This window comes from Primulina tabacum, chromosome 17 (genome assembly GCF_025594145.1).
Source record: "Primulina tabacum isolate GXHZ01 chromosome 17, ASM2559414v2, whole genome shotgun sequence".
Lineage (NCBI taxonomy): Eukaryota > Viridiplantae > Streptophyta > Magnoliopsida > Lamiales > Gesneriaceae > Primulina > Primulina tabacum.
The window spans coordinates 20,861,613-20,933,701 of NC_134566.1; the positions used below are offsets into that span (position 1 = coordinate 20,861,613).

Below are 72,089 nucleotides of genomic sequence, written 5' to 3' on the forward strand. Positions count from 1 at the left end.
TCAAACCTCTGCATCTCAATCTGAAGAGGTTTCTGCATCGTCCAATGAGCCATCACTGCGACTTTCCTGCTCAAAGCATCCGCAACTACATTAGCTTTACCCGGGTGGTAGCTAATGTCACAATCGTAGTCTTTCACAAGCTCCAACCAACGCCTCTGACGCATGTTCAGCTCCTTCTGCGTAAAGAAATACTTGAGGCTCTTATGGTCGGTAAAGATCTGACACTTCACTCCATACAGATAGTGCCTCCAAATCTTCAAAGCAAAAACTACGGCCGCTAACTCCAGATCATGGGTAGGGTAATTCTTCTCATGGATTTTCAGCTGTCGAGAAGCATACACTATCACTCTCCCATGCTGCATCAAAACTGCACCTAAACCAAGCTTTGAAGCATCAGTATACAGAACAAACTCACCGGATCCTGACGGCACGGCCAAAACTGGTGCTGAGATAAGAGCTTGCTTCAAAGTATCGAAGCTCTTCTGACACTCCTCGCTCCACACAAACTTCACATTTTTCTTGGTCAGTGCTGTGAGTGGAACGGCAATGGAGGAGAATCCCTGAATGAACTTCCTGTAATATCCTGCCAGCCCAAGAAAACTGCGGATCTCGGATGCATTCTGAGGCACAACACAATATCTGACTGCTGCAACTTTTGCTGGGTCTACCTCAATACCACTGCTGGAGACAATATGGCCCAAGAACGCCACCTTCTCTAACCAGAATTCGCATTTACTGAACTTTGCGAATAATTTGTGCTTCTGCAATGTCTGCAACACTGTGGTCAGATGCCTGCTGTGCTCCTCCCGACTCTTGGAGTAGACGAGAATGTCATCTATGAACACTATCACAAACTGATCGAGGTACGGCTGAAATACGCGATTCATGAGATCCATGAAGATCGCTGGCGCATTCGTCACTAGGAACTCGTAGTGACCATAACGAGTCCTGAAAGCTGTCTTCGAAACATCAGTATCTCTCACCCTCAACTGGTGATAACCGGAACGCAGATCTATCTTGGAGAAAATCGAAGCTCCCTGCAACTGGTCAAACAGATCCTCAATCCTCGGAAGTGGGTATTTATTCTTCACTGTAACCCTGTTCAACTCCCGGTAGTCAATGCAAAGCCTCATCGTGCCATCCTTCTTTTTCACAAATAAGACTGGCGCGCCCCATGGAGAAAAGCTCGGGCGAATGAACTCCTTGTCGAGAAGTTCCTGAATCTGCTTCTTAAGCTCTGCCATCTCTGTCGGTGCTAATCGGTACAGCGCTTTGGATATCGGAGCCGTACCTGGCACAAGCTCAATGGAAAACTCCACCTCTCTCTCGGGTGGCATACCAGAGACATCTTCGGGAAAAACGTCTAAGAAATCTCTGACAATCGGAACATCTGAGGCTGACTGGTTGGGTTCCTCGGGGACAGATAAAAAGGTCGCTAGAAATGCCCGACACCCTCTATGCATGAGTTTCCTAGCCTGAACATACGGAATAATGCGCGGTAAAGGAAAGTATCTGTCCGGCTCAAATAAGAACTGCTCCATTCCAGGCGGTCGGACAAGAACGGATCTCCGCTGGAAGTCTATCAACACTCTGTTCCTCAATAGCCAGTCCATCCCTAGGATGATGTCAAATTCCGGCATCGGTAGCACAATCAGATCCGCATAAACAAGATTACTGTGCAGCTCAAGGTCTATATCTCGGATAACATTGGTGGCTGCCATCTCCTCGCCTGACGGCAACACTACTGAAAAGGCTGTATCTAGCCCAATGGTCTGGATCTTGAGAAAGTTTGCAAAGACCTCCGAAATAAACGAGTGAGTGGCCCCTGAATCTATCAAGGCCTTGGTAGCGGAACCAGATATAAAAATTCTCCCTGAAAGAGCGGAGATCTAAGTTGAATCCAGTAGTTACAAGAACTAAACTTATAGACATGCAAAGGTCAAGGTTCTTCTAGCTTAATTTCCCCCAAAATAAATCTGAGTAGAGCATGAAATCCTATAACAGTTCTAAGTTCAAATCTAAATCCCGATTCCCAAAACACAGAAATTCAAATAATAACTTAAAGTTTAAAGGTACCTGTCAACAACATAGTCTCCGGGTTGGTTTCCGCGGCATGGAGAGCAAAAACTCTGCCTTGGGTAGGCAGATTCCTCTGAGGACATTGCAGCAGCATGTGGTCTGGACTGCCACACTTAAAACACTTTCCTGAGCCAGCCATACATGCTCCAGGATGGCGACGTGAGCACCTGGGACAGACTGGGTGCTCCTGAGTCCTCGGGGCTGGGCGTCCCCACTGCTGCTGCTGCTGGCCTCGGTTCCTGGGCGGTCCATGAAAAGGCCTCCTATTCTGCTGCTGATGCTGATGAGGAGGAGGGCGGTGCGGTGCCTGGACTGGGCGCTTGCCCTGGCGATCCCTCTCGATATCCCGCAGATCCTGCTCTGCGGCTAAGGCCTTGGAGACGGCAATCTCATAAGTAGCAGGGTCAGATACCCTAACATCCCGGCGCAAGATTGGCTGTAAACCCACCAGGAAGTGCATCAGCTTGGCTCTGGCATCATTCGCGATCAGGGGCACAAAGTGACAGCCCCTCTCGAACTTACGGATGAACTCCGTAACCGTCATATCCCCCTGCCTCAGACTCATGAACTCGGTGGTCAGCCTGGTGCGAACCTCCTCAGCAAAATACTTGGAGTAGAAAACTTCCGTAAAGCTGGTCCATGAAAGTGTAGCCAAAGTCAAGGCTACCGAAGCTCCTTCCCACCATAAGCGGGCGTCTCCAGTGAACAGGTAGGTGGCACATCGGACTCGGTCTGCGTCTCCCAGCTCCATAAACTCGAAGATAACCTCGAGGGATTTGATCAATCCCTCGGCAACCATGGGGTCAGATGTCCCAGAGAATTCCTTCGGGCGCATCTTCATGAATCGCTCATAAACAGCCTCGGGCCCTGTCGGCCTGGCTGCGGCTGCGGCTGCGGCTACGGCTGCGGCATTGTCCCCCGCAAACTGTGCGAAGAACTGTGCAATCCCAGCTAACATCTGGGCACTCATGTCCGGTGGGGGCGGTGGAGGAGGTGGTAGGTCTCCCTCCGGTCTACGCTCCTCCCTGTCCTCTCGGCGAGGCTCCTCCTCTCTATTGCGCTCTAGAATACGTCTAGGAGGCATACTGTTCCAACATAACCCATACGTAACTAACATGCATAATTCCATAATTTAATTTAAATGAACACTGAAATACTGAAAATCTGGAAGCATGCTGACAAAATAATTCATGCTTTAACTGAAATTCAGAACAAAATGCTGAACTGAAAAACTTACAGACCGAAGACGTGGCTTCGTGAGCTTCTCGCGGTCAGTAGTAGTGAAACCCTATACAGAACCTGGCTCTGATACCAATTGCAAAGGCCCTCGAACTTCTTGGTTGAAAATTTGCGGAAAATTAAAAATTTTCTTTTTAAAAGAACTTAAGTGGCCTCATTCATAAAATCACTGGTGAAACAAGTTCAATATTTCAAAATATTGCAGCGGAAGAAAATAAAGATTGCCAAAAATCACAATTTAAAAAAAATATCCAACGACTGATAAAATGTTTGCGGAATAAAATAACAACTGCTGCTCTGAGGTCCTCGGGTGCCACTACTGCCGACCCAAGCTGGCTCACTGGTCCCCTCCCTCGGGCCTGGCCTCATCAGTACCTACAACAATCAAGTCTAGTGAGCCTAAAGACTCAGCATGCATATATCGCACGTAACGAGTAAAAATCTGAATCAAAATATGCATGAGATAACATATCCTGTCCTGAGGCATGCTGAAAATAATCTGTACTGAGCAATTATAATACGTGCATAACTGAACTGATAATCACAGTAAAAAAAATATTTGCTCCTTGGAGCCTGTACTGAAATAACTGGTAAAATTTTCTGTTGAGATTATGTTTTACGCCTGTGGCCCCTGCACTAAGCTGAACTGATCGGTAACTGGCTACCGGGGAGGCTGAAACTGAACTGAGCTGGCCGGTCACTGGCGACCGGGTGGTACCATACTGAACTGATCGGTCACTGGCGACCGTATAAAATAACACTCCCACATAGTGAATGAACCACAAGCCATATCGCATAAATCTCAAAAATAATCATTTTCTATTTAATGCACGTAAAATAATTAACTGGCATAATGAAAATGTCCCGTAATTTTACCAACTGGATTGGATTGAATCGTCCCCAGGCTCGCTGCAACCTAACTGTGCCATGAAAAATATTCAATAGCTTAAACTTGACCAACTATGCAATTTAGTTCAAAAGATGCGACTATGACACCTAATGACTTCGCATTTAATCATGACTCCGAGTCAACCGTACCGACACCAAACCGACGTATAGTCATGATTAAAATACGCTGAAAAATCATAAAATAATGCTCCTAAAATGATAGTGCCGAAATCTAGGTGGAATGGAGGCCAAAACACGAAACGCTCTTTCGAGAGTCAATTTGGCACATTGCACCGTAAATTCTCGTACGACCTCAAAAATGATCCAAATGACGAACGGTCAAAAACATGACCTTCCTAACTCAATGAGGCACTGTCCAGTCCAAGGCCATGGGCTAAAAGCCAACCGAGGACTCGAACGAGCCACCGAATCAACACAGCAACTTGCTGTAAAATTCCAGCAACTGTACAATCGTGTAACTTGTGTTGTTTTCGAGACTACCGGCCATTGGGGCATGAACCACTGACCAGAGACTCTTAAAACATCCCAAGGAGTGATTTGAACCATGGCTAAGGGCCCTAGGCCAGCCACAACCCGCATCACACCATAACTCAACCGAAACTCCAACCGAGAACCAACGTGCATGCGTGTGTAGTGTTTTGCTTAGATCGAAGTCTTGCGTCGTTCCAGTGGCCATTTGATTGACCATGGCACGATCTAGACATCTAGGGGCATGGTATGAACCGTGGCTAAGGGCCATAGGCCAACCAAGATCCACACTAACCCAACCAACTCGAAATACATGTGCTGAAAAATGGAAGGGGCCGAAGGGTATAGGGGGCTGTTTTGATGTTTTGATTAAAAACCGATGAGCCATGGACCAAGCCACCAAAAGGGCGACTTAGTCACGTCTTAGACATGCTAGGGGAGTGATCCAACCATGGCTAAGAGCCCTTAGGGTAGCCAAGATCAGATCCAACCCCTTGACATAAAAACTGAAATTTCGAACACCAATCTGCGCCTATGGGAAACTTGCTGTCATTTCGGTTTTCCAGCAAGAATGGGGGCTGAATGAATGGGCCAACATGGTCCTAATGCATCCTATTACGTGTCTAGGAGTCGCCTTGGGAGCCTGGGGTCGAACCAAAACCTGAAACCATCAAAACTAAAAGAAAACGTGAAGCTGCCATGAAGGGCCGAAATTTCTGCATGCATTTTCTTTTGAAAAAATCTGATATGTGTTCGGTTTTTGCATGATAAAACATGATCATGTACTGAAAAATAATTTATAATATGACTTGATTGAGGTTTGAAAGAGATCTAGACATGCCTGGTTATCGTTTGAAATGAAAATGAAAAGAAGAGACGAGACGGCGCGGAGGAGACGGAGTTGCTTGCTTTTCTTCCTTCCTAAGCTCTCGATTTTTCTCTCTATTATTTCTAGCTATGCCTCACGTATTTTACACTAAAAAGAGGTCTGATTTTCGGTGGTGATGAAGGGGGAGTGATGGTTATGAAGGTGAGGAGGGGTGCACAATAATAGGATCATATCAAGACTAAGTCTTCTCATTTTGAATTTTGAATTATGGTTTGATATCAAATGAGTTGGTGGATGCTTCTAAGAGGTAGTGGCCGATTTCCTCCCTTGATATCTAGACTAGGATGTGCCCATTAATTAATTAAATTGTGCTCCCAAAAATCCTAGAATTATCCTACTAATTACATGCAAAGAATTGGTCAAAGTTGATGAGTTGGAAATGTGTGGTCTAGGCAAGGGGTGGCCGAAACATGCATGATAAATGGTAGGGGGAAATTGATTATCTAGTAATTTAATAAACCTTAAAAGCCTTACTAATCCTTTAATTAATTTAGTGAGCTAACCCCTTAATTAAGTAACTTAAATGAGCTCATTTCTTAATCACCTCAAATAATTAAATTAAATCCTCAAACCTCCCTTTCTAACTTAAATGAACTTACTTGCTAGCTAAATTAACTTCTGAAAATATTTTCTGGATCTTAAATTCTATCTCAAAACTCCAACTCCAGTCCGGCCTCACTGAAATAACTGAAATGCTAAAAATCAAACTACTGAACTAAAATAATAAATAATTAACTTCAAATAAATGCATTTAAAATAATCATGCAATGAAGTCAATTAAATTTAAAAATCTAGAATTATGCATGGCTTAAACGTAGACTGATTTACGGGTTCTACAATTTATTTGATCAGTTGCAGGGTTCTTCTGTTTATTCCAAGATCGATCTGAGATCTGGATATCATCAGCTGAGAGTCAGAGATTCTGATATATCAAAAACAGCTTTCAAAACCAGGTATGGCCACTATGACTTTACAGTCATGCCGTTTGGTTTAACGAATGCTCCAGCTGTATTTATGGGTTTGATGAACCGTATATTCATGATGATTTTGTGATTATCTTTATTTATGATATTAAGATTTATTCAAAGAATATGATTGATCATTCTGAGCATTTGAGAACTGTATTGAAGATTCTGAGAACTGAGAAATTGTATGCAAAGTTGTCTAAATGTGAATTTTGGCTGAGAAAGTTGTATTTTTGGGACACATTATATCTGGATATGGTATTTTTGTTGATCCTAGCAAAGTTGAGGTTGTGATCAGTTGGCCTAGACCGACATCAGTCCCAGAGATACGCAGTTTTATGGGTTTAGCAGGATACTATCTTCGATTCATTAAAGATTTCTCCAGCATTGCTAAGCCGATTACTCAGTTGACTCAGAACAATGCCCCATTTGTTTGGTCAGAAGCGTGTGAATCCATTTTTTTGGAGTTGAAGAAGAGATTAACCAGTGCTCCTGTGTTGACTATTCCGTCAGGTACTGTTGATTTTGTTGTTTATTGTGATGCTTCTCATAGAGGAATAGGTTTTGTTTTAATGCAGCGAGGACATGTTATTGCTTATGCCTTGAGACAACTGAAACCACATGAGACTTGCTACCCGATTCATGATCTTGAATTGGCTGCAATCGTGTTTGCATTGAAGATCTGGCGACACTACCTATATGGTGAGAAATTTGAAATTTATTCTGATCACAAAATTCTGAAATATCTATTTTCACATTCAGAACTGAATATGAGACAACGTAGATGGCTTGATTTATTGAAAGATTTTGATTGTGAAATCAAATATTATCTGAGAAAATCAAATGCAGCAGCTGATAAACTGAGTCGAAAGTTATGTTATTTATCCTTATCGACGATTGGTGTTTCGTATTTAATTGAAGATTGTTGTCTTTCTGGATTAGTATTTGAGACAGATTGTCAACCTCTGAAACTTTATGCCATTCAAGTTGAACCAGAGTTGATTTTTCGAATCAAAGAAGCACAGAAAGTTTATCAGAATATTCAGAACTCGATTATGATAGTCAGATCAAGGCATCAATCAGAATATCAGGTTCGTGATGATGTATTGTATGTGAATAATCGACTTGTTGTGCCAGATGTTTCAGATTTGAAACAGCAGATTTTGACCAAAGCGCACTGTAGTCGTTTGAGTATTCATCCTGGTGGTAGAAAAATGTATAATGATCTGAAGAAACAGTTTTGGTGGAAACAGATGAAATCAGACATTGCAGAGAGTTTGTATCCAAATGTTTGAATTGCCAACATGTGAAAGCATAAAGGAAGAAACCAGGAGGTCTGTTGCATAGCTTATTTATTCCAGAATGGAAATGGGATCACATTTCCACGGATTTTGTTACAAAGCTACAACGATCCTCCAGAGGTTGTGATGCGATTTGGGTCGCTATTGACAGATTGACCAAATCAGCATGTTTTATTCCTTATAGAATGACGTATAGACATGACAAAATGGCAGAGATTTATGTCAGAGAAGTGGTCAGATTGCATGGTGTGCCTAAGTCTATTGTATCAGATCGTGATCCTCGATTTACTTCGCACTTTTGGCATAGTCTGCAACAAGCTCTAGGTACGAAATTACATTTGAGTACTGCATATCATCCTCAGACCGATGGACAGTCAGAGCGGACTATCCAGACATTGGAGGATATGCTTAGAGCTGTAGTGCTAGACTTTGGCACTAGTTGGCAAGATTCTTTGCCGCTTTGTGAATTCTCGTACAACAACAGCTATCAGACAAGTATAGAGATGGCTCCGTTTGAAGTGTTGTACGGCAAGAAGTGCAGATCCCCTCTCTATTGGGATAAGATATCTGAGGTACCTGAACTTGGGCCTGATATGATTCGAGATATGACTGAGAAAGTGAAACTGATTCAGCAGAGAATGAAGACAACTCAGGATAGACAGGCCAAATATGCGAATATTCGACGTCGACCGTTAGAATTTGAGCAAGGAGATAGAGTATTTTTGAAGATTTCTCCTTTCAGAGGCATTGTTAGATTTGGCAAAAGAGGAAAGTTGTCTCCTCGCTATATTGGGCCGTATGAGATTCTGGAGAAGATAGGTACTCGTGCCTGTCGACTCGCTATTCCTCCTTCTCTATCTAGGATACATGATGTCTTTCATGTGTCTATGCTGAGGAAATATCTTCCTGATGCTTCTCATGTTCTTCAATCAGACGAGGCAGAACTTGATGAAACTCTAAGTTATTTTGAGAAACCGATCTAGATTCTAGATCGTAAAGAAAAGCAGCTCAGAACGAAGACTATTCCGCTTGTGAAAGTGCAGTGGAGTCGTCATGGCATTGAAGAAGCTACCTGGGAAACTGAATCAGATATGATAGAAATTTCCAGAGTTATTTCATTGATGTGAGTTTCTTATTTAGCTTCTGTTATACCTACTTATTTTATATGCTTTGATTACCTGTGATTTCGGGGACGAAATCGTGTCTCAGAGGGGAGAATTGTAATGCCCAAGATTTTATTCTGTTAATCCGAGATTATTAATTAATAAATTGATGTGATTATAGAAGGACCACTCCGGGACCAGATTTGGAAAATCCTGAGTATTGTATGTATGTTGGTCCAGCAGACATCGCGCACATGCGCGGAGATGAGACGCGCATATGCGCGAGAAGCAAGTGCCGAGGTAGAAGACCTCGTGCATATGCGCGAGGCTAAGCGTGCATATGCGCGAGCATGTGAATCACCCGAGTGCCGAGACAGTAGGTCTCGCGCATATGCCTGAGATGAGGTGCGCATATGCGCGAGCAGATGCAGTGTACAAGCGCGGAGACAGTAGGTCTCGCGCATATGCAAGTAAAGTGTACATGTGCCGAGACAGAGAGTCTCGCGCATATGCGCCATTGAGGGACGCGCATATGCGCGAGACGTGCTGAGCATAGATTGAGCCACATGTCTTTGCCATGCATGTTATATGAAGATAACTTCTTGATTCACTCAGATTTCAGAGGAGGAAAGAACCGAGACTCCATTTCAGAATTCTCAAGCTTCTTTACATTTTAGAATTTGATTTGCGCAAGATCCGACCGTCCGATTTTCAATCTGAGTTTAGTACTGTGTTTCTCTCGTCAAAGACTTCGAAAAGACGTAAGTTTTACTACTTTCTTTTATGGTTTGAAAACTTGACGTTGGAGGAATCATGATTTGATCTATATTATGTGTTCCTGAGATTGTAGTAATTGTATAATTGAAACCGGATTGAAGAACGGACAACCTATGTAATTGTTATCATATTCCAGCTATGTTTGATTAAGAATATACAGATTTGGTATAGGAATTGTGCTTGTTGATTGATTATGAGTTGTTGAGATTGGCCGTTTGTTGTTTGTATTGCCGGTATATCGAGATTGCGATGTTATGCCGTCGAAGTTTCACTAGATTGAGTTCTGATCATATCCAGTATTGCCTTGAGTTGTATATGATATTATGCTTCTCAAAATGTCATTCCAGATTTGGTATTGAAGGTTTCGAAGACTGAACAAATCCAGATTGAGGTTTGAATCAACCAAAACTACAAAAAAAAAAAGGTATAAATCAATGTTAAACCGGGAAAATACGACTCGAGTAAGAGATAGCTTGAGTTTTCCAAAACCACATACTTTATTGTAATTGCTTTGATGTTTGCAATTCATGAGATATATACTTAGTCTATTGATTTATAGCAAAGTATGAGTTTGAGTCTTTGGCAGAGGTACCAAGTCACTGGACATTTGGTGTATATCGATGTGCTTAGGAGTAGATCGGCTCCTATTGTAGAGATTCGATATAGAGAGCCAATGTCTGGGAATAAGAACGTACCACCATCTAGCTGGGAAGAGTATTTGGGAGACTTGTTACGTTCTTATTCAACCGGGATCCCTAGATAAGAGTCAAGTCAAGATTATAAGTTAAAGAGTTTGATTTATTGCTTTGTATCGATTTATGCTTTCATAGACTACGATGCATATTGTTTTATAAATGTTATATGATGTTGTATATGTTTATATGAAATGCATGTATACGTTGTTTATACTTGGAATGTATTTCTCACCGGAGTTATCCGGCTATTGTGGTGTTTGTATGTGTGCATGACAACAGGTGGGACAGGATCAGGGTCGAGAAGAGCTTGACGATCGAGATTAGAGTGGAGATCTGGGCTTAGAATTAGATTTGGTTTTCAACACTTGATATGTAGCTGTTGAACCCTAGTTTGTTATGACTAGCTTTTGTACAAGACTTGTACTTTTGATCATGTTGTAGATATTAAACTTGATCTTGTAATTTTGAATGAAATGGGACCTAATTTATTGTAGAATTTGTACACTTGTTATAAAGTGTTCAACAATTTAAAAAAAATTTACGACCCAGTTTATTTAATTAATCCATTTAATACTAATGATAATTAAGAAGAATGAGTTAGCGTCCGGGTCCCCACAAACCAACAAGGGAAAATGCGATCGACCTTCACCAAATCGTGCCTAACTTGTGACTCCAGCCCCTTGACACCATGACTCCCAATGTGTACAGCCCTTAAACCCTAAGCCGTAGCAGCCCCTTACACAAAAATCATGAAAAGCGTGAATTGCATCAAAGAATAGGTATATTTCATGTCAAAACTATACAAAAACGATACCACAATATAAATCAAAATATTTCTCATGCATAAACACACAAACCAGCATATAGTAGCGTGAATGATGAGAAAAAAAAGTTTTAGGGCGTGCTTTTGCGTTTAAACGCTCGAAAACCTTGAGATATGAGCGTAACTTACACCGTAGAGACGGGGATGAAGTTTTTCTTGAAATCTTTGAGAGAAAATCGAAGGATGAGCTAATGAAACTTTCAAAAAGATGCTACTGATGAGGGGAGGGAAGGCCGTGGGATTGAGAGGTAGGTTTAGGGTTGGATAATGGTGTTTAAGTTGTATAATAATGCACTAATGGGCCCTTGATAAAAATTAAAAGGGGTTAAAAAGATTTTAGGCCCATTAAACAATAAAATAATCACATCAAGCCCAATAACACTACCGAAAAATATTTCGTTTAGGTACATTTTTGAAAAAATTGTCAGAACCTCAAAAAGTCTTCTAACTTGCTAAAATTTGCGTACCGGTTAAAAATATGATCCGACGAGTAAAAATATCCAACCAAGGCCGATTTTTGAAAATCACACTTAATTACACCATAAATTAAATAATTAAAAATAATTATTTAATAAAAAAAATTAATTATCATCGATCTTCGTTCCTCATTCGCGCCCGAAATACAACTTAAAGTACCAATGCATGAAACTTTAAATAAATCGTGAACTAAATCACATATCATGCAATAATCATATAATAAAATAATTAAACACATGTTTCAGTAAAACCCTATATTACATGCAGTCAGGTTACGTACCTCGAATTTCCTAGACATTACATTTTCTTATGCTTTTTATTTGAGAAACTGGACTTGCAATTACATGATACACTAATTGGCTTTCTGGATTTTTTATCACTAAAGAGATTGAATCAAACCAAGAATTGATTCAGATAATTTGTAGTTGTAGCTGAAAGATTTGATCATGAAGTAGTTATATATCATATTTTGACACATCATATATGCACTTTAAGTCATACTTATATGAATTAATTGTGAATTAGCAAGAGTGAGTTCAAGGGAAAAAAACACTCTAGAACTTTTCTGATTATCCTTCAAGGCGAAAATACGAAGGATAATGACTTATGGATGATTTAAGTGATCCTTGGACCGTTTGAGTCTTTCGAGCCTACCCAATGCATTATTCATATCCTTAGTATCCACTTTTGAGCCTAATAAATCTAATGGAGTGTGTCAAAGGCATACAATTAGCCCTCATTCATATTCCTTCAAAATCCAACATCAACTGCAAATTTTAGCTCATATACTATTACTCTACCTTAATTTTGAGATAAATAAACACCTTTAGCATTTTCACACTTTCACTACTCCCATGTAATAACAATATATAAGAAGAATTGAAGAAGTTTGAAAAAAATCATGAAGAAAGGAAAGGGGATTGATGAAAGAAACAATGATAAAAGAAAGAGAAGGAATGATGTTGAATGGTATGGTGATTGAAAAAAAAAAGAATGTTTTCGAGGATTGAAAAAAATGAAGAAAAAAAGATGAAGGAAAACGACCAAAAAAAAAAAGAAGAAAAACATGGAAGATGATCAAAGCTGGAGTATTGTGGGGAAAAAGATGTAAGATCGGTTTTGACACCCTTGAAGGTGCTTCAAACACAATATTCTCCATAAGCTGCAATACCTTGTGTTCTAAGAATGAATACACCAATGAATTAAATCGAGTTTGATTTTTAAACCAAGTGAAAGATACTCGAAATAATCCTTTGCTAAGAAGACTAAACAGTTTAAAGCTTTTAGCTTGTGTTTAAGCTGAATAACTGAGGTAATGGGGATCAGTTCTGGCTTGCATCTTGTCACTCTGACAACTGTTCTTGAAGTTTTTCTCTTTTCAGCTTTGCTGAAACGTCCATTATTGTACATTTATCTGTGAGGTAGCTTATATCATGTACCTCGTATATTCGCGATTAGATGTATTCCATTGATAGTTCTGTTGTGATGTGCGAATGGATTAGTTACAACTGATGCTCTGAACTAGTCAGTAGAACTGTTTCTCTGAACTGGTTTGTTGAAATCAGTTCGAACTGATTTCACTGTATCAGTTGCTTTGTTCAGCTGATTTATTCATCAGTTGAGCACTTCATCAGCTGACAAGGCTTCTGAAGGTCTTATGTTGAATTACCTATCAGTTGAACAATCAGTTGAACTGGTTTAGTTTTGGCAATCAGTTGGCACTTTCAGTTGGCGTCTCGACAGCTACAGTTTAGGCTTCAGAAACTGATCAGTTTCTGACCCGATCAGTTCAGCTTTCTGCGCACTAGGTAGATTTGTTAGAAACAAAATAACAAGTTTTGTTAACATAAAATCAAGAGTGCAAACATGAAATGTTCCAACAGACAAATTGAAAGAAGGAAAATAAAGAAGGGGAAAGATAAACAAAAGTAGGAGGAAGATAAAAAAAAAAGGATGAAGGATGACATATAATAATAAGTAAGATGATTAAGGTTCAATGATGATAGTAGAAGAAAGATGAAATAGTTAGATTGAAGATGATGAAATTCAATAAGGGAAGAAAAATAATAGATGAAAGAGTGTGTTGTATGATTAAATTGTTTATTTTATCTCATTTTGAATCACACTACCTTTATTGTAATCGTGAGTCATGACCTAAAACTATAAACTCGAGAAAACCTATTGATCGGTTCATAATCCTCCAACATTTAGTATAGAAGGGTGTGAAAGATGAGTTTATGGAGCGATCCATGTAAAAGAGGGGAAAAAGGCTGAATCTTATAGAGTTTTTAGGGATTTATTTTATCATATTTGTGCTTATCTGATGTTGTTATCTCTTATTTTGTGATTATTTGAATTAATTTTATAATATATGTAGATTTGAACAAAAGAAAAAAACCTAATTTTAGAGATAATTGCAAAATAATAAACAAAAATTTGAGATAAGAACGAATACAATAAAATAAAATCCCTAAAATCTCTATAAGATTCAGGTTTATCAATCTCCCCCCAGTTAGATTTTGTTTATCCTCGAACAAGAATAGAACAAAAATATAATTGAGGAATATTCAATGATTCACCACGAAAATGATACAATCAATACTTTACAACATACCAAATCTAGTCAGATTCAATCAAAGGATCACATTTAGAAAATAATTAAATTAATTTTTCTTGCAACTTCAAAACTCAAGCATTCACTAGTGTAGTATGGACATCAAAACTCATATTCCTCAATATTATTTCAGATCAAGGATCGCTCATATTTTTAATTTTTTCATAAAAATCTCTGTTAGCTCATATTTTATACCCTTCTCTACTAAATGTTAGAGTATTATGACACGATCAATAGGTATTTTCAAGTTATAATGTTAGGTCACGTCTACAATAAAAAAAATAAACAATTTAATCATATAGTGCAATCTCTCATCTCTAATCATCCACCTCTTATTGAAGTTTTATCATTCTCCATCTAATATTTTCATCTTCCTCCTACTTTCATCTTCTAACTTTAATCCTCCAGTTTTTTTCATATGTCATCCTTCATATTTTTGTATCTTCCTCCTACTTCGTTCATCTTCCTTTTTTTCCTTCCTTTAGTTGTCTTCCTTCAGCTTATTAATTTTTCACGCTTCATCTCTTTTTTTTCAACTCATCTAATCTTTCTTATCTTTTTTTCAAACATGAGAGTTATTGAAAATTTTAAAGCACTTAAGAGGTTTAGTTCTCTTAAAATTAAGGTAGAAGAATCGTGTTTGTACTACAATAAGGTAGTTGATGCGAGATTTTGAAAGAACACGAATGAGGAGTAATTGTTTGCTTTGGCACACTCCATTCCATTTTTGTTAGGATCAAAGGAGGACATTAGGGATATGAATGATGCATTGGATATACTTGAAAGGTTCAAATGGTCCAAGGATAACCTAAATCATCCCTAAGTCACTATCCTCTTATTTACTCCTCGAAAGATTATCCAAAAAGTTCTAGATTATTTCATTTTTTTATCCTTTTTTCATAAGCATAACTTTTGTCAATTCACAATTAATTCATATAATTTTGACTTAAAGTGCATAAATAATGTTTCGAAATATGATACAAAACTACTTCATGCCCAAATTCTTCAGTTACAACTACATCTTATATCAATAAATTCTAAGTGTGGTTCAATCTCTTGAGTGATAAAAAGTTCAGTAAGTCAATTAGTGTGTCATGTAATCACAAGTGAAGTTTCTCAAAGAAAAAACTCAAATATTTCATGCTGGAGCCCACACTTTAAAGATCGACAGTGTCCTCAGTATCATGTTATGATAAAACAAAAACAAGAAAATAATAAGTAGCCAAAAAAACACTTCCTTGAATCATTTGTAGATTTGAATAACCATTGAGAATAATGGTGCTAGAAATACTCAAGTGATAATCATTTATCTTGAAAACTCATCGGCATGCAAACCAAGTGATTGCTGAGAATTCAACATCTACAAAATAAAAGAAAACAAAATAAATTATTAAAATGAAAATTACTTAAAGAAAAAAAAGATGGGGAAGAAAACATTGGGTTGCCTCCCAATAGGCACTAGATTTATTTTCTATAGCTTGACTATGGAGAAGCAATCATCAAATAACGATTCCCACCCATAGTAAGTATAATACAATATTACATATGATTCTTAATTATACATGCCCTCAAGCTTGGCATGATATTGATATTGTAAGTTCGTCGCTAAAGCAACACTCGGCATGAACTGATCAATAGGGGAAGAACAATCTAATCCAGGATTAAGCTCGTAGTGGGTGTAATATTCTGGAGTTTGCGTTGATAGAAATAAAGTATATCCTGGTGGAATATATGTTAGGACAATATATGGATTCAAATCATTTTCCCTATCTCCCTCTTCATCCTCCAACTTCAGTGTTGGCCCATCTTCACATGGAGATTTCTAGAAGAATTCTTCTTCCTCTAGCTCAATTACTTGTGAAGATCAGATTCAGGTAAATTTTCTACATGATAATTCAACTTCAAATCAAGCACTAAGATACAAGACTGTACCAAATTTTACTATGTTGACATGCGTTAAAATTCAATTAATTATTAAGTTTTTGACAATCACAGTGAAATATCCAATTTATTTATTAAATGATTCGTCGAGTTAATAAACATAATTAAATCTAACATTCCAATTATTCCTAATTGAATTTAAAAAGATATAAATGTATTAATTCTTTGTAGAATTTCAGTTTTAACCTAAAACTGCACACTGTAATCGAATATTATTCATAGTCAATTTAACCATGTGTTAGATTGAAATTTTTGTTGCTATATTTAACCAATTACTTCTGATTCATGATTCAAACAAACATGCAAATAGGTGATTAGATTATTATCAAAAAATATTAAATAAACATCAATCAATAATTAAAATAAAAAAATATAATATATTGAAAATAAACCAAATATCAAACAAAAATTTTTTTTGCCTTATCTTGATCTTATCTGAAGAAATTTATTCTATAAAAACAAAACAAAGTAAAACACAATGTTTGAAGTCATAAAATTAAAATCTAGGAATTAATAAAAAATCTCAGCGTAGTTGATGTTTTTTTTTTTGAAATTATTTTCTTTCTCTCTCTCAAACCTTAGCTCTCTTCTTCCTCCAAGTCCCAAATGAAAGTTGTTGTCTTCCTTCAAAGTCTTTTTCTGCCTCTGTTGTTGCTCACGTGAAGTTCTGCTCTACGCTTCCATCTTTTATCTCAATTTAATGGGCCTAATCCTCCAAATCCTTGAAGCCCATATATAGTTCCAGTTATTGATAAGATTGCAGAAATATTATTTTTAAAAGGTGCAGATTTCTTCCACAGCAATATTTTCCCAGATTTTCTTTCAAAGCTCCAGACTCCCACGTTAATAAAATATAAGAATATTATATTTTCGATCATATATCCAAAATTAATCATTTTCCAAATTTTCGCAAAATCTAAAAATAATATCAGATAAGTGCATAATAAGGAATGAAAATCTGAGATAAGCACGAATACGATAAAATAAAATCCATAAAATCTCTAAAAAATCAGGGCCTATCTGTAATGAAACAAATCCTTATTTGAATTAAATACTAATTAAGACATGATTAAATAGTTGTTAATTATGCATTTTTAAGGAATTCATTAATTGAGGATCAACAAGTTGGGATCTGCCGAATTTAAAATAGATCATTAAATCTACTTTAGATTAGATTATCTCAAGAAATCCAATTAGATGAATTAGATTATGACACATGAAAGAATAGATTGAGTTCAGATCTTCTGAACTAGTCCGGATGGAGCATATAAACAGAAGTCGATTTCATTTGTTTCCTACATCTCTTTCCTTCAGCTCCTCTCTCTCGAGTTCTATCCATATACCTTAGATTTTCTAATCAGTTTCTCGGACAGTTTAGTGTCTAGATGCTTTGGAACTAGTGTTGACTCGAGAAAGGTTTGGTAAACCGAGACATCATCGGCGAGCTGATGGCAGACGCAAGTATAATCCTAAAGCCTTAAATAATTATTTAAAGATCATTAATAAAAACTTTGAAGCATGTTTAGTAATTCTGGATCTGATATGATAGTGATTTCAATATGTTGGTATTGTATAGGTACAGACGAGTAGACTTTCTCTCATATTGTTTTAGTGAAATAGGTGATGTACTGACTGAGATATCCAAGCGTAGTAGACACACTTATATGCTACATATTTATTTGTTGCATGATGCATGTTTTACTGCTTTGACATATTATGCATGACATTTCATTTTGGGCCTGATATGATATCTTTTGAGTTATATCTCGTTTATTGGGGTCGCTCAGTCCTGTTATGTATTTGGAGGGGATCCGCATACTATGATGACCCCAGACATTGTAGGTCCACATCTTTATGATGAGTGCGAGAGCCAAAACATGCATGTGGCAGATCAGATACTAGACATCCAAGCGCCTCTAGACTGGTATGAGATTCTTGACTTGATCATTGATATATGATCATACATTGCATTTCATATGCATCATATTAGTTTTTATACTCGTACTTTCTCGTATTGAGATAGCATTTCATATGCATAATATCAGTTTTATACTCGTACATTTTCGTATTGAGATATTGTCGCTCGCGTCCTTGTTTTCATCTTAGACACCTCATTTTCTGGGGCATGTATTAGGTTGGACGGCCAGGGCAGTGGCTAGAGCAATTTGGTTATCAATGGTGATATGGTAGAGGTTTTATTTGGTTTCTCATATTCTCATGCATGATTATGATCTCGATTTGGTTGTATTAACGATTAAGACTGAGATTATTGTTCATTTTTCGTTTGGTTTGTAAGAAAATTAAATTATTTGGTTTCCACTCTTTAATTGTTGTTATCAAGTTTAATTGTGCATGCTTATTTGTCTGCATGTTTAGTAGTGGTTCGGGTAAGAATGCTACATTATCAATCCCCCCATAGTTGGGTTATGTTCATCCTCGAAAAAGAATATAACAAAAATATAACCGAAAAATATTCAATGATTCGCCGCAAAAATGACACAATCAACACTTTTCAACCTATTAAATCCTGTCACACTCAATCAACGGATCACACTTTGAATTCACTTCCGTTGCAACTTCAATACTCAAGCATTCACTAGTGTAATATGAAAGTCAAAATTCTTATTCCTCCATGATTTTTAGTTCAAGGCTTGCTCTTTTTTTATCATGAAACGTTGCATAAGCTCATCTTTCATACTGTTTCCCACTAAATGTTGAAGGATAATGACACGATCAGTAGGTCTTTTCAAATTTATAATGTTAAATCATGGCTACAATAAAGGTAGGGAGAACAAAAAATTAGAGAAAATAAATAATTTAATCATATGGCGCAATCCCTCATCTCTAATCATCCACTTCTTAATTAATTTGCATCATCTTCCATCTAATTTTTTCTCTTCATCCTTCTTTCATCATTTAACTTTAATCCTCCTGTTTTTTCATATTTCACATGTCATCTTTTTTTATCTTCATCTCGTTCATCTTCTCCTATCTTTTTTTTTTCTTCCTTCAGCTTATTAATTTTTTCACCCTTCATCTTCTTCTTTTTTCAAATTCCTCCAATCTTTCTCCTCTTTTGTCAAACATGAGATTTATTGAAAATTTTAAAGCAGTAAAGAGGTTTAGTTCTCTCAAAATTAAAGTAGATGAATAAAGTATGTGCTAAAATTGGGTAGTTGATGGAAGATTTTGAAAGAATACTAATGGAGGCTAATTGTGTGCTTTGGCGCACTCCATTCGATCCTATCAGCTATTTATGTAATTATGATCATTTTAGCTCATTCTCCTCCAAGTCACAACAATGAGGCCCAAAATGAAGTTTGATGAATAGAAAGATTAATTATTTCGAGTATTTGTTTTGGGAATATCTTCATTCTTCCATCCTCTTTCAATATTAAGCTTTAATTCCAGCTTTCCTTCTCAAATACTTCTCATTGCAATCCATTTGATTCAAAAATCCTTTTTGCATTGTCTCATTCTCATTCAAATAGATTCAGATAAAACAGTTCCCTAAATCTTCCAAGTCCTATTTCTTGCCTACACTCAAATTCTTCATCTTGTTCCTTGTTCTTCTCTCTCGTCCAGCCACAAGACTCCAAGGAATGATTAAACTCCTTGCCCTCTAAAATTTCTTCATGGAATGTATATAGATAAAAATTTCAACTTGTTTTCATACACTTACCTGTAAGGTGTTTGTGTTTGTCGGAGGTGCATCTAAAGATTTTATTTTCCATATTTTCTTCATGGTTTACTATGAGATTCTTGTTGATTCAATGGCTTAGTGAATTGAGTTTGGTGCAATCTTCTTCAACCATGGTTCAAAAAATTGATGTTGTCATTGGCTATGGCTTAGTTGTTGTTTCTCTTCATTCTTCCTTGTCTTACACTCTACATGTGTCTCTCTATATTTGCACACAAAAAAGAGGCCAAGGATTAATTTTTAGCAAAGATCATTCTTGGAAATGTATTTGTTTCTCTCTGCCCATAGAATATGTCATCTTTTCTTGATATACTCCTCCTGATTTCATGAATTGATGTTGCCCTTATCACTCCTTGTATGGGAATTCTTCACTTGACTCGTGATGACTGCAAGCAGCCAAAAAATCTCGTCTAAAAACATTGGTGTGATCACCATTGTCACCTCATACCTTTTTCCCAAAAGCTTACGACATCATTCTACTTCACCTTATTCACTATACTATTTATGTATAGGTAAATAATTGTAACATTGTACATGTATTTTCTTATTTGAATTTAAGATGTTTGTGAATGTGTCTAAATGAGTTTTTAATGAGTAAATCAATGTTCATCCGAACTTAAATCTTGCAACATCCTAGGTCTCCTTCATCCATTAGGGTTTTTACTAATACCATGTCCACAACCACCGTATACATAAACACCGTGGCACCCTCCCAATGTCAGATAAATCTCATCTTCAATCTCCTTCATATCTTGGACATTATTCTCCATCTCAATGTTGGACCATTAGAGTTGTGCTTGTCCTAGGATATTTTTAACATCTCCGATAAAATAATATTCCTCGAGGTTTTCTAGCTTGTATTTCATCTTTTCTCCTTTCTGTCTAGACACATCTGGACCAAGAATAAATGTAGAGTGTTCTTCATACCTGGTTGTCATGTTTAGTCTCTTGGGGCCTCATGAAACACGTAACTTTTATCTTTTAATATTCGTGAAAGCATGTCTTGATCTGTTAATCCTCCATGTTCAAATTAAACTTCACAATAGGCTCCCTTGATCCAGAATCCATCTTCCGCCCGGCTATGTTGCATATTATTTGAGTACTTGTCTCGTTTTTTTAATTAATTCTTTTCGTTTATTTTTGAAGAGATGACTAACTCTCAAACTCCCAAAGATCAAGAACTGGCCTTTGATCATTGACCGATGATTTCGGTTATGAATAAATCTAGCAATTGGACTATGTCAAGTTATAACAAATGAATGAGGAGTCCAAGTATCGATCTCATAAAAAATAATATTTAATTACTAAATATTTTATCACTTACCTTAAGCTAGACAAAATAAATAAAAAGATGATATATGAATTAATAATCTAAACTATTAAATAAAATAATTGTAATAAAAATGACGGATTTATAAATCTAGGAGGGATTCAACTTCAAATAAAGAACTTGTTGAAACTTTTCAAGTTCCCAATCTTGATTTTGATGATAACAAAGCTTGTTAATTGTGTTACTAATAATCTACCTTAGTGTGCAGTATCTAGGATCACTCACGAGCTGTTTACATTGCAAGCTGAAGACCTAACTGATCGCACAAACTGAATCATTCTAACAGTTATGTCAATTGAGCAATCCAGCTGATTGTCCAGTTGATAGGTGGTTCAGCAGGAGAACCTCAGAAGCTTGGCCAGCCGAAGGAGTGTTCAACTGATGAAGAAACCCAGCTGATCAGTTCAACTGAACAAGAGTGAAATCAGTTCAACAGACGAGTCAACTGATTTCACCAGCTCAGCTGAAGATAGGTTTAGCTGACCAGTTCGAAGCATCAGTCAGAATTTTTCAGTTATGGATGAAGACAAACTCTTTCAGTGGAGTCCAGCTATACGTGAAGGTACAAAGCCATTGTCCAATCCAATGACATTAATGGACGTTGCATCAGAGCATTAAAGACAAAACGTTTCAGAAAGGCAATCGAAAAGTCGAGATACAAAGTCCAAGAAACGAATTCAAGATGCAACGGATACAACAAATGAGTCTCACTATACGTTCAGTTTTTCCGCCTATATAAAGAGAAGATCAATGAAGACTCAACAAGAAGAGTAAGCAAAAAGAAGCTTTTAAGCATATACGAGAGAAAAGAAAGGGCACGCTCATTGCACATCAGCTTTCAGAAGCAATCAGCCCAGAGGGACACTTTAACGTGTTATCTGCTTAGATTAGAAGCTTATTTCCCTCAGTGTGTGAGAACATCCTTGTTCAGTTCTCACACACAAACACTCTCAACCACTCAAATACAGTCTTGCACAAAGACGTTAAACTTGTGTATGTAATCTTTGACACATAGACGTTAAAGAAGTGTTGGCTGGAAGGTGTTGCCTTTAGTCGTAGCTAGGAGTTCAGTTTAGGCAGTAGCGTAAGTCCTAGCTGAGTGGGTTTGTACAAAGAGTTGTATAAATCAAAGTCTTGATCTAGTGGATCCTACCCGAGGCAGTAGAAGGGGTGACGTAGGAGTAGTTGAAGTCTCCGAACATCCATAAACATATATTGTGTATTTAACTGATTAACTATTGTTTTCAAACTGTTTGGATCAGTTAGAGTATCTGTCAGTTCAGTTGTCAACATAACTGAACTGATAAATGTAAAAACTAATCTACCTTTTTTTGTTATTCAGTTTACACAAGTTAAAATGTTTTCTAATATAACAGTTTTCTTCACGAAGGATTACTTCGAGTTTCTTCCGCTTGGTTTTTAACCAAACTCAATTTACTTCATCAGTGTTAATATTCTTAGAACACGAGCTATTTCAGCTCATTGGAGAATATTTTATTTGAAGTATCCGAAAGATGCTCAGCAAACGATCCTTCAGAACTAAGACACATAATGGTACCAAACTCTACAATGTTGACATGCGTTAAAATTAAATTAATTATTTAATTATTGATAATCAAGGTGAAATCCTCAACTTATTTATTAAACGATTTCCCTATTTAATAAGCATATTAAAACAGTCCAATTATTTTTAATTGAAATTAATTAGATCTAAATGCATTAAATTTTTGTAGAATTTCATATTTGACCTAAAATCACACTGAAATCAAATACTATTTCTAGTCAGTTTAACCAATTGTCAATTGAAATATTAATTGCTATATTTAATCAATCATCTTTTGACTCGTGATTAATCAACAAACATGTCAACAGGTGATCGGGTTATTAACAAGAAATATTAAATCAACATCAATAAATAATTAAAACAAGAAACATTATATATTGAAAATAAAATCAAATATCAAACAAAGTATTATTTGAACCTATGTATTGTGGTCTTAGCCTAAAGAAATTTATTCTATAAAACCAACACAAAGAAAAAACACAATTTTTAAAGTCATAAGAATAAATTCTAGGAATGAATGAGAAATCTCAGTTTGGTTGTATGATTTCTCCTTTAAAGTTGTCTTCCTCTCTCTCTCTCAAACCCTAGCAGCTTTCTCCTTCCTCCAAGTTTCAAGAGAAAGTTGTCTACTGTCTTCCTCCAGTTTTTTCTCCTGCCCTCTGCTGTTGTTCTCTACGTAGTCTTCTGCTTCCTCAATTCATGCGTTGTTGTGTTCTCTCTTCTCTCTTGTATTCAGTAGTATTCTGTGCTATCCCCTCCATTATGACCTCCTCTCTCTAACTTATATTTCACGTAAATGGGTCCTTATGTGCAAAGCCCAAAGGAATTTTGACCACTCAAAGTTAGTTTTCTTAACAAGTTGATGATTCTCATGCGATGAGAAGGAAAATAAATATATAAGAGTCATTCATTTTAAATTTCAAAGCTCTTATCTCACAAGGTGGGATTCCACATGGATATGTCCAGATTTTGCGAAAAATACTTTATACTTGCTTTCATTGTGTTGTAATAGGATGATGAATAAATATTTTTTTTCTATTCTTTTATTTCTAAATTTGTAATATTATATTGCCATTGAAATTCTTGTAACATCACCTAATCTTTAAAATTAGGTTTTTTCTTCGTTTGTTCAAAGCTACATATATTATAAAATTAATTCACATAAGCACAAAATAAATGATAGCAATATCCGATAAGCATAAATATGAAAAAATAAAAAATATGAGCAATCCTTGATCTGAAATAATATTGAGGAATATGAGTTTTGATCTCCAAACTACACGAGTGAATGCTTGAGTTTTGAAGTTGCGAGAAAAGTTAATTTTATGATTTTCGAAGTGTGATCCTTTGATTGAGTCTGACTAGATTTTGTATGTTGAAAGTGTTGATTGTGTCATTGTCGTAGTGAATCATTGAATATTCGTCAGTTATATTTTTGTTCTATTCTTGTTCGAGGATGAACAAAATCTAAGTGTGGAGGGATTGATAAACCTGAATCTTATAGAAATTTTATGGATTTTATTTTATTTTATTCGTTCTTATCTCGGATTTTTTATTTCTTATTTTGCACTTATTTGAATTATTTTGATATTATTTGTAGATTTGAACAAAAGTTGGAGAAAAGCTTAATTTTCGATGTAAGGTCCAGGAAATTTAAATTTACGTAACATGAATGTATGCAATCTAGAGTTTTATTTAAATCATGTGGTTATTTATTTTTATGCGTTTAATGCATAATTATTGCATGGTTAGAAGTTATTTCACGATATTTTAAAAAGTTCACACATTAGGATTTTTGGATGAATTATTTCATTGGTCTTGGTGGGTATTTTTACTAGTCGAGTCGTATTTTTAATCAATACGTAAATTTTATTGAATCGGGGACTTTTTTAGGGCTCGAGCGATATTTTCAAAAATTTACTAAAACGAAATATTTTTCGGGAGTGATATTGGGCTTGATGGGTTTGTTTTATTGTTAAATGGGCTCAAAATCATTTTAAAAGTTAATTAAGGGCCCATTATTAAATTATTATATTATTTTAACTAGTGTAATTAACCCTAATCCCAATCCAAAAGCTCTCGGCCGCCACCATTCCTTCAGCAACCTCTCCACGTAAACTTTCAGTAGTAAGGTCGGCTCCTTCAATTTTTTTCTCAAGCAAGTTCCTCCCCTCTTCTCCGGTGCTTCTCCGACGTGTTTTCTTCAAGCTTTTGGTCATAAAATCATCAAGGCACGCTTGTATCATCTTTTCCTCTTCATTCACGTCATATTATTGTTGTTATATATGTAATGCATGAGGTTCTTTTCAGCTAGCATGAGAAGTTGTTTTGATGCAAGTTTTGTCACGACTTTTGCATTCTTGTGCTGTGTACTCACATTTTTCATGTGTTGGTGCAAGGGGCTACCATGGCTAGGTGGTTAGAGGTTAACCACGTCGAGGTTTATGAGGAAAGAATGCAGAGAACACGTCGAGACACGGTTAGGCAATGGGGTCTATCGTTTTAGCTTTTGCATGTGCGTGTTGGTTAGATCTGGAATTTTAGGAGGGCGCTGATGCATGGGGCATGCTAGGGACATGGAACAGGCCTTGGTGCTGGAGCAGCCCGTGTAAGGCTGGTCTCGGGTGGAAGGAAGGTCGAAGGAGCTAGCCGTGAGTTAGGGTCATGCGGTCGGTTTACGGGCTCGCGTCTTGTGGTTCTTGTTTGCTGCGGGCATGAGGTTAAGGGCAGTGGTTGGGTCGGCCCAGGAGGGTCTTTAGGTGAGCTAGAGAGGGTTGGTTCGGGGCTGATTCTCGATGGTTAGGTCTAGAATTGATAAAACGTGAGTATGGTGCGACTAGGGTTATGACTTGAACGTGCAGAAAATTCCAGCAACCTTGGGTCTCGTTTTCGTGGGTCATAGTGGGCTGGAACATGTGATTTTGAGGCTGGTCCAGTAGAGTTAAGTCATGGGTTGAGTTGGAAAAATTTTGGTTAAGTTTCGGGTCGATTCGGGTTAAAACAAGGACCCCGGTCCAAGTTTTAAAACGAATAGTTTAAGTTTTGAAACGGACTCGAGTTTACGTCTAAGAAATACTTTTAAATATGTTTTGAGGTGTTTTAAAGAGTTAGGTAAGCTTCGGGTCGAAATTTAGAGGTCCAGAGGTAAATCGATCATTTTTGGGTTTCCAAGGGCCAAATAGTCATTTTAAGGAAAATTTACGTATATGCATGTTTTTATTAAGTAATGAACACGATGTCACGTTTTGAAGGATGAGATTTTGTTGTGACTAACACGATTATATGAGATATTATCAGCTGAGGCCATGGCTTAATGGACAGGTAATGATGCCGTTGATGTCCTCGCCGTCGGGTACCGCGGTTATATTAGATGGATCCATTGAATATAGCTGATACGATAGAGCTGATACGAAAGTCACAACTAATGAACTGAATTCAATCAAAGAAAAATGTATATGTATATGATGATATGATGAGACATGTTTTAACAAGTTATGATTTTTATGATATTTTTTCGTTTATGCTTTTAAGTGCATGAAATGAATGTTGATTACAGTATTTTTCATTGATGTGTGCTATGTGTATGTATTTGTTATCACGGTACAGGTGTTGAGTCTTTAGACTCACTAGACGTGTGTGATGCAGGTGAGCATTTGGATGAGGATACTGGAGGTGCCGAACTCCGAGTAGGCAGGGCTGGATGTGCCAACACGACCCGAGGACCACATTTTTTCCCACATCAGGATTTTATGAGTTTTGAGTAGACATGATCAGTTTTACACGTTATTATGTTATGATGTGGATTTCCAGTAATTTTACTCGTTTTAATTTCGTTCATGCATGGTTAAGGGTCGAGTTGGAAAATTTTAAACTACAATATTTCATTTGTCGATTGTTTACGATTATTTTTAAATGACATATTTTCAGTAGGGTTGCATGTTTGTAAAATATTTACATGTTTATTTTCGAATAATGAGCTTGTAAAAAAAATAAAAACATTTAACAGCATTTTAAATTAGTAGACGTCACATTCGATATATGGTCGATAATTAAGAAAATAAAATATTCTTATATTTTATTATTGTGGGAGTCTTTGAGTTTTAAAAGAAAATCTGGGCAAATCATGATAGAGGAAGAAGTCAGTAACTTTTAAAACTAATATTTCTACAATTTCATGAACAACTTGAACTTTACATTTGCTTCAAGGATTTGAAGGATGAGGCCCATTAAGTTGAGAAAAAAGACAAAAGAGTATCACAGGACTTCATGTAAACAACAACAGAGGGAAGAAAAAGACCTTGAAGGAAGACAACAACTATCATTCGGGACTTGGAGGAAGAAGGAAGTTAGGATTTGAGATAGAGTTAGGAAGACAACTTGAAAGGAGGAATCACACCAACCACGTCGAGACTTTTATTTCTTCCTAAATTTTATTCTTATAAATTCAAACATTATGTTTTTGCTTTATTTGTATTTTTTGAAATAAATTTCTTTATACTAAGACCACGATAGGGCAAAACAATACTTTTTTTTATATTTTACTATTTAAATATATTATTTTTCTTGATTTAAATTGTTGTTTGTTGTTGATTTAATGTTTTTGATAATAATCTGATCACCTATTTGCATGTTTGTTGTTTAATCGCGAATCAGAATATGATTGGTTAAATAGAGCAATAAAAGCTTCAATCTAACACATCTTTAAATTGATTAAATATTCGATTTCAATGTGCGGTTTTAGGTGAAAACTGAAACTCCACAAAGATTTTATGCATTTAGATATATTTAACTTCAAATAGGAATAACTGGAATGTTAGATTTAATAAGTTTATTAACCCGATGAATCGTTTAATAAATAAATTTGGGATTCCACCGTGATTGTCAATAATTTAATAATTAATTGAATTTTAACATATTTCAACTTAGTAGGGTTTGGTACCGTTGCGTGTCTTAATTCTTGATTTGAAGTTGAATTATTCCTTGATCATTTAATTTTTTTAATATTCAATTGCAGTTATCTTATTTTATTAATTTAGCTTAGATTAATAGTTAAATCCTCCTCATTTTATTTGTTCTTTCTAAGTTAAGTTAAATGATAAAAATTTTAGTTACTAAATATTAATCTATATGATATCGATACTTGGACTCATAATCTATTTACTATATCTAGTTCGCTTGCTAGATTTATCCTCAACCGAAATATTTGATGAGTACCTAAATTGGCTCATAGGCCAAATTGGCTATGAGGGCAATTGTTGTATTCAAATTCAGCAAAAAGCCAACAACAACAAATGTCCATAAGTTGTTAAAGAGCCCAAATTTAGTCAAGACTCGTTGCCAATCATTGCAAAATGAAGGCCACGCATGGAGAAAGTTGACTCACGATCCACAATTGATGATCGTGAAAGATGGCCAGGATCGCTTAGAAGAATGGAACAAAAACAGATGTGATGATCATAAAAAGGCTCTCACAACAATTCATCAACAAACAACATAAAAAATGCTATGTAAATTCGTTAATTCTAGTTCATTTCAGTTTACTCATTTTCAGATTTTATGATTTAGTTTTTCTTACTTCATCATATTCCTTCAGCTTTTATGTTCAATTTCTATTTATAAAAATGTTGATTCGTAAAAACATAATTTGTTTTACTGTTGTTTATGAATATTTCCTTCAATTTCTTTTGTTTTTCTAATTTAGTTTTTGGTTGACGCTTTACTAAGGGAATCAGAACTATAGACTAATTCGAGGCTGATATCGTTCTGTTCAGAAGTCAGATTTCATATTTGAAACGTTTTTGTGTTTGTTACACTCGCAAAATTTTATAATAAACAAAAATAATACATTTATTTTATTATGTAAGAGTGTGTTTAAATTGATGAATTTAAGATTTCAAATTTATTAATTTTAAATTTCTTGTTTTTCTTGAATTTACAAAAAATTTAAGTGAATTTCAAGAGTGTACTTGAATCGATAGATTTAAATTTCGAATTTCAAATTTATTTATTTTTAGAATTTCTTGATTTGTTTTGATATACAAAATTCAAGTGAACTTTAAATTCACTTCATATAGTCATGCATATTTAATAATAATTATAGTGGATTTTAAATAATCTCCCAAATTAAATACATCAATAGGAACGTAATACAATTTTAGGAGCTTACCGTCTGAAAGTAATCACGGAAACCAGATACAAATTACACATTCATATAACTATATTTTTCACAAAATTTACACTGCCAGATAAATTAAATTTGTGCCTCCCTCATACACTAATTTTCTCACAAAATTTGGTTCGAAAACTTATATTCATGTTCGCATTTTGATATGAGAGAAAATAATAATTGAATTGAATTTTGATTCGTGGATTGGCTTCATTACAAAATTGAAATTTATTCTATCCTACAGGGAAAAAATCATAACTCGTTATCATGCATCATTAACCATCGGCTACATAAATCCTACACAAATTGTGTGTATGATCATATAAATTTAGAAGTATAAATATGATGTATATGGTGTTAGATATAGTAGTAATACCGCAGCAGCCCTTACTTGGAATTAATTGAACAGAAACAATTTAAAAGCATTAAATCATAATTTCTTATCAAAATCTTAGAGTCGCCCAGCAATTCTCAATGACAAAAAATCACTGCAGACATACTCACACACCGTGTACAAATTAAACTTCAGGAGGAAAACTCATACGTTTCTACAACTAAATAAATAGCACACAAATCTGTCCCCCCACACAACCCCCCCCCTACAAAAAAAAAAAAACAAAAAAAAATTGTCCTTATGGAGAAAATTTTGACGGAAATAAATGCCAATAAATAAATATATCATTTTTAAGCGACGATGCAAAATAGTCCCAGAAGCAACCCCTTCCTCGTATCCCCCCTTCCGCAGGGAATCCCAGTAAAAATCAGTAATCGGAATATGCTACCGAAGAAACACGGCATTATTCGACCATCGCAATTTCGGCAGTTTCATCCCAAGTATGCCTCCTCTTCTCGCCCACAAAGTTTCACACATTAACTTAAAACAACAGTTGCTCCTCTACGTAGGACACAGATCATGAAACTGGGGGAAAAAGAACAATTCTCGAAAGATGAACACTTTCTGCTTCTCATAAAGAAGAGGCAGCACAAACGAGCCAAAGTTTTCCATTACCTGAATATTATGCATTTTGTTGAACTTGACGGTGTAGTTGCATGAACCAGTCGGCATAACCACTCGCACCTCCAGCCTGGTCCTCTACTAAATTGGAAAGAAGGAAGTAACCTTCTCTTGGCTGCTCATCTTGCCTCACGAGATGACAAAGCTGATAATACGATGGATCACTTTCCCTACAGTTCTGAAATATCTTCGTCAGTTTTCTTGACATTTCATTGTCTCGCCGAGGCAGGCTAATCTGGATCCATAAAATACAGAGACAGATATCAGCAAATTCACAGAGTGAGAACTTGCAGCAGGAAGTAGAAGAAATGTGTAACGATAAATGAAGCAAAAAGCTATCATAGTAAAAAAACTGGCACTGACACCATTCCATTCATGAGTTGTAATAGTTTACTTGACTTGCAAGGGGGAAAATTATTGAAAAGTTGAGCGACAATAATAGCTAATAAATGTGAACTCAATTGCTGCTGGGATCTGATATTAATTCCACCAAGTCTCCGCATAACATTTGGAGCAGAATTAAAACATAGAACCAAATAAACATAAACCAAAATTAGATCAGAAGATCCAGGTGATAGCTTAATATAAATTGACTCAGGAAATAAGATTGAGTGCGCATCATGTGTGTGGGTGTTAAGGAATCAGATGCTAAATGTTTCACATATATGACACATAGCCACGCAGGTCTACAAATCACAAACTACGGGATTAATGTCTGGAAAAATAATTTATGTGCTAAAACTAACTAACCCAACCTTTGAGAAGTCTGCACCAAAATCTTCCCCAAGCAAACCCCTAGCTATGTCAGGTGAAGCTGATATGCCAAACCATATGACCAAACGGAAACCATCATCAAAAATATATACACTTCTGGTATCTAAGCTCTCTGATGTAAGCGGTAGCCTCTTTGATACGTCAAAATCATCAGCCTCGACAGATGACTGGAAATAAAAAAATGACTTCAGAATAGCAAAACATATTACCATCAATCAAATAATTTTATAAAAAATGAAAGTGCCAATAACTTACATTCACAAGACAGTCATCTATACGCAGAAGGGTAGGATAGAGAAGTTTCAGCAATTTTTTAACAGATAAAGCCATCATAGTATAACCAGCTTCACAGCGTTCATCAAGTTGAGCATCAGAATATCCACCACGGAGGGGTGTGGATTTACTTAAAGCTAATCCATACAGGGGTAAAAATTTCAGCGTTTCTGGGTAAATCATCCTTCCAACCAAGCGATGCTGTACAGCATATAGATTTCGATATTCTCTAAAGGCTTTTACAATCTTCACCTGAACAAAGTTCCGAGCATCTTCCAACTTGTTGGACAAAGTTTTTTCAATTGCTGCATATCATATCGAACCTACATTAGTCTGCAACTTGGCTGTGAAATACACCCCCCCCCAACCCCCACTCCCACTCACTTTTGTTTTCTTTTAGCATTTCCCATCAGGAATGGATGCAATGGGCAGGATCGAAGAAGACAAGACGGCCACTTACCCAGCCTGGAAAGCAAAGACACAATCGCCCCCGTGTCAGCCAGGCGATACATTTCTCCTAAGTCTGCAACAACTGGAGCTGCTGCCGTGTGAACCCTGATTCGCCTTTCTCCAGAAGACGATGTATATCTTCAGAACAGTTGAGGATTTTCAATCTTTTAACTCCAAGAAAGCTCCCGATTTAAAAGGATGCAGGAGAAAGAAAACAGGAATATATGATCTGAGGAGTATAAAAGGGGCGAGCCTCAAACATGCATAAACCCTTACAAAGGGGAAACAGTCATACCTGCTCGACATGCAAGATAGACTGAACCTAGATGTCATTTTTCAATTGCATAAAAAAAGGTAAGACCTCGTAGAGTGACAACCATGAAGTCTCTAAAGTTAACAAGAACTCGAGGTTCTAAAATCATAATTTTTTTGGAAGAAACCGTCACGCTAAATTCTTTTCAGGGATAAGGATACAACAAAGCAACTTGGAAGTACACAGTCTGGGTTGTTAGCAGTGTCTCTTCAAGAGATAACTGAGCCGCATAAGCCTTATCACAATCAACAGCAGGAAGTGCTAGCAAGTCGGTGGATCTTAGCATGAAATTCCCATGAAAAGATGTGAAACGAACACCTAAAGAGAGGACATAACCCTTGAATATCAGAACTTAACTAACAAAATAATTTACTACAGAATCTGAAAACATGAAAGTCTAGGCTCAACAACTAGAGGAGCGTGGATTTACCTTTCCCACATCTAATGCGCATGACAGATTCCCATGCAGTCTCTCTAGTAAGATCTCTGGTTAACTCATGTCTCAACTTATCTTTGTGGACGACCGACAGAAAACTTGGATAGTAATACACCTGGCCACCAGTATATTTTGCGAGGGTTCCTACAAGGCATTTAAGATGGCCGTTTAAGTTTATAATAAATTTCCACATAGCAAGTGGGGTTTGAACCTAAAAAATTTGTTATTTCGAATTTCAGATACTCAGAAGCGTTGAATTCAACATAATAGCAGAATTCGCAAGCGATAGCACAATGGTGTTACTTCAACTCCATTCTTTTATTATATTACATCTAATAACTCGAAAGGAAGTATTCTAAGAGTCAGAAATTGTACCGAGACAAGAGTTTTCCTGTGTGATACATCTATGATGTTTCAAAGCACCACTCACGAGAAACAAAAAAATCTTTTTTTCCCACCAGAGTGCAGCTTCATTGAGCTTTTCTAGGTATCAAGACTAGATCTAAGAAAGAAGAATTAAAAGAATTATACAACACTCATTCGCTCTAAACTCAAATTTCTGGTGACATTCAGGTTGCTATTTCATGTGTGCGTGCTAGCAGTTTTCTGCTCTCCTTTTTCTAATCTCTTTGTATGTTAACTCTGTTTCAATTTTCTGGATACTGGTCCCTCATTACATCTTTTCAATATAAAGGCTAGCTACACTATACATATAAGTTATGTACCTAAGGATGCTATGTCTGTATACTTTCCACTGAATGCATATACATTTACTGCAATTTGATACTTGGTAAAATCAGCAGCCATTTGTTTATAAAATGGATCTTCAGGAGTGCGTAGAGTATGCTCCTTATCTGTTCCATATACACGAATGTCATCTCCACGTAGCCTCAGGCGACCAACACCTAGTGATGGCAGGGTATTTTGGAAAATTAACAATTTACCCCCAAGTTGGCTCTGACAGAAGGAAAAACACAAATTAAATACAACCAAATAATGAAGAATGTTCCTAAGGCAAAAAATTACAAGTCAAAGTTGAATTTGGAGCAAATAAAAAGTCACACACACCATGACCATGAAAGCAGCTTTGAGAGCTGGACCAAATGCTGATTCTACATTCATGTTCTCCTGGAACATGGAGGGTAAACTCTCAAGGAATGCTTCCACCACAATTCTAGATTCCGATAAGTTGACCAGAAGATCCTCTGGCAGTGGAATGAATATGTCATCCAAATCTGAGACAACCATCATCTGAGGCTGCACCAAAGATGACTGATACAAAAGAAAGGAAAGTTTCTCGTCATTCCTAAAGCTAGGAGAACTATAAATGCTGCAAACTCTCTCCTAAATGGTATTACTTGCCTTCATATTATAGAAATGAATTGTGCTGTCGTAAGTTAGAAATCCAATCTGTGTTCGAGGAGATCCAGGCAAGTTGTCAAGACAAGACTTAATTGTTTGGGCCATAACCTGCAAGATATCACGCTTTCATTATTGATTTTTCAAATTTAATGAAACAATCTGAAACAAAGATGGAAACTATTAAAAGGACTGGTCATGCTAAATAAATACCATGTTGGCCAAACCCTCACAATCAACTGGTAAGCAGGAAAACTTAACATCACAGACCATCAGAGCAATGACAAAACAAATACAAAATGAAACTATCAAAAAAAATTGTATAAGAACAAAAAGATGAATTTAATAAACTTGTACTGACGATATCAGAGTTTTTTAAGGAATGTGATTCATCCTCGACAAATTTAGCTCAATAAAACTTGTCCACAACCTGTCTATATGAAGGCCATAGAACTTAATCTTCCATGTAAATGCTTAACATCAGCATTTATTATTTTTGACACAAAATGATCAATTCTCACCAGTTGGCCTGTTCATGGTTAACCGCCTAGTTAAAGCCCAAACCTTATTCTTTTTCAGTGTAATCGATTTACCACTGCATTTGCAACTAATTCTTATGATATTTTCCCTCTGACATCCATGATTTTTAATCTAAATCAAAACTTAAATATAACTGTTTGTCGAAGATTAAGACGTGAAATTTAAAAACTCCCATCTACTGTTGGATAAGACTCTACACCTGGAAGTAGAACACCCATATTTAGTGCATTGATGGTATACCCAACTAAAATTTTAAGTGTACATCCCTGGTAATGAATACGAATGGAAACAAAAATTTAACGGTATTTTAGAATATTCTCAGAATCCAGACAATTTTTTAATCCAACACATTATAGGGATTTTAACAGCTAGACCAAAAGTCCACCCAAATTCCATTTTCCACTTCACACTTTTAAAAACAATTACGTTTGTTTGGCATAGAATGTTGTCCACCCAAAAATTTTGATTTCTCATTACATTAAAGCATTAGTTTTGACAAGGAATCTAAAAAGATAACAAAACACAAACAACTTTCTTGGTGTTTGGTTTGCGTTCATAATCACAACAATGTAGAAGACTTATCTCTTTAGCCTAAAAGAAGATGATACTTAACATTCTTTCATCAAGAAAAAAAATTTTGCCTCAGTCATGCCACATCCATTACTCAAATCTTTATGAAAGGTAACAAAAAATGGAAAGAAATAGCATTATATGCTGCCATAAGACTAGAATTCCAATGTAACTTCTTATTTGGGTGGACAAATCAGAATAACAAACCGCAGAATCACAAAGCTATAAAATTATATAATTTTCAATGGAAGTGTTACCTCAAGCATTCCACTTTGAACTGCAGATATTGACACGTCGATAAGAAAAAAATACAGCGGAGGCATCGGAGGGCGAACCATGTATTCAGCTGGGGCAATAAACTCAACACTGCCCTTTGTTAGCTCAGGCCGTTGATCCAGATCAACTCTTCTGCCATTAGCATCCACATGAGCAAAGTAATCACCAGGAACTGAACATGAGGAGTCAAGATAAATCAATTCACACATATTACACAAAACTTTACAAGGATAAGCCACTTTTTGGCGGTAGACATATAGGAAATAGGAAGCAAGAACTGAAACTAGACTAAACTTCAGGGTTTTGCGTAGAACATGCATTAGTTGGCAGTAACTTATGAAGTTTCATAACACCAAAAATGAGCAATTTCATAAGGGCATGTTTAAGGCAATTCTGTTTGCAACTTATAACCATTTAAAGGTTTCCTGAGTCAGTTGGATGACAAACTTCATGCTTCTGGTAGCTGCTTCTCCATGCAAAAATAAACAGACAAAAATTTGCAGACAACTACAAAATGTTCCAGAAAAAAAAAAGATTAAGAGTGAAGGAAACTGAGATGGACAGATTCCAATATACGTCCTCTTAGGGAAAATAATGAGGCTGAAAAAACTGTCAGTACATAGAATATATAGACACAGAGTAAATGAGCAATTTTGTCTCTCTATACTTGTCATAATTTAGTTCTATTTGATACACATAAATTGGCCAAACCATTTAACATGCTCCTTGAACAGAAAACAAAAGCATAAACAAATATGGAAAAATACAAGACTCTCAAGAGCATATATAAGGTATGATCCCAAAGACCCAAAAATAAAGACATATTATAGCTTCTTAATTAGACATATTATAGCTTCTTAATTACCATCATTCAGCAGTGAACATATATTGCACCTCCACTTTCTTCCATGATCTGTGAAAGTAACATATGGATTCACATAAGTGCGGCACCTTCGACAACGAATTATTCCTGTGGTGCCAAAATTGACAATGGGCACTTCATCCTGAATGAAAAATCAAGTAACAATTAGAGTAGAATAGAGATATTTTGTATCTACAAAAAAAAGATGCCAGACATTTTTTGTTGATATATAAATTGGGCTAATAAACATAAAATAAAACATCTCAAACGCAGTTGAACTTGAGACTAACCCCAATAGGAGATTCTGCCAAAGGACAAACAACTGCCCCAAGTCCCAAATGCCACCTCGAAGCCAGGGACTGAGAATTTGGTATGCCACCAGTTGTCAGTCGCAAAACTCTAGGGCCACAGTTCATGGGGTACATCTCAGCTAAAGACTTTGGTTCCACATCACCATCCAATGGCCTTGGTAATGCTTTAACATCAAGTCCAGTGTCCAATGATCCTGGCACAGACCCAAGAGAGAGTGAACTAAAATCTTCAACCAATCCCCTTGAAGCGATAGGCTGTGCCATGCCTTGAAGCTGCACTTGGTCCCTTGAATAGGGGACTGATGACGTTGTAACTGGAGGACCTGGCATATAACCTCTTGGTTGACCAGGAAATGGAGCAGGAGGCAGGGGTGGAGCATAGCCTCCCGGTTGTGATGGAAATGGGGCAGACCGCACCAGAGGAACTTGAGCACTAGAATAAGGTTGTGCACTAGAATAACCTGGAAATGCTGGCTGAAATGTGCCTCTAGCAGTGGCCTGAGATGGCCCCATCGGTGGTGGAAAAGGCTGGACATGTTGCCTGGATGGAGAGAATGGTTGATCTGTAGAGGGAGGGATATTTGTGTGGAATTGTCCAGTTTTTATGTTTTGGGAAGGAGATCGCATTGATATAGAAGGTGGTTGAGGCTGTGGAAAAAAAGAAGCTTGGGATGGACCTGAACCCCCTTGTGGTCTGGTTGGTGGAGGCGCAACTGGAAGACCTGAAACCGAGACTTGTGGGTGTTGCAAATGATCTGTTGAGGCTAATGGCGAGGTTGGAAAACGTTGGAGTCCTGTAGTTGGTGGTCCATATGATGATTGTGTCGATGGAGGTTGTCCAACCAATTCATTAGACCTGACAGATGGAGGAGGTCTAAAGCCAGGGGCTTCACATCCTGCCAAAGGTCCAGCGGATAAAGGAGGAGTTGGAAATTGAGAGGAAGCAGGAGGCATAGGTCTGAAGGCTGATGCTTGAGAACCAATCACAGGACCAGACGATAAAAAAGGTGTTGAACTCTGTGGAGTAGAAAAGGGAATTGTAGCTGGCCTTATTGGGTAATTTTGACGGTTGGAATTTTCGGTCCCCATTGGTTTACTTGATCTCCTACCAAATGTCTTAGCTTCTGTAATTACAGCATGCACAATTTATTATCAAAAAGATATATGGCATAAAAGCCATTTGCTAATGCCAATTATATCCGGGTGAAAATTCTTATATCTGGTGCCCTCAATTCTATCATTGTAACTGTAATAGAGTAGGAGAAAGAGGGACGGATGTTTGGGCCCTTTAGAATCTTAGTTTTCATTTAAAAACATACTATAGAGGGGAAAAAACATCTCCTGGTTTTAGAGTACAAATGAACTGTGCTTACCAATATCTTTACGATCAACATTGGGTAATTGTAAGTCTTCTTAGTTTTTACTATCATGCTATTCACATTTAACTAATCTTGGGCAGTAAATACAATTTTAGCACCACAAACGAGCGCAATTTGGTTGATTTGTCCATTTTGCTTTTCTTTCCTGTGTCCGCAGTATTAAACACAACAGAATTGAACCAAATCAATGCATGCGCAATTACACCAAATTTCTACCCATTTACTACATATTAGGTGGTCATTAATCAAACAAAACCATCAAACAGAAGCTTTCGATTTTTCCCGCCGTGCTAACACTAACTGACAACCAAACACTGTAAAGGACGGAAATCTTATAATCAAACTCAATCTGGCATCACATCGCAGAATATTTCAACTAGAACATCGGAAGCAGTTCATACTGAATCTACACACACCAAATCTCGGAAAGAAGACAAAATACACGAAAAATTCCCAAAATAAAAAACAATGATTCGCCAAATTAAACATGTCGCAATAATTTAATCATAAATCAAAGAATTCAGTTTCAACGTAGAGCCTACATGATCATAGATCTCTCCAGAGAGAGAAAGATCGGGAAGCGCAGGCGATCGAACAGATGAGAGAGAAACAGCCACGATCTCAACGAGTCCTTGCTCTTTTGGACAAGGCCGACCAGCTATTGCAGTTTTGGGCCAAGCCCAACAATCCAAAAAACGAAAATCTGTGTTTGAAACAAAATGAAATGCTGAAGTTTTTTAAGGCGGTAGGTATGTATTTGTGTGAGTTTTTAATAAAGGCAAAAAATTCTGTGAGATGGTCTCACGGGTCGTATTTGTGAGACAGATCTCTTATTTGGGTCATCCACGAAAAAGTATTACATTCTATGCTAAAAATATTATTTTTTATACTAAAAGTGTTATTTTTTATTGTAAATATCGGTAAGATTGACCCGTCTCACAGACAAAGATCCGTGAGACCGTCTCACAAGAGACCTACTCTTTAATAAAATATCAACAATAACCTTTATTCAAGTGTTGAAAAGATAGATTTATCGTGTATTATGATTAAAAAAAAGTGATTTTGGATTAGAAAAAAATGTCGAGGGTAAAAATTTCCAAATAATTTTATTTAATTATCAAAATATCAAAATCACTTCTGAATAATTGAAATCAATATAAAATCTGTTTCGATATTTGAATTAGATTGGAAAAAAGCAGACCCTTTTTAAAAAAAAAATATGTTGAAAACATTCCCTAAGCAATTTATTGTATTTAAATTTTTACTATTTTTTATTAGAAAATAATAACATATTTTTATCCACATACTTAAAAATAATAATAGGAGTTCGTGTAGATTAACATAATCCAATTATCATTATGTAAAAAAAATAGATTTGTCTTTTCAGTGTAGAATTAACTAAACTTAATTTGTTTATGCATTGATTGATTTAATCCGTAAAATTTAAATAAAATTCAATTATAAGAAAAATATTATATTAATATTTCTCCAGGTAATTGCGTTAATAGATTTTAGATTATATTTTCTTTATTTGATTTTGGGAAAAAAATAACTTATAGTTCAAATAACTTCACAACCAGATAAGTTTCAAGGTTTGATGAACTATCACATGCCTATATCGGTCATTCTCATTTGGATATATGATATTTTAAAAACTAATATTAATACTTTCTTTTCGGATTTCAAAAAAAATAAAATAAAAAAAGGTAGGTGATAGTGGATATGTAGTTACTAGGAACAGATATTATGATAGAAAAGCGAAGTAAATGGGATGAACAAAGATTTTGAAAAACTTTAGAAAAATATTGAAAATTTGAGTTCTAATATTTCAAATTTTATATATATATATATATAATTTTGTAAGTTAAATCTTTTATTCATTTATTTTTCTTTTTCGAAAATTTTATTAGTCCGTTACAATTAATTAATATAAGATAAATGAGTGAGATGACTATGTATAGCATCAGTTTTGCAGATTACTTCTCTTCTGATACGGTCTCACGAATATTTATCTGTGAGACGGGTCAACGCTACCGATATTCACAATAAAAATTAATACTCTTAGCATAAAAAGTAATATTTTTCATAGATGACCCAAATAAGAGATCTGTCTCAAAAATACGACCCGTGAGACCGTCTTACATAAGTCTTTGCCCTATTTGGAATACTAAATAGGTAATGTAAATTGTGATTAACCTTTCTTTACAAAGCTATTTAATGACTCTAAATAGCCTTTGTAAAATATATTTCAAATGTAAAGAAAATCTAATTGTTATAATAGAAGATTGAATTGATATTATTGTCGATTGATAAATAAGTGTCACTCCACATAACCTTGTAAAAAAATATTTATTCCAGTTTATAATAGCAAAATTAATTTTATTGTTGTCATGATTTTTTCTTTAAATTCCTTGTTTTTGTGGTTTACTGACATGATTATAACTAACGATAAATTCCAGTGTTCGTTGTTTGCTTTAGAAGTAAGATTTCATGTTTGTCATGATCTCGTGCTTGACACACCCGTGCTTTTATTTTATGCATAAACAATATTATATTATATCCATGGATCATGTGTGTGGTGATGCTAATATGTATTATATTTTGTTAAGTATATTTAATAAACAATTCAACCAAAAAATTATTTATTTTAATAATTAAGTGTATGCACCATAAGTTTAGTTGTGATAATCTCTATATCTTTAATCAAAAGTAAAAAAAAAACATATGAACACAGATTATTGTCTTGAGGTCCAAAATTTTAAGTTATGTAAGGGGTTTGTTTAACATAAAAGTGCAGAAACAGTAAACGGTGTGTATCAGATTATAGAGTTGTGTGTCGATGTTGTCAACATTTGTTCACAACATGCAGCAGAATGTATTATTTATCACACACATAAACTTTAATAAACAAAATAAGATGAATTAAATTATGTCCAATTACAAATACTTATACAATGTCTCAAGGCAAAATTATCACTAGAAAACTTGTAAATCGTCTACAAAAACCAATAATAGTGACAAGCATAAAACAAAATTCTTTTACAACCCAAGGAAATAACTTGCATCTAAAATCAACCAAATAAAGTGATAAATGCAAATATTATGTTGCATAAAACAAAAACCGCTGAAAACTCTTCAAGCAACACTCCACACGAGTGTTGCCCTTTGAGCGTCTTCAACACAGATCCACAACTGAAACGTCTAATACTCATTTTTCTTTAAAATACTAGAAAAATTTTCAAATACTTTTGCACCTTTTTAAAATAAACCAACTAACCTATTATTTGAAAATCCCAACAACGCAATTCAAAACATGAAAACATAAATCGTCAACCAAACTTAAAACTAGTATTTTTATAAAGTATAAACTATAAATCTCTCAAAAATCTCTCAAAAGTATCACAAGTCATAAAATTTTAAAAGTAAACTTAAATCATAAACATAATTGCGGAAAACTAGCGACGGTCATCGGGTTATGTGCACCTTCAGTCCAGCTAGTTCAACCATCAAGTCTTCCATCAAAATCATTCTCACCTGCATCGATCACACCTAGTATAATGGCCCGAAAATTCGTGTTTGAAAATTTGCGGAAAAATTTAAAATTTTCTTTTTAAAGTAATTAAAATGCCTCATTCATAAAATAAACTGATAAATCAAGTTAAATGTTAAAAATAGCAGCGGAAGAAATTATTGTTCGCAAAATAACAAGTTAAAGTAATCCAACAACTGATAAAAATGTTTGAGCATAAAAATGGTGAATGCTGTAAATGAGGTCCTCGGGTTCCACTACTGCCGACCCAAGCTAGCTCACTGGTCCCCGCCCTCGGTCCCGACCTCATCAGTACCTACAACAATCAAGTCTAGTGAGTCTAAAGACTCAGCATGCATATATCGTAAATAACGAGTAAGTAATATAATAAAATTGCATGGGAGTAAAAATATCATGTCATGAGGCATAACGTGAAAATAACTTATCATGAGCAATTATAATACTTGTATAACTGACTGAAAATCATAAGTGAAATGCTTGCTCAATAGAGCCCTGTAATGAAATAGCATGTAATAATTTTCTGTTGAGATTATGTTCTACGCAAGTGGCCCCTGCACTGAACTGAACTGAACTGTAAGGCCCGAGAAATTTATCCTGTTAATCAAAAATGATTTGGCGATAATTATTATAATGTATTCATAATGGAGAGGTGTTTATAGACGGAACGGATCAGACCGGGAGAGCCGAAAGAAGATTTGACATTTTGTGCAAGAAAAGTCCCCGCGCACATGCGCGACATGTATGGGCGCACATGCGCGAGGAAGACAGAACCATGCGCGCACATGCGCGGCTTGAATGCGCGCACATGCGCGGAACGTCCAGAGAGTTCGGCGCACATGCGCGGCTTGAATGCGCGCATATGCGCGGAACGTCCAGAGGGTTCGGCGCACATGCGCGGCGGAAGGCGCGCATATGCGCGAATGGTGAAGGCACGAGACAGTAGGTCTCGCGCATATGCGCGACTTATGTGCGCGCATATGCGCGAGCAGTCCGGTAGTTCGGATAAGGCTTCCGGCGCATATGCGCGACCTTGTGCGCGCATATGCGCGCGACGTGCAGAACATGCAACAAGCCACTTGTCTTTTAGGGGCAACGTGCATATATATATATATATGTATATATGTTACAATTCAGAAGAATTCAGAAAAGGGAATCCGAAGGGAAACGCCGGGAGAATTGATATTTCTTTTGCGACTGTGCAAAATCCGCCCGTCTGAATTGTAATCCGACTTCAGTACTGTGTTCCTATCAACGCAGGCTACAACAGGACGTAAGTTTTGTTACGTTTAGACATGATTTGAAATTATGATATTGTCAGAATTGAATATGAATCAGATATAGTGTTTCTGCTACAGTAGACATTGTATAATTGAAGTCAGATTAAAGAATAGACTGTTTATACAATTGTTATGATTTTCGAAAGATATTGATTGGGATTTGATATCAGAGTTGTGTTGTTACTGATCTTAAGTGTACAGATATTGAGATTATGAATTGTACTGATACTGATTATGAATTCTGATATTATATCTTTGATGTTGAGATTGACGGGGATATCGAGATCGTATTGTTATGCCGTCGAAACATCAGTTAATTTAGAGTGATCAGATTCAGTAATGATTTCGATGATATCGTTGATATGAATTAGATTGTACCTTGTTCAGATATGGATCAGATTATATACTGATTTGAGTATTGATCAGAACAGGTTTTGAATCGAATTATATACTGATATTGTTTTTATGTGATTGTCATTGCCAGACTGGGTATGGACAGATTGGAATACAAGACTTCGTCTTCGTCAGACCGGGAAGACAAAGGTATAATTCATGTTTTGTTTGGGGAAGACACAACTCAAATGAGATTCAATTTGAGTTTCCCAACAAAATCACATACTTGTTCTGTTTGTACTTTATATTGATTTATATATATGTACTGAGATAGGAGTGTCATTGGTAGATACGCCAAGTTTCTAACGTTCGGTGATATCGATGCTTCGGATCAGATTCACTCCGATTGTAGATTTCGATACAGACCAGACCGAAGTTTAGGAATAAGATGTAACGCCACCCCGATTGGGAGAGTAGGTGGGAGACCTGTTACATCTTATTCACACCGGGATCCCTAGACTTAGATACGAGTCGAGTTAAAGAGTAAGAGTCAGATTGTTTTATCTGTATTCACTAATGTGTCATAATTACTGATTATGTGTTATGATTTGTATTAAACTGCATGACATGCATGTATACATGTTTTATACTGGGATTTATTCTCACCGGAGTATCCGGCTGTTGTCTTGTTTTGTATGTGTGCATGACAACAGGTGGGACAGGATCGGGGTCAAGAAGATGATGAGAGAAGATGAGTTAGAGTGGTGATTTCGGACTTATTGTAGACTTGGTTTAACACTTGAAATTTAGTAGTTGAACCTTAGACTAGTTTGAATAAGTGTTGTACATTATTGTAATTTTATACTGAGATGTATATTAGTTAAATTTCATTACGTTCCGCACTTACATTTTTAAAAAAGAAAAATTTTTAGACCCTGTTTATCTTAATTGATAATTAAATCCCAAAGATGATTAAGAAGATGATTGATTAGCGTCCGGGTCCCCACAACAGGTGGTATCAGAGCGATAGATCCTTTAGACTGAGATAGAAGAGAATGAGCGGGGTAGATTGAGTTTTCTTTCCTTGCATGTGATTGCTAGCATGAGATTTATTTTAATGTTGATTTACATTATGTATGCTAGCATGATACTATGATTTACTGCTTTGAAATACATGTTTACCTGATTATTCGATTTGAGTTGGTATTATGTATTATTGAGTATGAATCAGATCTGATTCATGATTAGCAGTAAGATGATCCGAGAAAGAATGGAACAGGTTTGTAGTATTTGGGTTACTAATGGTTTTGGTAATCAGATATACCTCCTAGAAGAATTTCAGAACGGGGCAGTACTTCGGTTGAACAGATAGATATATCAGAGACTCAGATGGAAATACAGTGGAAAGAAATTTCAGTCGTTTCAACCGCCGATTTTGAAGGGTACTGAGATGTCTGAAGAATGTCAGAATTGGTTAGATGACATAGAACTATTGTTTGATTTACTTGATTATTCAGATGAACAGATAATTGAACTGGTATTCCACCAGTTACGAGAGGCTGCCAGAAGTTGGTGGATTACAATCAAACGAATATTAGAACCACGTGGTACTGTGATCGCGTGGGAAGTCTTCAAAGCTGAATTCTATCGAAGATTTTTCTCAGTTTCGTACCGGGAGGATAAAAGAGTAGAGTTTGAAAATTTGAAACAAGGCCAACTGAATATTGAAGAATATGTTGCTAAATTCTCTACTCTACTGCATTTTGTTCCTCAGATAACTGGAAATGATGAAGCTGTAGCTGAGCAGTTCATCAAAGGATTGAATTCAGAGATAGTTGCATTGATAAATATGCAGCGACCTTACCATTTTGCTGATACTTTGAGTAGGGCAAAGAGAGCTGAGGTGAGTCTGATTCGACAACGAGAAAGGTTAGATGTGATTCAACTCCCGACACAGCAACTCCCTCTTAGATTTGATAAAGGCAGTACGAGTGGAAAACAAGATTTGCTGAAAGCTCGAAAGAAACAGTTTAAGAAGTTAGGGAGCGGACTGAGTGGTTCGTCTAGCTCCAGTGGTTCCAGCCCGAGTTATACTGGAGTATATTGCAGAACTTGCGGAGGGAGACATCCCACAGAGCAATGCCAGGGAGTGACTAGTAGTTGCTATATTTGTAGACAGCCGGGACACTTTGCTAGAGTTTGTCCTCAGAGAAGTTCCCGAAGATTTTAAGGAGCAGAAGACCGAGGAACAAACACAGGACACACCTGATGATAGAGTGGCAGGTACTGTTCTTTTATGATTATATTGCATAGGTATTGATATATACTAATGCATTTCCTACGATTATTTTTGACTAAGTTGCATTGAGATATGCTATATCTGTTGAGTCTGATTGTACTGTAATATTGATTCCCTTACTTTTTGGGAAAGAAAGATTGATATCAGAGATTTCTGTGAAATATTGTATACTACAGTAAGATGAGAATGAGGTTGAGTTAGATTATGATGTACTTGTGTTTCTGATTTGACCGCATTATTGTATTAATATGCTGAACAAGTACAGAACTATTGTAGATTCCTTCCAGAAAAATATAAGATTCAGACCAGATAGGGCTGATGAGTAGAAATTCCACGGTAAGGATTCTAAATCTAGAATTCCTTTGATATCTGTATTGTCTATGACTCGATTGATACAGAAAGGAGCAGATGGTATTCTTATGTATTCAGTAGATGTACTGAAATCGAGCCTAGCATTGGCAGATTTGCCAGTGATATACGAATTGGCTGATGTTTGCCAGATAAGATTCCAGATTTGTTGTGTATCAGGAAGATAGATTTCAGAATTGAATTGATACCAGGTACTGTTTGTATTTTAGAATTCAGTACAGAATGATATTGAATGTACAGAATGTCACTGAATGAATTGAAATATCGGTAGAAGAATACTGACCAAGAGTTACATCTGATTTAGTGCTTCTCTTGGAAATATTCAGTTCTGTCTATAGATTGATAAATCCTGTGTTCAGAGGTATTCTAATGATTTATGCTTATTATATCTATGATATGTGGATATATTCGCAGCGTCTGATCGATTGAATCAAACAATTGAAGATTGTATTGGATACTCTGAGAATTGTGATTATTGTATACAGATATTATTCAGATAAGAATCTTGCTTGAAACAGATTGTATTCAGAATAAGCGATATCTGAAGTTAATATATCGATTGATTTTGACACAGTTGATATTGTGATCAGTGACTGAGAACGATACCGATATCAGAAAGATCAGAAATTTCAGAAATGTCAGAAATTTATTTTTGGTCTAAGTTGGCAGATGATCTTATACGATTGTTGTTTTGGATCTGCTTGAGTATTGTTATTGTTCTAAAACAATATTTGAGACAGCTTATATTGTTTGAGGGCATATTATATTTGCATATGGTATATAGCAGTCGATCAGAACGACATGAAGACGTGATTGATTAGTCAGAATTGACGATATTGCCAGAAATTGCCGTTTTATGAGTTTACTGAACTCACTAGATCAGTAAAGATTAGTGATATTGTGAATCTGATTTGATAGTATTGTTATTCTGAGTCAGTGTTTGATACAGATTATTCGAACCGAATCAGAGCTGAATTCGAGAATTTCGGCAGTCAAAGATTTAACCAGAATGTTCAGAACTTAAATTCGATAATCAGAGCAGAACATCGATCAGAGTGACAGATATGTGGTTTTTACTGTATGAGAATGATTATCGTATGATGTCAAATGTGTCAGATTTGCACGACAGAATTTGATATCGATAGTCAGAACCGAATACCAGATAGGTATATTTTTTTTAATTTATATTATTAACTGATTTGTTTGTACCAAATAGTTCGAATATGAAATGACAGATAGTGTCAGAAACACACAATAGTGGATTCACTTTTCATTTTGATTACTGAGAATGTATGATATTCGAACAGATAGTTTTGACATAGACAGATTAAATCAGTTGTGACAGAATTTGTACTGAAATGTTGGCAGAATTTATACTGAAATGTCTGAATCGCCAATAAATGAAGATAGAAAGATAGAAATCAGAAGAGTTATTACAGAATTGGTATATTTCTGACTAGACATGGGGAGTATAATTCGATGAATTTCGTAGTGAGATCACTATAATACTTTCCAGATTATGATATAATATGATTGTGATTGATAGATTGTTCAATCTATATCTATTAGTTTGTACAAGATAACGTACAAACATGACTAGATGACAAAGATCAATGTCAAAGAAATGGTCAGATTGATCATAATGTTGAAGTAGATTATATCAGATTTTGAATTTTGATTGAGTTTGTAATTCTGGCAGAACATACCATGAACTCATTCATATATTATCCACCGACTGACAGATAGCCAGAGTGTACTATCCGGATATTGAGAGATATCCAAAGAGCTGCAGTGCTGGATGCTAGTACCAGTTGAGATGATATATTGTCGCTGTGTGAATTATTGTATGATAATAGTTATCAGATAACCAGATGGATAATGAAATAGTTACAGACGATACATTGTACAGTGAGTACTGCAGATTTCTTTGGTATAAGAATAATATCTCGGAGATACCTGAGATAGGATCTGATACGGTCAGAGATATGACAAAGAAAATGTAACTAATTCAGAAGGGAATGAAGATAGCTCAGACCAGACAGACTTCATATGCCAACGTCGGATGGTGACGATCGGTATTTGGGGCCGAAGATTGAGTAAATCCTTGACTGGGATAAACAGATTTGATAACAGCTGATGATATTGATTTGGTATGAGCTGTTGATTGGTATATATACGGATGTTGTATAGCCGGTATTGTGAGATTGATTCTGTCAGAGTTATTTCGAAAGGTATCATGATATTATGCTCTTGAATTGTTATTCCAATTTAGAATCACAGATCCGTACAAGAAAGATATTTCAGAATGAAGACTATTCTATTATTGAAAATACAGTAAGTTGACAGGGCATCAAAGAGACTATCTGAAAGACAGAATTTGTCATAAGATTGAGATTTCAGAATGGATTCATTGAGATGAGTTTCTGATTAAACTCTATATACATTTCTTCTGATATGTCTGAATTGATTACTTGCGAGTTCGAAGACGAACTCAGATCTAAGAGGGGGAGAAATGTAAGGCCCGAGAAATTTATCCTGTTAATCAAAAATGATTTGGCGATAATTATTATAATGTAGTCATAATGGAGAGGTGTTTATAGACGGAACGGATCAGACCGGGAGAGCCGAAAGAAGATTTGACATTTTGTGCAAGAAAAGTCCCCGCGCACATGCGCGAGGAAGACAGAACCATGCGCGCACATGCGCGGAACGTCCAGAGAGTTCGGCGCACACGCGCGGCTTGAATGCGCGCATATGCGCGGAACGTCCAGAGGGTTCGGCGCACATGAGCGGCGGAAGGCGCGCATATGCGCGAATTGTGAAGGCACGAGACAGTAGGTCTCGCGCATATGCGCGACTTATGTGCGCGCATATGCGCGAGCAGTCCGGTAGTTCGGATAAGGCTTCCGGCGCATATGCGCGACCTTGCGCGCGCATATGCGCGCGACGTGCAGAACATGCAACAAACCACTTGTCTTTTAGGGGCAACGTGCATATATACATATGTATATATGTTACAATTCAGAAGAATTCAGAAAAGGGAATCCGAATGGAAACGCCGGGAGAATTGATATTTCTTTTGCGACTGTGCAAAATCCGCCCATCTGAATTGTAATCCGACTTCAGTACTGTGTTCCTATCAACGCAGGCTACAACTAGACGTAAGTTTTGTTACGTTTAGACATGATTTGAAATTATGATATTGTCAGAATTGAATATGAATCAGATATAGTGTTTCTGCTACAGTAGACATTGTATAATTGAAGTTAGATTAAAGAATAGACTGTTTATACAATTGTTATGATTTTCGAAAGATATTGATTGGGATTTGATATCAGAGTTGTATTGTTACTGATCTTAAGTGTACAGATATTGAGATTATGAATTATACTGATACTGATTATGAATTCTGATATTATATCTTTGATGTTGAGATTGACGAGGATATCGAGATCGTATTGTTATGCCGTCGAAACATCAGTTAATTTAGAGTGATCAGATTCAGTAATGATTTCGATGATATCGTTGATATGAATTAGATTGTACCTTGTTCAGATATGGATCAGATTATATACTGATTTGAGTATTGATCAGAACAGGTTTTGAATCGAATTATATACTGATATTGTATTTATGTGTTTGTCATTGCCAGACTGGGTATGGACAGATTGGAATACAAGACTTCGTCTTCGTCAGACCGGGAAGACAAAGGTATAATTCATGTTTTGTTTGGGGAAGACACAACTCAAATGAGATTCAATTTGAGCTTCCCAACAAAATCACATACTTGTTCTGTTTGTACTTTATATTGATTTATATATATGTACTGAGATAGGAGTGTCATTGGTAGATACCCCAAGTTTCTAAACGTTCGGTGATATCGATGCTTCGGATCAGATTCACTCCGATTGTATATTTCGATACAGACCAGACCGAAGTTTAGGAATAAGATGTAACGCCACCCCGATTGGGATAGTAGGTGGGAGACTTGTTACATCTTATTCACACCGGGATCCCTAGACTTAGATACGAGTCGAGTTAAAGAGTAAGAGTCAGATTGTTTTATCTGTATTCACTAATGTGTCATAATTACTGATTATGTGTTATGATTTGTATTAAACTGCATGACATGCATGTATACATGTTTTATACTGGGATTTATTCTCACCGGAGTATCCGGCTGTTGTCTTGTTTTGTATGTGTGCATGACAACAGGTGGGACAGGATCGGGGTCAAGAAGATGATGAGAGAAGATGAGTTAGAGTGGTGATTCCGGACTTATTGTAGACCTGGTTTAACACTTGAAATTTAGTAGTTGAACCTTAGACTAGTTTGAATAAGTGTTGTACATTATTGTAATTTTATACTGAGATGTATATTAGTTAAATTTCATTACGTTCCGCACTTACATTTTTAAAAAAGAAAAATTTATAGACCCTGTTTATCTTAATTGATAATTAAATCCCAAAGATGATTAAGAAGATGATTAGCGTCCGGGTCCCCACATGAACTGACCGGTAAGTGACCACCGGGTGAAGTAATGATCGTCTGATCAGACTAATGCCACAGTATACTGGGTGTAACTGAACTGAACCGGTAAGTGACCACCGGGTGAAGTAATGATCCCATGATAGTGAAATGGCCACAAGCAATATCGCATAAATCTCAAAAACGAACATTTTATATTTTTATGCACGTAATATAATTAAATGGCATAATTAAATATTCTGTATTATTTTACCACATGGATTGAATCGTTCCCAGGCTCGCTGCGACCTAAATTTAACACAAAAAAAATATGCAAATGATTTTCTTGACCAAACTTTGTAATTGAATCCAAAAACGAGACAATTACGCCCAACGACTTCGTATTTAATCATGACTCCGTGCCAACCCGAACCAACACCGAACCATCATTTAGTCATGATTAAAATACATCTAAAATGATGAAATAATGCTCCAAAAATGATGCAAGTCGAAATTTTGGTGAATGGAGGCCAAAACATGAAACGCTCTTTCGAGAGTCAACTTGGCATATCGCACCGTAAATTCTCGTACGACCTCTAAACTTAACCGAACCATGAACGGTCAAAAACACGACCTTCCCAACTTGATGAGGTACTGTCCAGTCCAAGGCCATAGGCTAAAAGTCAACCAAGAACTCAAACGAGCCTCTGAACCGAAGCAGCAAGTTGCTGTCCAGAAATTCCAGCAACCGCACCTGTACTTACATCGCTTCGTTTGTGAGACTATTGGTCATTGGGGCTTGAACCACCGACCAGAGCCTCTTCCCAACATCCTAAGGTGTGGCTTGAGCCATGGCTAAGGGTCCTAGGTCAACCACAATCCAATCCAACACCCAGGACAATACCAAGCTTCAACTGAGAACTCAAAAATCTGTACGGTGATGTTTCTAAAATTTTGTTTTGTTGCTGTCATGCATAATACCAGTGGCCATATGGTTGACCATGGCTTGATCTAGACATCATGGGGTATGGTGTGAACCAGGGCTAAGGGCCAGAGGCCAACCAAGGTCCACTCCAAACCACCAAAAACCGAGGGACACATGCAGAAATGAAATGGGGATCGAAGGGGCTGTTCTTGTTTTGATTTGAAAACCGATTCCACCCTGGACCAAGCCTCGAAAGGGTGACTTGGTCACGTCTTAGACATGATAGGGGGTGTTCTAACCATGGCTATAGGCCCTTAGGGCAGCCAAGATCAGAAACTCTCCCCTTGACAGCATGGTGACAAAATCGAACCACAAGTGACACTAGGAGGGAGTTGCTGTCATATCCGATTTCCAGTATGCATGGGCTTGAACTATTGGACCAATATGATCCTAAAATGTCCTAGTACATGTCTAGATGCAGCCTTGGGAGCCTGGACACGATCCAACCACCTGAAACCATCAAACAATACCCAAAACCGTGAAGCAATGAAGTGACCGTAAAATTCTGCACATGATTTTCGAAAAATGCTTCTTATGTATTTCGGTTTTTGCTTCAAACAAATCATGAGTATGATGTTTTAAAATATTAATACGGCTTGATTGAAGAGTAAATAAAAACATATACATGCCTTGGTTCGTTTTGAAAGAAAAACGAACGAAACGACGACGCGGCGCGGAGGAGACGGAGTGATCTTCTTGTTCTTGCTTCTACTCAATTTCTCTCTTGTTTTTTCTAAGGCTTTCTCACGATTTTTTTCTCTCAATTCTCTCTGAATTTCGATGGTAAGTAGGGGGAATAATGGTTAGGAGAGTTGGAGGGGAGTTGCAATATAAAAGGGATTCAAATGGCATGACCAAGTCTTGCTCCCTTTTGAATTTGAAATGATTTGATATCAAATATTCTTGGAGGGATAATGGAGGTGTAAAAGACCGATTCTTCATGTCAACCAAGGCTAGGATAATGATGGATTAATAATTAAATGTTGATTAAAAAAAATGAAGGGTTATCATACTAAGAAATAACAAGGAATGAGTCAAAGGTGGTGAATTGTCAAAGAAATGTTATATCAACTAGGGGGTGGCCGAAAATTGAGTAAAATAAAAGGGGAAAATATTGCTTAGTTAGTGTATTTTAAATCTTTAGAGTCTTATCTATCCATTAAATAATTTTGTGAATTAACACATTAATTATGGAATCTAAATGAACTTATTTCCTACTTACCTCAAGTTGCTTAAATAATTCCTTAAACATTCTATTACCTTAAATTAACTTACTAGTTAGCTAAAATAAACTCTGGGAATGTTTTTTTAATATTAAATTTTATCTCAAAACTCCAACTACAGTCCGGTGTGGGGACCCGGACGCTAATTCATGTCTTAATCATTAATAATGTCCAATATAACAATTAAGTAAAGTGGGACTAAAATTTTTTTTAATATAAATGCGGAAACGTAATAATAATCTATCTAATATACATGTCAAAATCAAAGTACAATAATGTACTACATGTCTCTATCTCAACTAGGTTCCACGACTATATATCCCGTGCTGAATCCTATTCTGCTTCTGGGCCCGGATCTCCACGCTAACTAAAATATCTCATCCTCTTCCTGATCCTGATCTTGTCCCACCTGTTGTCATGCACACATACAAACAAGACAATAGCCGGATAAATCCGGTGAGAATTACATTCCCAGTATAAATCATGTATACATGCAATCATATAACAGATATAAAAGCATGAAATAGATATTCATAACATGTATCAAAATTAGAAACATGAATCAATACAAACTCTGAATCACACTCTGTGACTCTTAGACTCTGACTCGACTCATCCTAATCTAGGGATCCCGATCTGAATAAGAACGTAACAATCTCTCAACTACTCCCTCGGTCGTGGTGACGGTACGTTCTTATTACGGACTTTTGTCCTAGCTATACCGAATATCGGAAATAGAAGTCGCTCTTCTTCTAAGTCACATCGATATGACCAAACGTCCGGTGTCTTAGCGGTTCTGTCCAAGACTAGGCACATCAGCCCTGGCATATCTTGCCGAACCTCTGTGACAATGTGCAATGGCCCAGCGACTATTCTATCACTATTAGGCCCCTCTTCACGAGATCAATCGCCTACGACTAGGCGCATAAGCCTATGACTCAATATATAAATCAATAGACCAAAGATAACAATCACATCAATTGCAAATATCAATGCAATAAGATGAAGTATGTGATTTTGGGAAACTCCAGTCAAATCTAACTTGAGTTGTGCAATCCCGCATCAACATCAATTTATACCTTTCGTTTCGTTATGTCGAAGTCTCGAACTCCATGCCTATCAAATCAATCTGTCAATAACAATATCGAATACACTGTATCAATGTATAACTCAATTCAAGACCTGTTCTGATCAATATTCAAATCAAACATAATCTGATCTCTATCAATGATATCATGCTACAATCTCAATCAATACTGAATCTGATCAATATCAATCTACTGATGTTTCGACGGCATAACAATACAATCTCAATAACCCCGTCAATCTCAACATCACAGATTTAATAACACGGATCATAATCAATATCAGTACAACTCATAATCTCAACAATAAATAACAGATCATAATCTCAAATCTGTACAAGCTCGTAATACCGGCAATACAATATCAGTATATACAATTCAGCAACTCATCTGATCCAAATCTGAATAATATCAATATACCCAGCGATACTGTATAAATCAGATATCAATTCCAACACTTCATAATCGATAACAACATAATTCTGATATCACATCGGTCTAATCACAATCAAATTAACTCTGAAAATTCATAACAATTTCATACGGTATCTGTCCTTCGATCCGGTTTTGATTATATGATGTCTAAAATATCAGAAACACCATATATGAATCAAATCTGATTCTTTCAACATCATATTTTCAAATCCTATCAGAACATAAGAAAACTTACGTCCAGTTGAAGCCTGCGTCGATAGGAACTCAGTACTGTACTCGGATTCAAAATCAGACGGGAAGATTTCTCACAAATCGAATTAAACTTTTCGAAGGAATTTAGAACTCCCCTAACCCTCCGTTTCTTTTCCTTGAATTCTGAGGAACAATTCGTGCTTGCTATATATATATATATATACATATATACGTTGCATGTAAGGCAAGTGGAACATTGTGTATAATGCACGTCTCGCGCTCGGGCGGTCATGAATCTCCGCCCGGGCGCTTGTTCGACGCTCGGGCGGTTAAAACTTACCGCTCGGGCGCGGCAATTTCTGTCGAGATACTCAGCCGATCATCTCCTGGCGCTCGGGCGGTAATATTCTACCGCTCGGGTGCCAAACATTCTGTCCAATGAGTTTATTGGCGCTCGGGCGGTTCTTTTCTACCGCTCGGACGCCAGATGTTCGGTCCAACATCTTGGCTTATACTGTGACGATGCCCTGCTTCTTCATTTGAGTTCTTATAAACTCTGTCAATTAATCAACGTCTGATTACAGTAATTAAATCTCGGGCATTACATTTCTCCCCCCCTAGATATGATTTCGTCCCCGAAATCACAGGCAATCAGATCAGATAAAGAAAGAAATGTATAACAAAATCAATCAGAAACTCACATCAGTGAAATACCCTGAACATCGTTACTTCATATCAGACTCAGTCTTCCAGGTAGCCTCTTCGAGGCCCTAATGACTTTATTGTACTTCCAACAGCAGAGTAGTTTTCATTCTGAAGTATCTTTCTTTCACGGATTTCTGATTTCAATGTGGAATAATAATTCAAGAAGTATAACATCATAATACTATTAGAAATAACTCTGATAGAATTAATCTCAAATACTGGTTATATAACATCCGTATATACCAATCAGCAGCTCATAACAAATCAACACTATCATCTGCTACCACGTCTGTCTAATCCCTGTCAATTCAATATTCATTCTTCGGCCTCAATTATTAACGGTTATCGTCTGATGTTGGCATATTCAATTTGTCTATTCAGAGTTGACGTCATTTTTTTCTGAATCAGCTTCACTTCTTTAATTATATTTCTGATCATATCAGGTCCAATCTCTGGTATCTTAGAGATATCACTCTAATAAAGAAAAGAATCTATACTTCTTACTGTACAACGTTTCAAATGGTGCCATCACAATATTCGTTTGATAGCTGTTGTACGAAAATTCACCATATGGCAATGAATCCTGCCAACTAGTGCTAAAATCAAGTACTACAACTCTAAGCATATTCTCCAAAATCTGGATAATCCACTCTGGCTGTCCGTCAGTCGGTGAATAATATGCAGTACTCAGATATAATCTCGTACCCAAATCTTGTTGTACACTTTGCCAAACGTGCAAATTCAACCAAAATCACGATCTGATATAATCAATTCTCGACACTCTGTGTACTTTAATCATTTTTTTCTGACAGAAATCCCAGTCATCTAATTGTGTCTATACCTCTTCATGTATAATCACACGTGCTAATTTGGTCACTCTATCTATAACGACCCAAATCACATCGCTATCTCAGGAGGAACTCAATAGCTTCGTTATAAAATCCCTGGAAATGTGATCTCATTTCCATTCAGGAATGGACAAGCTATATAATAAACCTCCGAATTTCTTTCTTTCTGCCCTTATCTGTTAGCAATTCAGATATTTCGATACAAACTCTGCAATATCTGATTTTATCTGTTTTTCTCAAAAACTGCTTTTTCGGATCATTGTCCATTTTCTGCCATCAGGATGAACGCTGAATCAACTGCTATGTGTTTCAAACAACATCTGTCGTTTCAAATCTGAAATATTCAGCACACAAATGATTATTAACATATAACTCACTGTCACAAACCTGTTATTCTAATCGATATTCTGTTCTGATGTCGATATCGAGTTCTAAACATTCTGATCAACTTTCTGAACTGCTTTAATTCTCAAATTAGCTCTGGTTCGGACTGTTCAATATAAATTCTCCATTGTTTACTATCTGTTTCAAACACGGATTCAAAACAACAGCAATATTCAATCAGATTCAAAACATCACTCATCGATATTGATCTGCTGCATTCGTAAAACCGTAATTTCTGACAATACTATCAGTCTCAGCCAACTGATCACATCTCAACAGTTTCTGTATACCACATTTCAATTCTCAGGATATTCAATACAATTCTCAAATGTTCGATCTGATCAGTCATATGCTTCAAATATCTCAGGATATCATAGATAAAACGAACATAAAATCATCAGAATACTTCTGAACACACAGTTCATCAACCCACAAACATAGCTGAAGCATCCCAAATAGAAATATTCAATCAAATGTAACTCTTGGCTAGAAATCTTTTAACTGGTCTTTCAAGTCTTTCAATTCAATCGGTATCATTCTGTATTGTGTTCTAGAAATAAGAATAGTACCTTGCATTCATTCAATGCTAGAATCTATCTTTCTGCTGGAAGCAACTCGTAAATTTCCGTTCATCAATCATATCTATCTGAATCTTTCAATCTTCTGGAAAAATCAACGGTAGTTTTGTACTTGGTCAACATATCAGTACCGATAATAAAATCGAAATCGGACAACCCAAGTACAATATGATCTATTTCAATCTCATATCGGTCATACTGTAGTATACAAGATCTAACAGATGTCACTGATACAAGACCCCTTCCCAACGGAAAAGAGATCAATACTACAGCATATACTAACTCTATAGACAACGCATACATCAATGTAATTCATTTAAGAATAATCGGATGGAATGCATTAGTATTTATCAATACATATGCAAAATAACCATACAGGAAACAATTACCTGTCACCATCTTCTCAGATGAGCTTTGGGCCTGTTTCTTGGTCAAGGCAACACTCTGGCCTACTGTCTAGGAGGTTGGCTACCTGTCTGGCTTCCTCCTGGCCCTAACTGTGACTAAGGAGTCGTTGGTGGTTGGAAGGAGTGAATAACCGGTGATGGTCTATCAGACGGTGCCACTGATCCAGATGGTTCTGCTCCCTGAGATCTTCGGGAACATCTCATTGGACATACCCTAGCAAAATGTCCTGGCTGACGACAGACGTTGCAACTACCAACTACTCCTCGGCATTGCTCTGTGGAATGTCTTCCTCCACAAGTGCTACAATAAACTCCCGTATAACTCTGGGTAGAACCACTGGAGCTCGACGAACCACTTCCTAACTTCTTAAATTGTTTCTTGTGAGCTTTCAAGAAATCTTTCTTTTCACCCCTGCTACTACCAGTCTCAAGTTCGAGAGGTGGTTGCTGTGGTCTCGATGTTGGAGGCACAAATGAAGCTCCTTTCTGTTTCATCAGACTGGCTTCGGCTCTCTTGGCTCTACTCAGAGCATCAACAAAATTATAGGGTCGGCCTGTGTTTACCAATGTCAATATCTCAGGATTCAATCCTTTAACAAACTGATCAGTCACAACTTCATCATTCTCAGCCACGTTAGGAGAAAAACGTAGCAAGGTAGAAAATTGAGCAACATATTCTTCAATGTTAGCTGACCATGTTTCAAATTTTCAAATTATGCCCTCTTATCTTCTCGGTACCAAATTGGGAAAAACCTTCGACAAAATTCCACTTTAAATAGTTCCCACGTAATCACTGTACCACGCTGTTCTAAAGCTCTTTTGGCTGTAATCCACCAACTCTTTGCGACCTCCTGTAACTGATGCCCAATCAGTTTAACTCTACATTCATCCGAGTACTCAAGTGAATCAAACAATATCTCTATATCATCTATCCAGCTCTCACAATCAACAGTCGTCTCAGTACCCCTCAAAATTGATGGTGTCAATGACTGAAACCTCTTCAACTGTATTTCCATCAGATTTTCTGACACATCCATCTGACTAGTCGAAATACTACCCGGTTCTGGGATTCTTCGAGGAGGAATATCTGATTACCAAAATAATTAGTAACCAAATACAACAAATCTTTTTCAATCCTCCTCTGATCATCTTACTACTGATCAAGAATCGGTTCTGATTCAATTTCAAATAATACATATTCCCAATCAAATCAGATAAACAGGTAAACATGTATTAAAGCAGTAAATCATGCTAGCAATCAAAAGCAAGAAAGAAAACATCAATCTACCCTGCTCACTAGCTTCTATCTCAGTCTAAAGGATCTATAGCTCTGATACCACCTGCTGTGGGGACCCGGACGCTAATTCATGTCTTAATCATTAATAATGTCCAATATAACAATTAAGTAAAGTGGGACTAAAATTTTTTTTAATATAAATGCGGAAACGTAATAATAATCTATCTAATATACATGTCAAAATCAAAGTACAATAATGTACTACATGTCTCTATCTCAACTAGGTTCCACGACTATATATCCCGTGCTGAATCCTATTCTGCTTCTGGGCCCGGATCTCCACGCTAACTAAAATATCTCATCCTCTTCCTGATCCTGATCTTGTCCCACCTGTTGTCATGCACACATACAAACAAGACAATAGCCGGATAAATCCGGTGAGAATTACATTCCCAGTATAAATCATGTATACATGCAATCATATAACAGATATAAAAGCATGAAATAGATATTCATAACATGTATCAAAATTAGAAACATGAATCAATACAAACTCTGAATCACACTCTGTGACTCTTAGACTCTGACTCGACTCATCCTAATCTAGGGATCCCGATCTGAATAAGAACGTAACAATCTCTCAACTACTCCCTCGGTCGTGGTGACGGTACGTTCTTATTACGGACTTTTGTCCTAGCTATACCGAATATCGGAAATAGAAGTCGCTCTTCTTCTAAGTCACATCGATATGACCAAACGTCCGGTGTCTTAGCGGTTCTGTCCAAGACTAGGCACATCAGCCCTGGCATATCTTGCCGAACCTCTGTGACAATGTGCAATGGCCCAGCGACTATTCTATCACTATTAGGCCCCTCTGTCACGAGATCAATCGCCTACGACTAGGCGCATAAGCCTATGACTCAATATATAAATCAATAGACCAAAGATAACAATCACATCAATTGCAAATATCAATGCAATAAGATGAAGTATGTGATTTTGGGAAACTCCAGTCAAATCTAACTTGAGTTGTGCAATCCCGCATCAACATCAATTTATACCTTTCGTTTCGTTATGTCGAAGTCTCGAACTCCATGCCTATCAAATCAATCTGTCAATAACAATATCGAATACACTGTATCAATGTATAACTCAATTCAAGACCTGTTCTGATCAATATTCAAATCAAACATAATCTGATCTCTATCAATGATATCATGCTACAATCTCAATCAATACTGAATCTGATCAATATCAATCTACTGATGTTTCGACGGCATAACAATACAATCTCAATAACCCCGTCAATCTCAACATCACAGATTTAATAACACGGATCATAATCAATATCAGTACAACTCATAATCTCAACAATAAATAACAGATCATAATCTCAAATCTGTACAAGCTCGTAATACCGGCAATACAATATCAGTATATACAATTCAGCAACTCATCTGATCCAAATCTGAATAATATCACTATACCCAGCGATACAGTATAAATCAGATATCAATTCCAACACTTCATAATCGATAACAACATAATTCTGATATCACATCGGTCTAATCACAATCAAATTAACTCTGAAAATTCATAACAATTTCATACGGTATCTGTCCTTCGATCCGGTTTCGATTATACGATGTCTAACATATCAGAAACACCATATATGAATCATATCTGATTCCTTCAACATCATATTTTCAAATCCTATCAGAACATAAGAAAACTTACGTCCAGTTGAAGCCTGCGTCGATAGGAACTCAGTACTGTACTCGAATTCAAAATCAGACGGGCAGATTTCTCACAAATCGAATTAAACTTTTCGAAGGAATTTAGAACTCCCCTAACCCTCCGTTTCTTTTCCTTGAATTCTGAGGAACAATTTGTGCTTGCTATATATACACATATATACGTTGCATGTAAGGCAAGTGGAACATTGTGCATACTGCACGTCTCGCGCTCGGGCGGTCATGAATTTCCGCCCGGGCGCTTGTTCGACGCTCGGGCGGTTAAAACTTACCGCTCGGGCGCAGCAGTTTCTGTCGAGATACTCAGCCGATCATCTCCTGGCGCTCGGGCGGTAATATTCTACCGCTCGGGCGCCAAACATTCTGTCCATTGAGTTTATTGGTGCTCGGGCGGTTCTTTTCTACCGCTCGGGCGCCAGATGTTCGGTCCAACATCTTGGCTTATACTGTGACGATGCCCTGCTTCTTCATTTGAGTTCCTATAACCTCAATTCTTTCAATTAATCAACGTCTGATTACAGTAATTAAATCTCGGGCATTACATCCGGCCTCACTTAATTAACTGAAAAGGCAACAATTAAACTACTGCGTAAAATAATTAAATTTAAAGGAAAGAATTTAAATACTCATGCAATAAAATCATTTTAATTTAAAATATTAGAATTATGCATGGCTTATACGTAGTCTAATTTACGGGTTCTACACCTAGTGATTCTATTGACTCAGCAACTATGATAGCAAGTAATACATATATATTCACAAGCAACAATGAAAGATACTTCTAATAAAATAGCTTTTCATGAACGTGAACTTTAAACATTGTCCTTTCATCATATACTTTTTTTCCTTTTCATCATATACTTTTCTTTTCTTTCATCATATATGTATATGTTTCCCTTTTTATTGAATTCAGATCCTCAATTACGACTTTCGTATTAGCTGTAGGTCGATGGATCCATCTACGTATAAATACGATACCGAGACCGGGGTCCCGGTTTTAGCCCGAATCAACCCGAAACTTAACCAAATATTTCCCAACTTAAATTGACTTAAAACTACATGACCAGCCCTTAAACTACTCATTCCAGACCACTTATGTCTCACGAAACAACCCCCAATGGTTGCTGGAATTTTCTGCACAACACATCTTCAAACCCTATTACACTAAACTTGCAAATTTTCGACCCTAAACCCTACCGGCTCGGACCAGCCTTGGACCAACCCTTCCAAGCCCACCTCTGGACTCTCCTGGATTGATTAACCCAAGCTCCCTGCCCCATGCAAGTTGCACGACTCACACGCTCGCTGGAAAATTACATGATGGGAAAGTATTATGCAATGTATTTTATTTTAAGTCAAGGAGTTTGATATTTTAAATGATTTATGAAATTTTAAATATTTTAAAGCCTAATTTAAGCTATTAGGTGATTTTAAGGTGTTAAGCTTTTCAAAATACTAATTTGATTAGTTGAGATTTTTTAAAAAAACCTTGAAAATTTGACATGTGGTATTTTTTTTAAAATTAGGGGGATTAGTAATTTATTTAGCATGTTAATTGATTATTAGTATTTTTTTATTAAAGATAATTAACCAATAAATATCTCCCTAATCATCACTCACACACACAATTACGCGCTTTACACATACACAAATCTGCACCCACACATACACGTTGAATTTAAGGAAAAAAGCTAGGGTTCTTGAGCCTCTTTTAGTAGCCATCATCTCAACCCTTTCCCTTGCAAAATTTATGGAGATTTACGTCCCTTTTCTTGCAAGAATCGTGTAGCAAGCGTCTCTCGATCATCTCCCGTAATCCACCGCGTCGGTATTCGTTATCTTCGTGCGTTCTAACGCAAAGGCATGTATATTCTTTTATTTCTGCATCGATCTTGTTGTAGTAAATATTTTGATGCGTGTGGTGTGTAAAAATTCGTCGTGTTATGCAAAGTTTGAGCGAAAAATGTTTGAAATGATTTTGAATCTGTTTTTGGATCTCAAAAACCGAATCTACTATCATTTCGAATCTTACGAATTTTAGGTTGCTTTTCTGGAAAATCTTTCATCATATAAAACGTAGTACTTTTTGATATCTTCAATTTGACAGTAAATTAGTATTTTTCGAACAAGAAACCGGTGAGTTATGATCGTTTTTGTGTGACTGCTCAAACTGTGATGATATAAAATATGTTCTTCATATTTCTTGAGTTTTATTTGGTTGCAGACTTCGTTGGGAATCACCGAATAGTCATTTTTGCATTAGGTTATGTCATGTGTTGTGATCAGACGTTTTTCGGTGATTCATTTTGGGTCGTTAAGGGTTTGGTTGCAATAGAAGTCATAGGGAAGAGGATAGGGTAGAAGATGAGTACCTTGAGGTTTGTTTCTCGCGAAGGTAGTTCCGCAGCGCTGAGTTGGGAGCGCCGCAGCGCCTAAGCTTTGAATCTGTTAGCACTGCAGCGCCTGTTGGGTGCGCCGCAGCGCCTATCCTTCGCACTGTTAGTGCCGCAGCACTGGCTGGTAGCGCCTAGGCACTAGACCAAGCGTTGCAGTGATACAGTGCAGGAGCTTAGGTGGTGGTCCGGAAGTTTTAGGGACTTTAGGTTTAGGTACTATTGCTTCTTTTGAGTGTTAATTTATGTCCAAGATTTATGAGGATTAGACTAGTTGTTACGAGTCTTGAATGGGAATCATTGAATCACGGTTTAAACAGGGTTTGGGTTTTCCATTGCTTGGGAAAGGTTCATACACCATATGAAGATTGTTTCGGAGGGATGTCATGGTTTAGTATGTGCATTACACGTGGTCAAGTCCCGAGTGGTCTAGAAAGTCATAAGTTATTTAATTAATTTTGTGGTGAGTTTGATTGGTACGGTTAAGTTATGGATTTTAAGTTGCTTGTAGAATGTGTTAGTACGTATGTGTAGCGGTAGCCCAAGCGAGATCCAACGAATGCCTCAACGCTATGTAAGTATGTTTGACGTGCAAAAAGAGAAATTTTTTTATTTTTGAGGTATGTGAATTGTCTTGTGACCAATTATGAACGGTTTTGAAAGTCGGAGAACATGTCCGGGGACCTCTCCATCTCGATAAAGCATGACAGGTTATGATCAGGATTGGGAAGCGGTAATTCATGACCAGGGACCAATCCACCCGGTAAAGCATGACCGGGGATCTTATGTATGTGGCAGTGGACATCCCTGCCAGTCTAGTACCGTGGTTTAGTCTAATCAGGCGCAATATGTATGGGTCACTTGCTTTGAAACATATCTCTACACAAAATGATGATGATTTTGTAGGTTTAAGTATGTATGTTGCTAACACGTTTATGAAAAAGTACATGAAATGATGGCACGTCTATGGTTATGTAAGTATGCTCAGGTTTTTAGTATGTATGGACTACATTAAAATGCATTACTCGTTATTCTCAGTTTATACATGTTGAGTCTTTAGACTCACTAGACTTGATCGATGCAGGTGAGGACGAGTTTGAGGAGACGAAAGGCGGAGTCTAATGGGATGGCTCGGACTGGGCGGAGGACTAACCCGAAGACCGCTTAAGTTTTACGGATTTTATGCATGTTGAACTCATTTACTCTGATTTTAACGAATTACTTTATGTTGTTTTAAACAAGTACTTGTTGCAAGTACGTTTACATTTCAAATATTTGATCAAGCATTTTATTTACAAATGTATTTTGAGAGGTTGTTAATTACTTAAGAAAATTTTTATTTTCCGGAAATTTCAAATATGTTTAAAAGCACGGTACGTTACACCATCCATCCAAAACTCGTTGCCAAGATCTTTCTTCAATGGATTTAATGTAAAAGCTAATCTTGACTTTCCAAAGGGCATAGTTGGATCCACTAGAATCGGTGGTCGAAAAGCAGAGTTAGCTGACAACACGTCCATTGCACTTTTGCCTGTATAAACAAAAATAACCAGAATCAATCACTTAGTATATCAAGAGTTGGCTATGATACCACTTGTAAGGGGTTTTTGTTCACAAAAGTGCAGAAACAGTAAACTGTGTGTATCACATTATAGTGTTGCGTGTTGGTATTGTCAACACTTGTTCACAACATGCACCAGAATCTATTATTTATCACACACATAAACTTTAATAACTAAAATAAGATGGATTAAATTACGTACAAGTATAAATACTTTATACATGTACAACGCCTCAGGGCAAAATTATCACTAGAAAACTTGTAAATCGTCTACAAAACCCAATACTAGTGACAAACATAAAAACAATATTCATTGAAAACCCAAGGAAATTACTTGCATAAAAAAAACACAAATGCAAATATCAGGTTGCATAAAACAAAAGTCTCCGAGAACTCTTCAAGCAACACTCCACACAAGTGTTGTCCTTTGAGTGTCTTCAACACGGATCAGCAACACAACAAAGTGATCAACAAATCATGAAAAACCTTCTGATCAAAATGTGTTCATCTCTCGCATTTTTTTCTCTGCAAAAAACCAACACATGAGGCCGTCCTAGCTTTCTCTATTTATACTCTTTATTTGACCTAAAATCCAGTCCATAAAAGACTCCTACAATATATGAAAACAAGAGTTTCATTAGTAATAAAATTCTTTTAAACAAGGATAAAATATCTAGAGATAAATATCATATCTAGATATAAATTAAATCAAATCTCATAATCTAGAAAGGCAAACTCTAAATTGATATTATCAATGTAACAAAATAATTAAGAAATAATATATTCCTTTCAAGTTCCATTCAGACCTTAACAATCTCAGGCACATCATTGCCACTATTGATTTTGCTTATTTTTCATACTAAAGGAATCTAACATCGACTAATTTGTGCTAGTCTGTATATGACATATATTGGAACAAAAAGACTATGATATTTGGCATAATATTTGACTTACTTCTCTCCATTCATTTGGTTGATGATTGATCAGCATCTTTGTTTTTATTATCATCATTGTTAGTGTTATTAAGCAAATATTCATAAGATTGTTTTACATGGTTTTTACATTTTATGATTATACAAGCATCTAATTTACATTTATAATAACATAGAAAACTTTATTACTTGACAAATTTTATGTCGTTTCTTATTTATAGTTAATTATTCAAGGGTGGAAAACATATCAACTCGTCCTACCACGTTTGGCCGTCTAATTTGATTGAATTGATTTTGGAATAAGATCTTTATTGAATTCTTTTGTTTATTTTTATAACTATATTAGCTAAAAATTAAATTAGTCGAAAAAGACTTAAGTATCGTCTGATTGATTTAACCAATACTTCGCCTATAGACGACGCCGAGTATGAGTTTAAGTTTAAATATGTCAAGCGGCAGGTCCTAGTGAACTCCATCCATTAGTCATCGTGGTACTAATTAGTAGAAGAGCAGGCAGCAGACCACAACATGCGAGCTTAAACAATGGATTCCCAATCCCCATTCTCAAAGAGCATTTCCATTTCCCTCCCTTTCAATTTAAACGATTCTGAAGATATGCTTCTGTACAGAATCTTAGCAGAAAGCGGCGATTCAAAGTCCAACTCCTCATAAAAGGAGATGAATTCGAACAAAAAATGTCAGAAACCGCAAGGAGAAGGTTTACTGAGGCTTCAGACGATGGCCATGGTGTAAGTACATATGTTGGAATTATTTTGTGGGCTCACATAATTTAATTAATTGTACATTGACAAGTTATCTAATAAATGACCCAATAAAGTGATCTAATTAATTATGGATTTCCAAAGTATTAAATAAATTGGTATGGTCCACCTTATGTGTAGAAACACAGCCCAATTAGGTCTTCTATGATGGGTTGAAGACTGCTAAAGTTATATAATGTTATGGTCCCCAATGCACAGAGAATATAACGCAGAATATATACGACGTTCATATTATAGATCTCTCTCATTCTCCCATCAAAGGCAAGAATAAGGTGCTCGATTCTCTGTTGCCTTGGAAGATCCATAACTCTGACGCTATATCAATCAATGGATTTTAATACGTGTTTACTGATATTTATATTTTCTGATAATTCGACATGGATTTCTGGCGTGTTGTGATATATGGATTTAATCACATGATTTATAGATTTATTTTATTAAATCTCCAACAAATGGTATCAGAGCCACGTTCATGTTGAATTATGAGAATTTTGTTTGTTGATGGATCTAAATAGAAAATAAGGTTTTATTCTCAGATCTGAGACGATTTTCTTGTCTATAAATTTTTTAGATCCAGATCTGATTTTTTTTTAAATTTTTTGAATTTGAATCTGAATAAATTCATGTTCTTTGGATATGGTAGTTTCGAATTTTACATCAAAATTCAGATTTATTTTCGAATTTAAAAAAATTAAAAAAAAACGAAAATTCGATTTTCGAAATTTGGGATAGGCCGCCGGATTTGGGCAAATCGGACGTTAATCGGCCAATTTTCGGCGACGAATGTGTTCAGAACACTCGGATGCTTGTATCCATACCATATATCGATCGAATAACACCGTAACATGATCGAATTTTTACCTGTATCTCGGAACTTTTAGCCGCGCGAATTCCGTCTATTTTTTGAAGAATTTCGATCGAATTCAGGCAGATTTGTGGTCTGCGATGGTATGGAAGTAGTCGAAGACGGTAAGTCGACCATGGGTGATGGTCGCCGTCGACTGGTTTGGCCGGAGGAGCTGGCGGCGGCGGTTTTGGGGTTAGGGCTAGGGTTTCGAATTTGGAATTTTTTTTGGTTGAATTTAAGACCTTGTTTGGTTATCCAAATTTTTAAATCCAGAATTTTGACTTTTTATTAATTTTTGACTTCCGCAATTCTGATTTGTGAAAATTAAATTCGACATTTTCAAAACTTAATTGCATGAAATAAAATTAATATAAAATTATTCATTGTTTTATCGCATTTGTTTATTTCGATAAAGTATTTGTGGATGAATAATTATGAGGTGCAAATATTTTATTTCTTGCAAATTTGGTCTCCATAATTTATTTGGCCCAATTAAAGTAAATAAAATTTTCTTATGAAAATTTTAAGTTAAATTGATATCTTGTATCTCAAATTTGGTTAAATTTAAATTTCATGTTAATAAAATGATTTTGAGATATGCAGATATTGTTAAGATTCAAAATAAATTGTGTTTCAATTTATGCGAAAAATAGTCGGCCCAAAGGAAGACTATTTTTTTGGCCAAATTCCAAACACAATAGATGATTTTAAAGTGCATTTAGATCTATGAGGAAAATAATTGGCCCAAAAGAAGATTATTTTCTGGCCAGATTTTAGATTTAATATATCTTTTTCAAGTGCATTTATATCTATGTGAAATATAGTTGGCCCAAAGGAAGACTATTTTTTGGCCAGATTGCAGACATAATAAGTGACCAAAAAAATGTGTGTATATCTATGCAGAAAATAATCAACCCAAAGGAAGGTTATTTTTTGGCCAGATTATAAACACATAATTATATGGTCTTAAAGCGTGTCAAAAAACTATGCAGAAATTAATCGGTCTAAAGGAAGATTATTTTCTTGTCAGATTGTAGACACATTATATGATATTAAATTGTGTTAAATTTATGCGGAAAATGATCAGCCCAAAGGAAGGTCATTTTCCTGCCAAATTTTAGCACAATATGTGGTACTAAATATGTGATAATTTCGGATTTATCCATGCATGCAATTGTCGGTCCAAAGAAAGGCATATTGTTGGCCGGATTTATTATCAATATTTAATAACCATGATGTTTGAGTGTACTACTCACAAATTTTTATATTTGTTCAAAGACTAAATATCAATGTTGTGCTAGGTACTTTTTTTATGGGCCCACCACCAGCATGCTTATATTTTATGATTTATTTAATTTAAATATATGCATGGACAATATTTTATTGTAAGTTTTTTGTTCTATTTTATTATAACATCTTCTATATCTGCCAATCTGAACAACATTCCAGTGCTTAATGGCTCAAACTTCAAGAAATGGAAAGAGCATGTTATGATAGTGCTCGGCTGCATGGATTTGGAATATGCGCTAAGGGAAGTTCGCCCCGCACTTTTGACCAGTTCAGGAACTGCTGATCAAAAGGGTTCTTTGGAAAAGTGGGAGCGATCAAATTGCATGAGTCTGATGATTATGAAACATTCCATTCCAGATACTATAAGGGGTGCAATTCCTGAAGAAAATGATGTTAAAAAGTTCCTTACTCAAATAGCAGATAGTTTCGCTGCAAACGAAAAGGTCGAGACAAGTACTATTCTGAATAAACTTGTCTCAATACGGTACAAAGAGAAATGGAACATAAGGAAGTACATAATGGAAATGTCAAATCTTGTGACTCGACTAAAAGCATTCAAGTTGGAATTGTCGGAAGACATAGTCGTGCATTTAGTCTTGATCTCTCTGCCTGCGCAATTTAATCAATTCAAAATAAGTTATAATACCCAGAAGGAAAAGTGGACTTTGAATGAGCTTATTGCGCAGTGTGTTCAGGAGGAGAGAGATTGAAACAAGATGTGATTAAAAGTGCTCACTTGACATCTAACTATCAAGGTATTTGCATCGATAAGAAAAGGAAATGGAGCAACAAGGAAGGAAACTATGGGACTTCACAGCATATAGAGCAACAGAAACAAGATAAAGTGATCACTTGTTTCTTTTGCAAAAGGACTGATGGGCACGTGAAGAAGGAATGTCCCAAATACGCCAATTGGCGTGCAAAGAAAGGGTTGCCTAAGGAGCCGGTTTCCAACTGATGGTGAAAGATACATCTTATGGAAAATGACAATAAGATTGATGGTGTTTTTTTTTAAAAGCTTTATTTAGGAACTGAGAATTTTTTTTTATTTTCTGGTATTTGAATTTGAAAATTACTTTTTGCACATTTTTTTAGACGAAATTTGATTTTAGTTTCATGTTTGGACAAATCAAGTTTTTCCTTTATCCATGTGGTATTTTCAATTTTTCAAAATTCAAATATGTTTGGTATGAGTTCCTTGTTTGATAAGCTTGATAAATTAAACATCCATATTTTAAATGACATTGACATTATGCATGCATGAAATTTTGAAACTAAAGGCAAATTAATTTTGTATGTTGACTTTAGTGGGAGTGAGTAAATTAAAAAGTCAACATTGAGAAGAATATATTGATATTTATGTCCCACATATGTGGTTGTATAAATTTTATCGGGTGATAATCTCATTCGGATTTATAGAGAACATTGTTTAGATATTGTGAACATCATTAGAATGTTGGGCAGATATTTAAGAAACCCGACATTGGATTATTAATCGGGTTATGCGGTACATAAAGTGAACTAAGGATTTTATGCTCTCACATCGGAAACCTGACTTGGAAATAGTTAGATATTTGGACTCCGAATAAAATTGCGGAATTTTATCACCGGTAATGATCGTTGGTCTAAGAAACCATTGAGGATCAATTGTGATAATAAAGATGCTATATTATATTTAAAGAATAACTGAAACTTGTCAAAGTCAAACTATATTGACATGAAGTTTCTAGTTGGAAAGAAATAATTCAGAGTGGTTGTGTGTCAATTAAGCATGTTATTGCAAACTCTATAAATGCAGATGCATTAGTCATGGGTTGGCCACTCAAGATTTTTGGGCATGTGACACACATTGGTGTTGTCCATATAGTTAATATGCATGTACAGTGGGAGTTTGTATTCTGTTTAAGCATTGACTCATTTGACATGATTTAAGTTTCTGTACAGACTATGATTTATTTGAATTACTCTGAAATAAAGTGATGACTTTCATTGCGGTTTAGCATTTGGTTGAAAGTCTGTTATTGGACTCTTTGAGTCATTAGGAGGACCAGTTGGAAATATAGGTTTTATTCTTGGATCACATTTATGTATTTCATGCTACACATCCATACTTGATCTATGTTATTGATTATGTTGATACTGTGATCATTGATGGGTCTAGTGATTTTAAATGTAGCGATGACTGCTTTGGTTCAATATTGACATAATTGATAGACCAAATTGTTAAGGAATATTTTGGTTTAGATAACAAGAGCTCAATCCAGTTTTTTGCATGTACAATATCCGGATAACTTATGTAGACCAAGTGGGAGATTGTTGAAATTATTTTGTGGGCTCATATAATTTAATTAAATGTACGTGGACAAGTTATCTAATAAATGACCCAATAAAGTGATCTAATTAATTATGGGTTTCTAAAGTATTAAATAAATTGGTATGGTCCACCTTATGTGTAGAACCCAGCCTAATTAGGTCTTCTATGATGGGTTGAAGACTGCTAAAGCTATATAAGGTTATGGTCCCCAAGGCACAGAGAATATAACGCAGAATATATACGGCGCTCATATTCTAGATCTCTCTCCTTCTCCCATCAAAGGCAAGAATAAGATGGTCGATTCTCTGTTGCCTTGGAAGATCCATAACTCTGACGCTATATCAATCAATGGATTCTGGTACGTGTTTACTGTTATTTATATTTTCTGATAATTCGACATGGATTCTTGGCGTGTTGTGATATATGGATTTAATCACAAGATTTATAGATTTATTTTATTAAATCTCCAACAGGAGATACACGACTCTATTCGTAATGGGGTGTGAGTTTGGCTTGCAACCTGCAACGGCTTGGAGCATAGACGTAGCAAGAAAAATATTCGAGCGTGAGTTAGATACGAAAATCTGGGGGTGCAAACATCTCACGGGATGATACACAATTTTTTTATAAGAAAAACTATTTGTTTTATTATTTTACTAAAATACGAAAAATTATTACAATAGGAAGAAATACGATCTTCGTAATAATTATAATATTCGAAAAGCGATTTGAATGAACAAAATGTTTAAAAAAGGTTAAAATTTATAATTTAAGCGAAATTTTTTAATATAAAATAATAATTTATTTAACCAATTTTTTTGAATATCGATGTTCTACAAATACTTAATATTCTATTTGTCAGAAAATCGACAAAAAACTATCTTGCTGTAAAAATGAATAAGAATAATTAATCAACAAAATAGTAAATGCCAATTGTGGTGTCGAAAACATATTGAAGGCAATTTTTTTTCTTGTGCTTTAGCAGATATGAACAAAGCTCATAAATATATATAGATTATTTTTCAAAGAACTACAGAAAGGAAGCGGCTTTAAAAAATTAATGGTACCGACAATATCAGGAAATTGAATAAACCATTTTCCTGAAGCTGTCATGGATTGAAACCTATTCATATGTAAAGTTTGATCTATTATCCACGAGACAAAGTAGAACTTAATTTATAGAAATCTTAGTGAACTAAGTTATTTTCAATAATAATTTAATGGGATGAACTAAAATTTTGAAGTGAGCTCAAATTACATATACACTATTGTTTGGCAGGGGTGATAAGGTGGATTTATAATTTTTAACACATCTTATCATTTGTTTGGTACAAGTGATTATTTAACCAACTCAATCCCTCTTATGAATGATTAGGTTATATTAACTGGGATAAAATAATCACTCCTCATCCGATTATTTATCTTACTCTTAATCCATCCTATTTTTTCAATTTTTGCCTTCTCTTAAATCCAAACTCACCACCATTTCTCTCCACCGACCGCCGACCGATCACCCCCGCCGCCGCCGCATGCCGTCGACTCCGCCGGCCGTCGACGTCGATCACCCCCTCCGAACCCCACCGGCCGCCGCCGGCCATCCCCCGACGCCGCCGCTGCCGACCATCCCCTCCTCCTCCTGCCGCCGACCGGAAATCACACCGCTGGCCGACCACCACCGCCGCAAAAGTGGAAGGACAATTTCGTCAATTCATCAAAAGATTATTATTTATCTCATTTTTAATGATCATACCAAACATAATATTATTTTATCATTATCTACTTCAATCATTCTTTTTATCATTTATGTGTTAATCATTCTGTAATCCTATCATTTAAACTAAACATAGCCATATACTACTTAAAAAAAATTTGAGACCCGACTTACGCCTACCCCAGCCTTGGAGGTGGCTCCGTCTCCGGCACGCGGAGGTCGCCGCCTCGGCGTATGATCAAGCCGCATTGTCGATAAGAGGCGGTGCGGTGGTACTCAACTTCCCAACTTCCCGAGGGAGAAGTTGAAGGATTCGCTGGGGGAGCAGGAAACCGGGTTGGAGGGCGGGTGATGGCGTTGAAGCAGAAGCATTCGTTGAGGAATAAGCGCGTCAGGAAAGAAAGCAGGATACGGTGGTGGTGTTGTAGGATTTGGGGATTGGGTGTTTGGAGCACTTTTGAGCTGCTCTGCACCGTTAGATTAGATTGTGGATGCTGTAAGTGTGAATTTCATAACAATAAAATAAATTAATT

At 36.3% G+C, this 72,089-nt stretch overlaps 1 protein-coding gene across 1 annotated transcript; it reads right to left on the minus strand.

The window, feature by feature from the left end:
* Positions 1–29,455: 29,455 nt before the first annotated feature.
* On the minus strand, positions 29,456–38,291 carry LOC142530387 (protein transport protein SEC24 A-like). The gene is made up of 14 exons (XM_075636210.1): positions 38,141–38,291; positions 36,199–37,343; positions 35,912–36,050; positions 35,028–35,218; positions 33,664–33,771; positions 33,370–33,573; positions 33,027–33,258; positions 32,296–32,445; positions 32,027–32,183; positions 31,563–31,690; positions 31,085–31,407; positions 30,811–30,996; positions 30,050–30,290; positions 29,456–29,933 (listed from the first exon to the last, which is right to left on the minus strand). Exons 2-13 carry the CDS (start codon positions 37,306–37,308, stop codon positions 30,057–30,059), a joined length of 3,162 nt encoding a protein of 1,053 aa, XP_075492325.1. The 5' UTR covers positions 37,309–37,343; positions 38,141–38,291; the 3' UTR covers positions 29,456–29,933; positions 30,050–30,056.
* Between the last annotated feature and the right edge of the window lie 33,798 nt (positions 38,292–72,089).

Bases quoted from the DNA above. Each gene is read 5' to 3' on its own strand.
- LOC142530387 (XM_075636210.1), bottom strand. From the start codon at position 37,308: ATGGGGACCGAAAATTCCAACCGTCAAAATTACCCAATAAGGCCAGCT. The intron at 33,574-33,663 runs GCAAGTAATACC...CTTTTGTATCAG, and splicing joins TTCATTTCTATAATATGAAG to TCATCTTTGGTGCAGCCTCA. The intron at 31,691-32,026 runs GTATCCTTATCC...ACTGTTCTGAAG, and splicing joins TACTTCCAAGTTGCTTTGTT to ATATACATCGTCTTCTGGAG.